Source organism: Pristiophorus japonicus, unplaced genomic scaffold, assembly GCF_044704955.1.
Source record: "Pristiophorus japonicus isolate sPriJap1 unplaced genomic scaffold, sPriJap1.hap1 HAP1_SCAFFOLD_548, whole genome shotgun sequence".
Taxonomy (NCBI): Eukaryota; Metazoa; Chordata; class Chondrichthyes; family Pristiophoridae; genus Pristiophorus; species Pristiophorus japonicus.
Window position 1 is genome coordinate 34,706 of NW_027254455.1, and position 60,948 is coordinate 95,653.

General features: G+C 45.0%; 1 protein-coding gene across 1 annotated transcript; it reads right to left on the minus strand.

The window, feature by feature from the left end:
- Nucleotides 1–32,710: 32,710 nt before the first annotated feature.
- Nucleotides 32,711–60,424, minus strand: LOC139254478 (guanylate-binding protein 1-like). Its single transcript, XM_070873697.1, has 9 exons — nt 60,232–60,424; nt 58,260–58,387; nt 57,650–57,759; nt 55,798–55,991; nt 50,861–51,100; nt 43,495–43,772; nt 41,542–41,754; nt 37,130–37,232; nt 32,711–33,277 (listed from the first exon to the last, which is right to left on the minus strand). The coding sequence occupies exons 1-9, from the start codon at nt 60,422–60,424 to the stop codon at nt 32,883–32,885; spliced, it is 1,854 nt and encodes a 617-aa protein (XP_070729798.1). The 3' UTR covers nt 32,711–32,882.
- Between the last annotated feature and the right edge of the window lie 524 nt (nt 60,425–60,948).

The following is a 60,948-nucleotide window of genomic DNA, read 5'->3' on the forward strand; positions in this document are numbered from 1 at the left end:
TTGATTATCCATTATTGGGATTTTTTAGCGTCTTTTATCGTGAAGACTGATACAAAGTATTTGTTCAACGTCTCTGCCATTTCCCTGTTCTCCATTATTATTTGGTCTCCGTATTTAAGGAAGGATATACTTGCATTGGAGGCTGTTAAGTGAAGGTTCACTAGGTTGATTCCGGAGACGAGGGGGTTGACTTATGAAGATAGATTGAGTAGGTTGGGCCTATATTGATTGGAGTTCAGAAGAATGAGAGGTGATCTTATTGAAACATAGAAAATAGGTGCAGGAGTAGGCCATTCGGCCCTTCGAGCCTGATATATAAGATAAAGAGTGGGCTCGACAAGGTAGATGCGGAGAGGATAGTTCCACTCGTGGGAGAATCTACAACTAGGGGGCATATTTTCAGAAAACTGACGTGAGGAGCAATTTCTTCTCTGAGGGTTGTAAATCTGTGGAATTCTCTGTCCCAGAGAGCTGTGGAGGCTGGGTCATTGAATATATTTAAGGCGGAGATAGACAGATTTTTGAACGATAATGGAATAAAGGGTTATGGGGAGCGGGCGGGGAAGTGGAGCTGAGTCCATGATTGGATCAGCCATGATCTTATTGAATGGTGGAGAAGGCTCGAGGGGCCGAATGGCCGACTCCCGCTCCTATTGCTTATGTTCCTATTTCCACTGGTTTTGGAGTCTAGGACTAAGGGACGTAATCTAAAAATTGCAGCCACACCTTTCAGGAGAGAAATTAGGAAACACTTCTACACACTGGGAGTGGTAGAAGTTTGAAACTCTCATCCACAAACGGCGATTGATGCCAGATCAATTGTTAATTTTAAATCGGAGATTGATAGCTTTCTGTTAACTAAAGGTATTATGGGATATGGGCCAAAGGCAGGTAGATGGAGTTAGTTCGCAGATCAGCCATGATCTCATTGAATGGCAGAATAGGCTCGATGGGCTGAATGGCCGACTCCTGTTCCTATGTTCCTAGTTGCTCTTTACTGAAAAAATTTGACTGCACTTAAGCTCAGTTAAAGTCTCAGGCACACTTAACCGTTGCTCCACAAATATCACCAAACCGTGATGTAATGTTTCTTCAGTGAAGTACCTGTAATATCACATTCCCTGAACTAAAACTCACCTGGTTCCTTAAACGGTCCACTGCCTCTGAGTGTCTGTGCAAAGCCTGGCCAATATTAACGGCCGGGCTTCAGTTACATCCTGCGGCTAAGAGCCAGCCCTAAAGAGCTGTGAGGAGGCACAGTTCCTCTGGCTGGCTACTGGCGAGCGAGGATCGGGTGGGCTGGTCAGGCAGTCAGGAAAGTGGGGTGGGGCGAGTACTGGGGCAGTAGGGGTACATCCTCTCCTGTTGGGGCCCAGAGGAGCACTTCTGCTCCTTCAGGCATCAAAGGCAATTTCAGAACCTACATTCTGCTTTCTTTGCTGATCAGTTTTACTGGGTGGGACATGTACATCATAGTTCACAAATTAGCATGTTAATGAGGCCCTTACCCGAGCCAAGGGCCACCTAAGCCCTACAAAAAGCAAGGGCATTCAATCTGCTTCCGGGCAAGAATGGAAACAAAGAGAATCACCCAATTTTAACTCCCAATACGCTCAATTTCCACTGGGCAGAGGGACAAGTAGCAGAATGGATAGCTAGCTGGCAGCAAGACGGAAAGCAGAGAGTAGGGATAAAGGGTAGTTATTCAGAGTGGCAGTAGGTGGGTTGTGGTGTTCCACAAGGATCAGTGCTGGGAACATTGTTGTTCACAATTATATTAACAATGCAGACTTTGGAATCAAAGACACAATATCTAAATTAGTAGATGACACCAAATTTGGGGCAGGGGGATCATTGTCAATACCGAGGAGGAATGCAACTAATTACAAGACAACATTAATAAACTTGCAAAACGGGCATATAATTGTCAAGTGGATTTCGACAAAGATAATCGTGAGGTACTCTATTTTGGTAAAAAAATTACGGAGGTCACATATTACTTGGAACAAAAGTATCTAAATGGGGTAGAAGAGCAAAGAGATCTTGGAGTATAAATACACAAATCTCTAAAAGTAGCGATGCAGGTTCACAAGGCCATAAAAAAGCAAACCAAGAACTAGGGTTTATTTCTAGAGGGATAGAATTGAAAAGTAGAGAAGTTATACTAAACTTGAGAAGTTATACTAAATTCGAGAAGTTATACTAAATTTGAGACGTTATACGAAACTTGAATCAAACCATGGTTAGACCACACTTGGAGTATTGCGTACAGTTCAGGTCACCATATTATAAAAAGATATAGGGGCACTGGAGAGGGTGCAGAGAAGATTTACAAGGATGATCTCAGAACTGCGAGCATATGCCTTTCAGGAAAGTGGAAACAGGCTTGCCGTGCACATATGTTGCTTAATAAATCCATCTGGACGATATGTGCACAGCAGTGTGTATAGAGAGACACGCTGACAGTCAGGAAGAGGCCGCGAAATTAGTGAAGTCTTTGATTTACTCCGATCGAGTTATCATTTCCCTCAAGTTAGTAAGTTGCCCGGCGTATCACAATGAGAACTATAGGAACTGTGAGTCAATGCACATTGTTCCTGTTCCCATAGTCTGTATCTCATCAATGTATAAAATCCCGGCCCCAGAGTAAAATCCCGCATACGCCAAAAAACGGCTTTTCAGATCTATCAAGTTTTTGCTTGACAGATTATCCGCAACCCCACAGCAAGGACATCCGTGCGGGAGATATTGGGCTATTTGCCCATCTCTTGCCCAGCGAATGTCCTTAAAGCTTTTACGCCTAGTAAAAACCCTGTCCATTAAGGTAAGTTTATTTTAAACCCCATTAAAAAAAATCCAAAAAATATTTTTTTTCTAAAACATTCAATTAATTTTAAAATTGTTAGTTTTTTTTTATTTATTATGTTGTGTTTGAGTGTTTTAGGGGTTATTCTCATTGATAGTAATGAGAACTCGGAGATACAGAGGTCCCTTTACTATCAATGAGAATACTGGACTGTAATTGGTTGTCCAGGTCCATGTGATTCCAGCTTCTCCGTCCGAACCTCGAAGACGGGATGCATTGCGATGCGTGGGGAAAGAAGGCCTCCGACCACAATCGAAGGTAACTCCGGGACCTCCAGGTACTTTCGTAAAGAAATTTCGGGTCAGAGGCGTTCGTCCGAAGGAAGCCTCCGACCGGAATTTCAGGGCCAATGAAGCTGGTGTTTCCATAGATTTATTGATCAATGGATCAATATCAAATTACTGTGACATTAACAGTGACAGTGGAAATACCGTACAACATGAGGCAAACAGTCAACTTGTTGACTACAGTTTGAAACAGCTTGGAGGCATGTTTTCCATTTTGTAAATGCAGGATGCTAACCTCTCTCTTTTATTTAGTTCACCTATCACCCATCCCTGGTTGTCCTGATATTGAGCGGCAATGAGCAACCAGTTAACAACTTGCATTTATATAGCGCCTTTAACATAGTAAAACATCGCTAGGTGCTTTACAGAAGCGATTAACACACAACATTTGACACTGAGTTATATAAGGAGATATTAGGAGAGGTGGTCAAACACTTAGTCAAAGAAGCAGGTTTTAAGGAATGCCACCAGTTGCACTTATATCAGAAGTTTATCTTTCCCATAATTTAATACTCATGTAAAGTCTCAAAGAAACCATTGCATTGTGTAATATTGATTGATGGATTATATTGATGGGTATCGACTAATGTGAGCTGCTATTCAAATATCACATGTCTGGCGTGAGTTTCTCAGGTGTGGCTCTGCATCATGCACAGATCTCAGGTGAGCTTGTTTTAAAGATTTAAATTAAGAGGCCCGGTTACATGAACTTGGCTTGTATTCCCTTGAGTATGGAAGACCAAGGAGTCAACTGATCGAGGTGTTGTAACCATTAAAAGGGTTCGATTGGGTAGATATGGGGTTACTATTTCCTCTGGTGGGGGGAAATCGAGAAGAAGGGGCCATAATCATAATATAATATCAGAGCTCGGCCGTTCAGGAGTGAGATCAGGAAGCACGGTTTAACACAAAGTGTAGTGGAAATCTGGAATTCTCTTCCAGAAAAGGCTGCGGATAGTGGGAGGTAATTGGAGCTTTCAAGACTGAGAGCAATAGATTTCTGTCAAGGCGGAGCTCAGGTGGGTTAAATGGAGCAGTTGTATGGATCAGCCGTGATCTAATTAAATGGAGGAGCAGGTAGGAGGAGCTGTATGGCCCACCACTGTCTCTGTGTTCCTATTGGGTAATCAATAACACGTGCATTGTGTAATGAATAATTCCTTCATTAAGAACATGCAAGACCAACAAATCTGGTTCACAGTTGGTCGTTTTGATGAATTTGAGTTTTCCTTCACTTACAATCTAAATGTTGAAGCATTGATAGAAGGAAAGAAAGAACGAGTTGGAGCAGATGTTGTATCTCTATCGACATACAATTATATCCCTCAATGGTAATCCAGGTACTCGTCTCTGTTATTTGGAGTGAGGTTCTGCAGGAAGTAAATAAAAGTCACAGCATGTTCGATTGGGACCAAATTAACCCTGTGGGAGGCAAGTGCTCAATGAATGAAGATCTCACCAGATATTTGTGATCTCCTCGTTTCTCAATAGATGTCCATTATTCCGAAATACAAGAATGAAACTGAAATTGCATCATAGAAACAGTCTGTTCGAGGAACCTGCCCTTTTCCCACATCCCTTTGCTCACCTTTCCTTCAACCAATGATCTAATATATAGGCCGAGAAATCATGGCCTCCCCAGGTCCGTACGGAGTGTGTGCGGACCTGGGAAAGCATCACATAGGCTGGTTTTCAGTGCACAATGCGCACGCGCTGAAAACCGGCTTTTAAGATCTGTCAAGCTCCAACTTGGCAGATCCTCCATATCTCAGCAGCCAGGACATTCGCATGGGTAAAATTGCGGTATTTGCCCATATCTTGCCCAGCACCTACTTTTATCAGGCACAAGAGTTTTAAAGCATACAGAAACATAATAAAATAAAATTTAAAAAACACATTTTATTGTTAAAAACCCTGCCCACTATGGTAAGTTTATTTTAAACCATAATTAAAAAACCTGTTTTAATATTGGAAAAATATATTTTTGTTCTAAGACATTTATTAACTTCAATTTCAATTAATTTTAATTATGTGAGGTGGGTTTTTTATTTTTTATTATGGTGTTTAGTGTGTCATAGATCCAGAGTTCTCATTGTTATTAATGAGAAAGCTTTGGAATACTGTACCTGAGTTGTTGTGCACCTTCTGCATCCGAACCTCGAGGACAGGAGCGCACTTCGCAACGTGGGAAGAGAAGGCCTCCTCATTCCGGAATCCTAGGCGCCTCTGGGATCACCAGGTAAATTCGTAAACATTCTCTGGTCGGAGGTGTTCATAGAAACATAGAAACATAGAAAATAGGTGCAGGAGTAGGCCATTCAGCCCTTCAATAAGATCATGGCTGACCATGCAACTTCAGTACCCCACTCCTGCCTTCTCTCCATACCCCTTGATCCCTTTCACCGTAAGGGCCACATCTAACTCCCTTTTGAATATATCCAACGATCTGGCCTCAACAACTTTCTGTGGTAGAGAATTCCACAGGTTCACAATTCTCTGGGTGAAAAAGTTTCTCCTCATCTCGGTCCTATACGGCTTACTCCTTATCCTTAGACTGTGACCCCTGGTTCTGGAACTCCCCAACATCGGGAACATTCTTCCTGCATCTAACCTGTCCAATCCCGTCAGAATTTTATATGTTTCTTAGGAGATCCCCTTTCATTCTTCTAAGTTCCAGTGAATATAAGCCTAGTCGATCTAGTTCATTCGAAAGAAGCCTCCAACCGGAATTTCAGGACTATTCTTACCAATGCTGTTGATTTATTTTCTGTCTATCAAATATAAAGCCCAAATGTGGCAATATCTTATATTCACCTCATTTTATGTTACCATGAAAGCACACATTTTAATGTCATTATATAATCACAAGAACAGATTCCCAACAAATGGACAGCCCCCACCCCACCCAACCATGCCCAGTGTGGCCATGCGGAAAGCCCAACAGTTGGTCACTCTACACCGATCCCCTGGAGAGACAATGATCAGACTTTCAGTTCCCTTGTTTGGAGAAATGGATACCGTGGGATAGAAAATCGACTTGCGTGCTTGTGTAAAACACATGGAATTGCATTGGCCGCCCATAATAGGCCCCTTCAGATATTCCATTCCATTCGTTGATAATGGTCGGCGGATTTTCTATACATTGCAACAAACTGTCCTGTGCCCCGTATTTCTCAGTGTAGGAAATACAGCACGGATTGCTCACACAGTTTGAAATTCGAATTTAAGACAGGCACAAAAATACTGCAGTTCTGAAGTGCATTCAATGCAATGATTGTAACGTACCACATGTGTGATATTCTGAAGGTTCTCCCACCAAATAAGCCTTTAAAATTCAAAAATCAATGAGATGGCCTGAATTTGTGGTCGGAAGCTTCCCGCAGGTAAATGCCTCAGAACCATGAGAAAGGTATGCACCTATCTGACGCCTCCCTACCTTCGAACTCTGGCTCTCCTAGGCCTCCAGGCGTACACCTGCATAAAAGGCTCACATATCCCGGGATGCACACAGTTCACAAGTGCCCCTGGAATCGCGTGGGCCAGCCTAAACAATGAGAAAGGTAGATCGCCATTATGCTTAAGGGAAGTCCATTTACGTAAGGAATCCCGATACGCTTAATCAACATCATAGGCGATCCCTCGAAACGAGGATGACTTGCTTCCACGCCAAAAAGGGATGAGTTCACAGGTGTTTCAATGAAGGACCTAATATTCCAGGTCCTGAGCTACATCCTGAAGGGTGGCAGATGCCTGCGTGTGGATTTTTTTAACATGGGGTGGCCGTTGCACACCAGCCACCACACAGGCTTAACAGAGCTAGGTCTTGGTCAGTGGCAAGGGTTACCCAAGACAACTGGAGACCTGCTCTGCTGCACGGACCTAGTGCACGCACATATCGCAGTGTGGGCTGGGCCCGTGCTACCCCTGGGCCCTCGCCTCGTCTAAGCCCCAAACTCACGCCTCTCCTGGGCCCCGGTCACTTCCCCCTACAGACTCTTACCGCTCCTTCGCCCCTCCTGCTGTGCCTGCCCGCACTGCAATGCAATGCAAGTTGTGGTTGTGTCTGCCCGGCTCAGCCGCTCCTGCAAGAGCCAGAAGGTCACAGCCCAAGCCCCACGTTTAATAGAAATCCCCTAAAAAACACAAACTTCACACAATATCAAAATAGATCATTATATCATCAAAATTAATTAAAATACAATGTAATTAAACATTTGAAACAAAAAATAATTTTTTGGAAAAATAAATTTAAACATTTTTAAATTATCCAAAAAAACCTAATCTAATTTTAAAGGTTTTTTAAAAAGTTTAATGATTTTTAAAAAATAATTTCCTGCATTTGCGGTCGGTGGCTTCCCACGGGTATTATAACTGTAATATAACTACGAAAATACCTGGTCCTCCTGGATCTAAAAAGACTTGGATTTATATAGCGCCTTCCAGAACCACCAGACGTCTTAAAGCACTTTACAGCCAATTAAGTACTTTTGGAGTGTAGTCACTGTTGTAATGTAGGAAACGTGACAGCCAATTTTTGCACAGCAAGCTCCCACAAATAGCAATGTGATAATGGTCTGATAATCTGTTTTTGTTATGTTGATTGAGGATAAATATTGGTCAGGATACTGGGGATAACTCCCCTGCTCTTCTTCGAAAAAATTTTAAAATTCGTTCCTGTGATGTGCGTGTCGCTGGCAAGGCCAGCATTTATTGCCCATCCCCAATTGCCCTTGGTGGTGGTGGTGAGCCACCTTCTTGAACCGCGATCTACTTCCAAGTCAGGATGGTGTGAGACTTGGAGGGGAACGTGGAGGTGGTGGTGTTCCCATGCATCTGCTGCCCTTGTCCTTCTAGGTGCTAGAGGTCGCGGGTTTGGGAGGTGCTGCCGAAGAAGCCTTGGTGAGTTGCTGCAGTGCATCTTGTAGATGGTACACCCTGCAGCCACGGTGCGCCGGTGGTGGAGGGAGTGAATGTTGGAGGAGGTGAATGTTGAAGGTGGTGGACGGGGTGCCAATCAAACGGGTTTTTTTTCCTGGATGGTGTCGAGCTTCTTGAGTGTTATTGGAGCTGCACTCATCCTGGCAAGTGGAGAGTATTCCATCACGCTCCTGACTTGTGCCTAGTAGATGGTGAAAAGGCTTTGGGGAGTCAGGTGGTGAGACACTCACCGCAGAATACCCAGCCTCTGACCTGCTCTTGTTGTCACAGTATTCATGTGGCTGGTCCAGTTATGGTTCTGGTCAATGGTGACCCCCAGGATGTTGATGGTGGGGGATTCAGCGATGGTAATGCCATTGAATGGTATGGGGCAGTGGTTAGACTCTCACTTGTTAGAGATAGTCATTGCCTGTGTCGAAATCTCGACCTCAGAAAAGAATCGACTCCGACACTTACAGCTCCGATGGAAGTTTCCCTTTTAATTTACTTGCTCGCAAGGGGTAGGTTTCACTCAGTCAAGGGCCAAATGAACACCTCCGCAATGGTACAGCTTCACAAGATATTTATACAGTAAAACCCAAGTTCTGGCCTCTCCCTGTGTATTGCTCTGTCTCACAGTCAGTGAATACAGATAAAGAGTTAATTACTATATCCTGGTCCTGAAATGGTATCCAGATATTTCCTTTTGTCAGGGTTATCAGAAAGCCAAACGGCCATTACTCCATGAGTCATAGGTAATGGGCTATCACCTGTCTTGTATTGTATCAGGATTATCCAATTTCCTGGTCAGTTTACCTGTTTGCTTCAAATGGATGAGGTAAAGGAAAGAGATAATGGCTAGAAGATAAGGGTGGGGTGACATGGAACTCCTGTAGTGTAGGCAATAGGAGAGCACCATGGGGGGTTACTTGTCTCAGCATGACTTGTCTCCTAGCTGTCTGATAACCATCAGCCATCTAACAGCAGGTTTAGCTGTTCATAATAAGCTGGCTGCTAAAATGCAGAAAGTTCTGGAAGGGCCAGGACTCCATTTTAATCAAATGGCACACAAATACCGTATGGTATCAGCTTAGATAAAAATACATTTCCACATTCCCCCATTTTGTCCTTCACAAGGACAACTCAATCCATTCTGATCTTGTACAGTCTCTCCATTTCCATTTCTTTTAGTTTCATTACTCACTAGGCATATTATACCCTCAGGATTTCCTATTCTGGGAGTAATGCTTAGGAAGGGAGGCTGATGGTTATTATCATAATTGGGCTGGTACCATCCCTGGAAGGCTGTAAGTTTATACCCTGCCGACCTCCATTCTGTTTGCTCCTTTGTTTCTGGCCCCTTAGTTAGTTTTGTCCTGTTTTGCACTGTCAACCATTCTACCATTTCTGATTCGTTAAAGGGGACAGATCTCAGGGGAATACCCCCCCTGGAGTGGACAGGTACATGGGAACATATCCAGCAACTCGACAAGTTTCTTTCTTGAGCATACCTATGACTCAGTGCCATAAATACGTTTACGTGCAATTCCCTTCGGTGGTGGGTCTGTACCCCTGGTGTAATCAATAATGCGAAGTAAAACCCTGTCAAGCCCAGCACCATCAGTCCCCATAGTCCATACAGTTCTTTATTCAGTCTTCCTTTTTCTGTTCCTCTGATTCCTTCGTCCCTTCCTCCTGGTCGGGTGCCCGTTTGCAATGGGATGCGTGGATCCATGTTGGTCTTTCCTTTACCTTGATTGCAGTATTGGTCGCCAGCAAGACCTGGTATGGTCCTTCGAATCTTGGCTGTAGACTGCTTTTCCTTTTAAAAATCTTGATGTAAACGAATTCCCCTGGCTCCAGGTTATGACACTTCCCTTCCGCTGGCTTGACTTGGGCTTCCTTTACCTGTGAATGAAAGCTGGAAATACATTTGGTTAGTGCAATACAATAATTCAACATATTTTCCTCCATTTTGTGGATGTCCATCTGTTTTGCAGTAAATGGTGCTGTAAAAGGTAGTCGTTGGGGACGTCCCATAACTATCTCATGTGGTGACAAGCCTGTTGTTCTGTTGGTTGCAGATCGCATTACCATCAAAGCTAAGGGCAGCAGTTCTGTCCATTTCAGTCCAGTGTCATTGCATAGTTTTGCCAGCTTATTTTTAAGCATTCCATTATATCTTTCAACAAGTCCAGCTGATTGTGGATGATAACTGCAATGAAAACGTTGATTAATCTGTAAAGCTTTACACATTTCTCTTATGACAGTTCCCGTGAAATGTGACCCGTTATCACTGGAAAGCTTAGCAGGGATTCCGAAGCGCGGTACAATTTCTTTTAACAAACATTTAGCAACAGTAGTGGCATCGGCCTTTTTACATGGAAAGGCTTCAATCCATCTAGAGAACACATCTACAATAACTAATACATACTTGAATCCCATACACATAGGTAATTCAATAAAATCCATTTGTAAATGTACAAAAGGCCCGACTGGATTTGGGTGGGAGGCAGATTCTACTTTTTCCGTCTTACCCGGATTCATTGTCTGACAGGTAACACAATTTTCACAGATTTGTTTTGCAATTGCCGAAATACCTGGTGCATACCAAGTTGCCAAAATATAATCTGCCAATCCCCCTTTGCCTGCATGTGTGAATGTATGAACACATCGGGCAATCCATGGAAGTAAGGATCTAGGGGCCACCACGCGGCCGTCATGGTGAACCCATATTCCTTCTGGATTTTTATAACATTGATCCTTCGTCCAGGTCACCACCTCCTCCGTACTGGCCTGTGTCTGAAAGGCCAGCACGTCATTAATAGTGGGTGGCGGGTCTGAGCAATTATTTTTCCTTAGTGGGAACAATGACACCTGCATCCCCCCTTTCGACAGAGCTGCTGACTTAGCTGCATTATCAGCTCTACAGTGTAGATATTAACTGTGTGTCCTTCAGCCAGAATACAGGCTCGAGTTAACGCAAACAATTCGGCTTGTTGGGCTGAAAAGGAGTTTGGAAGAGAGGCTGTTTCGACAACATTAAACTGAGTTACAATTGCATAAGCTGCTCTAGGTTGGCCCCTATCATTTCGTAGGGCTGATCCGTCAACATAGTACATTAGATCAGGGTTACACATTGGTACATCTGTTAGATTGATACGTGGTTTAGTCACTAATTCGGTTACCATTTCACATGAATGGGGTTCGCCGTCGTCTTCCGTGGGGAGTAGAGTGGCTGGATTTAAGGTAGTACATCTTTTGATGACAAGGTTCGGATTTGACAACAGTTCGACCTCGTATTTAGTGGTTCTTGCGGAGGTTAGGTGTTGGGTGGCACATTTAGTAAGTAAAATCTCGACAGAGTGTGGGATATACAAAATGGTCTGATGATTTAGAGTTATTGGCTGAGCCTGTTGCATAGCATAATAAGCTGCTGCCAACAAAGGAAGACATCCTGGTAGTCCGCGTGCCACTGGGTCTAGTTGGGTACTGAAATATGCTACCGGTCGCTGCCTGTTCCCATGTAACTGAGTCAAAACAGATTGTGCAAAACCCGACTTGTGATGCACAAATAAGTTGAATAGCTTAGTGTAATCTGGTAATTCCCAAGGCTGGTGCTGAAGTGAGGGACTGCTTAAGGTTCTGGAAAGCATTCCGGGATACTTCATTCCACATCCTTTAAGCATTGTGAGAATATAGTAGATTCATTCACAGCTCGTAGGTCATGGACAAACCTCCATTTGTGTGGGCTTCTGAACTGGACAAATCTGTGTGTTACACGGACTTCTCATTTATGCTTATAGTGATTCACAGATCACAGAATGTAAAGTACTTGTTTTCTAATCTTATTAAAAGGCCTCCAAACCCAAGATTTTTCCAATACACTCAAAATGTTGATCAAGGAGATCACCTGAAATATCTCAAAATCCCAATTCAATTATTGTACTGCCACTCTTTATCCAAAAAAATTTCCCCCTACTGAGTTAGAAGCTTTTGTACCAAGATTTTACACCAAGGACAATGAGAGTGTACTCCCCCAGCCTGCACCTCGAGAGACCCACAAAGGCTTTTTAAAAAAAAAAGCATTACAACTTTTAACCACCGGGACCATGTCTCAACAAACCCATCCTTTGTGCATTTCCTAGCTCCGTAACCTCTCATCCGAATAAATCCACACCTGCGCTTCTAACTTAAAATGTCTTAAACTTCCCACATACGGACAACACTATGAAGGGTTAAAAAAAAAACTTCACTTTGTTTGAAAAAGTGGGCGGAGCTAAAACAAACAGGCAGCTCCACAACTTTTCCAAACAGGTTTCCAGACACAAGGAAAAAAGACAGAAGCACTCTCATTCAAAGACAAGACATTCACGCACTCTCATTCAAAGACAAGACATTCACAAGTCTCTCTCCATTCACTAAAGCTTTTTCTTTTACTAGCTTCATTTTTTTTTTCATAAGTCACTATCAGGTTCTCTTTTTTTTTTCATTTGATTTACTTCCTCTGTCAATTTTACATGGGCTTGAAGAATCGCAACCCAGGCCTTTTCTATTACTTTCCTTTTTTTTTTCTGGATCTCTGTTTATAAGACACTCCTGGAGACAAGTTGTTCTCTCTAAATTAAATGAACCATCGGGTGGAAATGGCCTGTTTTCACCCTTAGTCCACTTTACTGGTTTTTGTTTCTTTGGTCAATTGAAGACTGACCACAATTCTGGAGCATGACATAGGCTGGTGTGCCTTTTGTGGTGTTTTAACTTGCTCCGGCACCCATTCTGGATGATTAAGATTTTCCCACAGTTTCTGATCTCACAATCCTTTCGGCCAACCGAGTTCTCTACGCCCACTTCTCCTGGCCGTTACGTGGCCTGAAAAGGCTCTTAATTCGGGCTCAGTCTGGGTGTGTGAGATATGTTGGCACGAACCAACCGTAGTTGATCAATCAGTTACTGTTTCTTTTCTTAATCAATCCTTGTGGTTTTTTTTTTTTTCGAATCACAATTTTCCCTAGTGACTCTTCCCGTTTCTCTAATGGCAATGACTCACAAAGGTATTGCAACCAACAGTAATACAAGGACAACAAACAATATTCCCGTGAGTACACAAATCATAACCTCTAAACAAATTCTCAGTCTGCGTTGTACGCCACTACAGACCGAGTCCTTAACTTATCCTAATAACAGCTGATAAAACTTAAGGTTCCGTACCCAAACTCTTTGATCGATTGCGCTCTTTTTTTTTTAATAGTCTTATCACATAAGAACCCCTTCCGAATTAAAAACAATAAAAATCTTATCACATAAGAACCTTCGATCGATTATTAGCGCTTTCTTTTTTCTTTTCTTTTAATAGTCTTATCACATAAGAACCCCTTCCGAATTAAAAACAATAAAAATCTTATCACATAAGAACCTGGAACCCTTTTCGATCGACTAGCGCTTCCTTACCTACTGAAACCTTCCCCGGGCTGTCTCGAGATTTTTTTCCAGAACCTGTTCTCTTCTGCTGGCGAGCTGAGAAAGAAATGGTTATAAAAAAAATACCTTTAACTTTTAAATGCCGAGTCTTGTAGATGCAGTACCTCAGCTGTGGACAACAGATTACATCTGCGATTCAACAGTGAAGAAACCTCTTGTGAGCAAAGGCTCACCTTGTTTGGCCACCAAAGCCTTTCACTGGAGAGGCACTATGCCTGTATCCGTTTTACTCACAGAACAGAGAGTATGCATCTCGGTGGAACCTCCAATAACTGTCGAAATCTCGACCTCAGAAAAGAATCGACTCCGACACTTACAGCTCCGATGGAAGTTTCCCTTTTAATTTACTTGCTCGCAAGGGGTAGGTTTCACTCAGTCAAGGGCCAAATGAACACCTCCGCAATGGTACAGCTTCATAAGATATTTATACAGTAAAACCCAAGTTCTGGCCTCTCCCTGTGTATTGCTCTGTCTCACAGTCAGTGAATACAGATAAAGAGTTAATTACTATATCCTGGTCCTGAAATGGTATCCAGATATTTCCTTTTGTCAGGGTTATCAGAAAGCCAAACGGCCATTACTCCATGAGTCATAGGTAATGGGCTATCACCTGTCTTGTATTGTATCAGGATTATCCAATTTCCTGGTCAGTTTACCTGTTTGCTTCAAATGGATGAGGTAAAGGAAAGAGATAATGGCTAGAAGATAAGGGTGGGGTGACATGGAACTCCTGTAGTGTAGACAATAGGAGAGCACCATGGGGGGTTACTTGTCTCAGCATGACTTGTCTCCTAGCTGTCTGATAACCATCAGCCATCTAACAGCAGGTTTAGCTGTTCATAATAAGCTGGCTGCTAAAATGCAGAAAGTTCTGGAAGGGCCAGGACTCCATTTTAATCAAATGGCACACAAATACCGTATGGTATCAGCTTAGATAAAAATACATTTCCACACCTGGCACTTGTGTGGTGTGAATGTTACTTGCCACTTACCAGCCCAAGCCTGAATGTTGTCCAGGTCTTGCTGTATGCGACACGGACTGCTCCATTATCTGGGAAGTTGTGATTGGAACTGACCATTGTTCAGACATCAGCGAACATCCCCACTTCTGACATTATGATGGAGGGAAGATCATTGATGAAGCAGCTGAAGATGGTTGGGCCTTGGACACTACCCTGAGGAACTCCTGCAGCGATGACCTGGGGCCATAATGCTTGACCTCCAATGGAGAGTTTTCCCCCTGATTTTCACTGACTTCAGTTTTACTCGGGCTCCTTGGTGCCACACTCAGTCAAATGCTGCCTTGATGTCGACGGCAGTCACTCTCACCTCACCTCTGGAATTCAGCTCTTTTGCCCATGTTTGGACCAAGGATGTAATAAGGTCTGAGGCCAAACGGAACCCAAACTGGGCATCGGTGAGCAGGTTATAGTGCCATGGAAACTTTTACATCCACCTGAAAGAGCAGGCGGGTCCTCAGTTTAATGTCTCATCTGAAAGACGGCACCTCCAAAGGTGCAGAACTCCCTCAGCACTGTCAGCCTAATGTGCTCACATTCCTGGAGTGGGACTTGAATCCACAATCTTCTGATGCAGAGGCAAGTATGCTACCCACTGAGCCACAGCTGACACAAATATAAAGACTCGCGCCCCTGGGCCTCTGCACGTAGACCTGTGTAAAGGATCATGTCTCTCAGTGGCACATGTGGTTTGCTGCCCAACCAATCAGAAAGGGGATTACCATTATGCATATGGGGGATTGCATTTATGTATGGAATCGCCATAAGGTTAACAGGAATCCCCTAAAAAATACATGCACACAACACCAAAATAAAAATAATATGTTTAAAATATAATTGAATGAAATATTTGAGACAAAAACATAATTTTTTTTAAAATAAGTTAACATTTTTCAAAGCACTGAAAATAACCTAAACATATTTTATAGGTTTATGTATGTTAAAATGATTTTTAACATTTTTATTTTAATATTTATTAAACCCTTATACTGGTAAAAGCAGGCCTTACATCTGCTTTTATTAGGTGTAAGAGTTTCAAGGACATTCACTGGACAAGTAGCCCAACTTTCCACCAGCGAATGTCCATTTCCGAGAGATGTGGGGGATTTGTTAAGCTAAAACTTGACAGATCGCAAGTTTCATGTTTTCACGCATGTGCAACACATGCGGTAACCTGGAACTTACAGGGCACTTACAGTCGCATATGCTGCAAGTACACGGTCATAGACCCCATAAAATCATAGAGTCATAGAATGGTTACAGCACACAAGGTAGCCATTTGGCCCATCGAGCCCGTGCCGGCTCTCTGCAAGAGCACTTGAGGTATTCCGCTCCCCCCGCCCATAGCTTATACGGGCCCTCGAGCCCACTTCACCATTCAATAAGATCATAACTGATCTTCGATCACAATCCAAGTTCCCGCACGATCCCCATATCCTTCAGTCCCATAGAGTCCAAAATATCAATCACAGCTTTGAATATATTCAATGACTCAGCATTCACAGCCCTTTCGGGTAGAAAATTTCAAAGATTCACAACCCCTTGGAACTCCCCGAGTGAAGAAATTCTTCTGCACCCCAGTCTTAAATGCCGATCCCTGATCCTGAGATTAAGCCTCCTAGTTCTGGACTCTCCGGCCAGAGGTAACAACCTCTCAGCATCTACCCTGTCAATCACCCTCAGCATCTACCCAGTCAATCACCCTCAGAATCCTATATGTTTCAATGAGATCACCTCTCATTCTTATAAGCTCCATAGCGCATAGACCCATTCTACTCAATCTCTCCTCATAGGACAACCCTCTCATCCCAGGAATCAATCTAGTGAACCTTTGTTGCACTGCCTCCAAGGCCACTATATCCTTCCTCAGATAAGGAGACCAAAACTGTGCACAGAACTCCAGGTGTGGTCTCACCAAGGCCTTGTACAATTATAGCAAGACTTCCTTACTCTTGTACTCCAGCTCCTTTGCAATAAAGGCCAAAATGAAATTTGCCTTCCCAATTGCTTACTATACTGGCATGCTAAATCTCAGGCTGAAATTGTTAACTTTGGGTCGAGTTGTGTGCAGGAGGGGCCGCCTAGCGGTTCGGCCTCATGAGCCTCTCTGCTACGCGCTGTCCACTTTGTCTCTAACTGATTTAGATCAATTGAGTTAGGCGTGTGGTTCCTCGACCACTTAAATGGAGCGAGTCTGATGATGTCATCAACCACGTGCCTTGAGCTCAGATATTTAAAGGGGCCTTCCACACATCACACTTGAAGGTTGTTGGAGGAGCGTCACAGGACTTCGGGAGAGGTGCGGTTGGTGAGACATTGAAGATTTTCACTCAGCCTTGAGGAAAGCATTGAGTCCCAAAGGCAAAAGATAATGCCCAGATTCTCCGACTCCTCCCTGGATGTTCTGCTCCAGGGAGTTTGAGCACACAGGGACATCCCGGTCCCTGGTAACGGGCACAAGAGACCATCCACTGAGACCAAGAGGGCATGGCTGGAGATGGTCCAGGAGGTCTGTAGCAGAGGTGTAGTCAGCTGCTCCTGGATACAGTGCCATAAAAGATTTAATGATCTCGAGGTCAGGAAAGGCGAGTGCAAAGCCACATTCAACTACATCCTGATGTGCTTGTCACCCAACCTCATCACTCTGCCTTCACAAGCCTACTCCTGCACATCACTCCTCACATCAACCTACCTTGCAAGGTGCACCCAAATCTCATTCTCCATGCACCTCGTCACAACCCCATCTGACTAACCACCACTGATACTCCCACTCATCCTAATGCAATCGTAGGAAGTAACGCCACAGAAGGACGACATTTGGCAATGTCATGCCATTCCCTCAGTCACCCTCTACAGGTGAAACCCTTGCATCCCTTACACTCATTCCATCATGCTCACTCAAAGGAGAGGCAAAGAACCGATAATGGCCCTCCAATTCACAGCAATGATTGCCGCTGCTGGTGCCATGCCCACTTCAGGTTCCTCCTCCTCCTCCTCCTCCATATTCCACATGTTCCTCTTCCTCCTCCAAAGAGGTTGTGCGCTCTGCACCTTGCTCCTCCTGCATCTTCAATCATGCTGCTGCACTCTGTTATGCAGCGTGCAGCAAACGATGATGATTCTGGAGACCCTCGCTAGTGCATACTGAAGGGTTCCTCCAGATCTGTGAAAGCATCTGAAGCGCATCTTCAGTGTGCCGATTGCTTCTTTCATGACACATCTGATGGATATGTAGCTTTCATTATAGCGCTCCATTGACTCATTTCAGGGCCTCCTCAAGTGTGTCATCAGCCACATCGTCAGTGGATAGCCCTTGTCTCCAAGCACCCAGCCAGGTGTGTTTCGAGGAGCGAAGAGCTGAGCAAGGGTGGACCAGCATAGAATTAAAGAGTCATAACAGCTCCCGGGGAATCTGTCACACATATGCAGGATGATCTTTTTATGGTTGCGGACGAGATGCACACTGGGGGAGTGGGAGCCCTTCCATTTCACGGAAATCCTCAGTGATCTGGGGGTACCTTGATCACCATGTGTGCAGACAATGGCACCCTGCAGACATGTGGGAAGCCAGCCAGGACCTACTCAATCTCCTCATCTCCGGAATCAACCCAGTGAACCTTGTCTGAACAGCCTCCAATGCAAGTATATCCGTCCTTAAATACGGAGACCAAAAGTGTACGCAGTACTCCAGGTGTGGCCTCACCAATGCCCTGTATAGTTGTAGCAGGACCTCTCTGCTTTTATACTCCATCCCTCTTGCAATAAAGCTAACATTCCATTTGCCTTCCTGATCACTTGCTGTACCTGCATACTAACCTTTTGTGTTTCATGAATAATGACCCCCAGGTCTCTCTGTATTGCAACACTTTTTCTCCATTTAAATAATGTTGCTTTTCTATTTTTTTTGTCAACATGGATAACCTCACATTCTCCCACATTATACTCCATCTGCCAAATATTTTCCCACTCACTTAGCCTGTCTATATCCCTTTGCAGATTTTTTGTGTCCTCCTCACAATTTGCTTTTCCACCCATCTTTGTATCATCAGCTACATTACACTCGGTCCCTTCATCCATTAATACAGATTGTAAATAGTTGAGGCCCCAAGCATCAATCCCTGTGCCTCCCCATTAGTTACTGTTTGCCAACCGGAAAGTAACCCGTTGATCCCGACTCTCTGTTAGCAAATCCTCTATGCTAATATATTACCCCCAGTCCTGTGAACTTTTATCTTGTGCAGTAACCTTTTATGTGGCACTTTATCGAATGCCTTCTGGAAATCCAAATACACCACATCCACTGGCTCCCCCTTATCCACGCTGTTCGTTACATCCTCAAAGAACGGCAGCAAATTTGTCAAACATGATTTCCCTTTGATAAAACCATGCTGACTCTGCTTGATTGAATTATGCTTTTCCAAATGACCTGCTACTGTTTCCTTAATAATGGACTCCAGCATTTTCCCAACGACAGATGTTAGTCTAACTGGTCTATGGTTTCCTGCTTTTTGTCTGCCTCCTTTTTTTAAATACGGGCGTTACATTTGCAGTTTTCCAATCCACTGGGACCTCCCCAGAATCCAGGAAATTTTGGTAGATTACAACCAATGCATCCACTATCTCTGCAGCCACTTCTTTTAAGACCCTAAGATGCAAGCCATCAGGTCCAGGGGACTTGTCTGCCTTTAGTCCCATTATTTTACCTGGTACTACTTTAGTGATAGTGATTGTTTTTAATTCCTCCTTCCCGATAAGCCCCTTGATTATCCACTATTGGGATATTTTTAATGTCTTCTACCATGAAGACCGATGCAAAATAGTTGTTCAAAGTCTCTGCCATTTCCCTGTTCCCCAGTCTCATCCTCTAAGGACCAACATTTACTTTAGCTATTCTTTTCCTTTTTATGTACCTGTATAAACTCTCATTATCTGTTTTTATATTTTGTGCTAGCTTACTTTCATAATCTATCTTCCCCCTCTTTATTATGTTTTTAGTCGTTCTTTGCTGGCTTTTAAAAGTTTCCTAATCCTCTGGCCTCCCACTAGTCTTGGCCATTGGTATGTTATCCTTGTTTTCAATCAGATACCATCCTTTATTTCCTTAGATAGCCACGGATGGTTACCCCTTCTCTTACAGTCTTCTCATTGGAGTATATTTTTGTTGTGAGTTATGAAATATCTCCTTAAATGTCTGCCACTGCTCATCAACTGTCCCACTCTTTAATCTATTTTCCCAGTCCACTTTAGCCAACTCTGCCTTCGTACCTTTGTAGTCTCCTTTATTTAAGCTTAGGACATTGGTTTGAGATCCAACTTTCTCATCCTCCAACTGCATTTGAAATTCAACCATGCTATCGTCACTCATTCCTAGAGGATCCTTTACTATGAGATAGATTATTAATCCTGTCTCGTTACACAGTACCAGATCTAAGATAGCTTGCTCCCTGGTTGGTTCCACAACGTACTGTTCAAGGAAACTATCCCAGATACACTCTATGAACTCTATGACCAATCAACATGAAGGTTAAAATCGCCCATGATTATTGCCGTTCATTTTTGACAAGCCTCCATTATTTCTTGATTTATACTCCATCCAACACTGTAGCTACTATTAGGGGCCTACATACTACGTCCACCAGTGACTTTTTCCCCTTATCTCCTCATCTCCACCCAAACTGATTCAACATCTTGATCTTCTGAGCCAATATCGTTTCTCACTAACACACTGATCTTGTCCTTTTTTAGCAGAGCTACCCCACCTCCTTTTCCTTTCTGTCTGTCCTTCCAAATTGTCACATACCCCTGAATATTTAGTTCCCAGCCTTGGTCACCTTGCAACCACGTCTCTGTAATGGCTATCAGATCATACCCATTTGTATATATTTGTGCCGTCAACTCATCTATCTTGTTACAAATGCTGCGTGCATTCAGATAGAGAGTTTTTTAATTTGTTTTTTTACTATTTTTTCCTGCTTTCACCCCACTTACTGATTCACCTTTATGTTTATACATTCTGTCCCTTCCTGGCCGCTCTGGTTTTCATTTCCCCCAGTGCTACCCTGATCAATTGCCTTCTCCTTATTCTTTGACTTTTTAAATTTCCGCTCACTTGTACCCTCCCCACCACTAATTAGTTTAAAGCCCTCTCTACAGCCCGAGTTATTCGATTCGCCAGGACCCTGGTCCCAGCACGGTCTTAGAGAGAGCATGGAAGAAAATTGGCAAGTAAAATTGAGGAAAACCCAAAGATGTTTTATAAATACATTAAGAGCAAGAGGATAACTAAAGATAGAGCAGGGTCTATTAGAGACTATAATGGTAATCTGTGTGTGGAAGCAGAAGACGAGGGTATGGTTCTTAATGAATACATTGCGACTATTTTCACAAAAGTGTAGCGATGCAGACATTGCAATCAGGCAGGAGGAGTGTGAAATATTAGATGAAATAAACATAGTGAGGGCGGGGAAGTATTGAGGGGTTTAGCAGCTTTGAAAGTGGATAAATCCCCATGCCCAAATGAAATGTAAAACCAGACTGTTAAGAGAAGCAAAAGAGGAAATAGCAGAGACTCTGACCATCATTTTCCAACCCTCCCTGGTTACAGGCGTGGTGACGGAGGACTGGAGGTCCACTAACGTTGTTTAAAAATGGAGAAACAGATAGACCGAGTAATTACAGGCCAGTCAGCCTAACCTCGGTGAGAAAATTATTGGAAAATATTCTGAGGGACAGGATAAATATTCATTTAGAAAGATACTGATTAATCAAGGAGAGTCAGCATGGATTTGTTAAGGAAAGGTCGTGTCTGGCTAACTTGATTGAATATTTTGAGGAGGTAACAAAGAGAGTCGTTGAGGGTAGTGCGTTTGATGTAGTATATATGGATTTTAGCAAGGCTTTTGATAAGGTCCCAAATGGCAGACTGGTCACAAAAGTAAATCCCCATGGGATCTAAGGCAAAGTGGCAAGTTGGATCCAAAATTGGCTCAGTGTAGGAAGCAAAGAGTAATGGTTGATGGGTGTTTTTATGACTGGAAGGCTGTTGCGAGTGTGGCCCCACAGGGCTCAGTAATAGATCCCTTGCTTTTTGTGGTATATAGCAATGATCTAGACCTGATTAAGAAGTTTGCAGATGATACAAACATTGGCTGTATGGTTGATAATGAAGAAGAAAGCTGTAGATTGCAGGAAGATATCAATGAACTGGTCAGGTGGCAAATGGAATTCAATCCGAAGAAGTGTGAGGTATTACTAACTGAGGGCTAACAAGGCAAGGGAATACACATTAAATAGAAGGACACTGAGAAGTGTAGAGGAACAAAGGGATCTTGGACTGCAGGTCCACAGATCCCTGAAGGTAGCACGACACGTAGATAAGGTGGTTAAGAAGGCATATGAAATACTTGCATGAAACACAAAAAGTTAGTATGCAGGTACAGCAAGTGATCAGGAAGGCCAATGGGATCTTGGCCTTTATTGCAAAGGGGATGGAGTATAAAAGCAGGGAAGTCTTGCTACAGTTATATAGGGTATTGGTGAGGCCACACCTGTGCAGTTTTGGTTTCCATATTTACAAAAGGATACACTTGCTTTGGAGGCAGTTCAGAGAAGGTTCACTAGGTTGATTCCGGGGATGAGGGGGTTGACTTATGAGGAAAGGTTGTGGAGGTTGGGCCTCTACTCATTGGAATTCAGAAGAATGAGAGGTGATCTTATCGAAACGTATAAGATTATGAGGGGGGCTTGACAAGGTGGATGCAGAGAGGATGTTTCCACTGATGGGGGAGACTAGAACTAGAGGGCATAATCTTAGAATAAGGGGCTGCCCATTTAAAACTGAGATGAGGAGAAATTTCTTCTCTCAGAGAGTTGTGGATTTGTGGAATTCACTGCCTCAGAGAGCTGTGGAAGCTGGGACACTGAATAAATTTAAGACAGAAATAGACAGTTTCTTAAAAGATAAGGGAATAAGGGGTTATGGGGAGTGGGCAGGGAAGTGGAGCTGAGACCATGATCGGATCAGCCATGATCGTATTGAATGGTGGAGCAGGTTTGAGGGGGCGTATGGCCTACACCTATTTCTTATGCTCTTATATTCTTATTAGCCGAGGCATAGAATACAAGAGCAGGGAGGTTATGCTTGAACTGTATAAAAGACTAGTTAGACCACAGCTAGAGTACTGCGTGCAGCTCTGGTCACCACATTGCAGGAAATATATGATTGCACTAGAGAGGGTACAGAGGAGGTTTACGAGGATGTTGACTGGACTGGACAAATTTAGCAATGACAAAAGATTGGATAGGCTGTGTTTGTTTTCTTTGGAACAGAGGAGGCTGAGGGGAGACCTGATTGAGGTGTATAAAAATTATGAGGGGCCGAGATAGATTTGATAGAAAAGACATATTTCCCTTAGCAGAGGGGTCAACAACTAGGGAGCATAGGTTTAAAGTAATTAGTAGGAGGTTTAGAGGGTATTTGAGGAACACTGTTTTCACCCAGAGGGTGATGGGGGTCTGGAACTCATTGCCTGAAAGGGTGGTGGAGGCAGAAACCCTCACCACATTTAAAAATGCTCAGATGTGCACTTGAAGTGTCGTAACCTACAGGGCTATAGACCAAGAGCTGGAAAGTGGGATTAGGCTGGATGGGCCGAAATAGCCTCCTTCTATGCTGTACATTTCTATGATTCTCTATGATTCTATGATTGACAGACAGAGACAGAGATGACACACAGACGGACAGACAGACGCACAAACACACAGACAGAATTATGGATGGATAGACAGAGTTATGGATGGATAGACAGAGTTATGGATAGATAGTGTGATAGATAGATCATGTGATAGATAGATAGCAAGATAGATAAATCATGTGACAGATAGAGAGATAGATAGATAGATAGTGTGATAAATGTTTAAGAAAATTCCCCTGGAAGGGGTCAATAAGAAAATAAGTGCGCCCAGTGCAGCAATGAGCCATCCAGACCTCGAGCGCTCGATGCTCTATTTATGGTGTACATTGAGTTATATCATCTCAGGCAGGCCATGGTGGGGTGCTACAATTGGCACTCATGTCCCAGGATGGTGAAGGTTTATCTAAGGTTTCTGCTTCTGCTTCTGATTAGCTCTGGGCACCTCTGGCAGGGAAGTACAGATGTGTGCAGATCCGCTGCAGATAGCGTCAGGCCCGGCTGTGATTCTGCACCCTGCTCTCCAGGTTCAATTCCAATAAACAGATATGTGGATGAGATATTGACAAACTGCCAAGGTTCCAGTCAGTCATCCTCCGGCATCACAAAGTGATTTCAACATAAGAGGCATAGAAAGAAAGACTTGCATTTATATAGTGCCTTTCACGACCACCGAACGTCCCAAAGCACTGTACAGCCAATTGAGTATATTTTGTAATGTAGGAAACGTGGCACCAATTTGCGCACAGCAAGCTCCCACAAATAGTAATGTGACAATGACCAGGTGATCTGTTTTAGTAATGCAGATTGAGGGATAATTTTTGGCCAGGACACCAGGGATAACTCCTCTGTTCTTCTTCGAAAAATTGCCCTGCAATCTTTTACATCCACCTGAAAGTGCAGATGGGACCTCAGTTTAAAATCTCACCTGAAAAATGGCACCTCCGACAATGCAGCACTCCCTCAGTACTGCACTGGAGTGTCAGCCTAATTTTTTGTTCTCAAGTCTCTAGAGTTGGATTTGAACCCACAACCTTCTGACTTAGAGGCGAGGGCGCTATCGACTGAGGCACTTAGTAACATTGGGCTGGAATTTCAATTGATTTGCGCCCCATTTAACACCTCGGCTGGGCGCAAAAATGATTTTTTAGGGGCGTGAAATGAGTCACACAAGATTTGGTGCCCAGGCAGAACTTTCGGCAATGATTTTGCAGCATCACTAAAACTTTCCGCTCCATTGCTATTTTAACCATTGGGATGCCATAAATCGCCTCAGGAGCATTTCACCCAATTTAGCGTCTGCCCGAGAACCCGCCCAGAAAAACCAGATGGACCCAGGGTGCACCAGGCACTAACGGTGCCATGTTGAAAGCGAAGGAGAAAGCTTCAGTTGTGAGTGATTAAAAGGATTAGGAAAAAAATGCTGCGTTACTGCATACTTTTGAATTGTGAAGTTTGTGAGTTTCTAGTTTGTTTTATAAAGGATTTTTGAGGACATTTTAAAAGATGGGGGCCATGCTAGGTTGAGAGCCAGTAATCCTGGCTGCTATTGCCATATGGCTTCAAGCTGGAAGGCGGCTTATTAATTAGCAATGTAATCGAAGAGGTCACATACGTATGGAGAGGAGGCCTTAGCCCTCACGAATTACAGGGAACATACCTCCAGCTCTCTGAGGCACAGTGCGTTAGAAGGCTGCGCTTCCAAAAAGAGGTGGTCAGAGATACAGGCAGACCTACAGCACACCAGCAGCAACAGGACTGCACCGCCCGTCGAGTTGAAGGTGACTGTGGCACTTGCCTTCTATGCCTCCGGCTCCTTTCAGGTATCAGTGGGGGACATATGCTCCATCTTACAGCATGCTACACATTGCTGCATTCACCAGATGACTAATGCACTGTATGCACGCAGAATGGACTTCATAAGCTTCTCAATGACCAGGGAGACCCAAAATTGAGAGTGCTATAGGTTTTGGACGATTTGCTGGCTTCCCCAAGGTTCAGGGTGCCCTTGACTGTAAGCACAATCGCCCTGCGAGCACCTTTACAGAATGCAGAGGTTTTCCGAAACCAAAAGGGATTCCACTCCATGAACGTACAGATCGTCCGTGACCATACTCAGCGCATCAAGGCAGTCAATGCTCAATATCCAGGGAGCATCCATGATGCTTTCATCTTGCGTGAGAGCAGTGTCTCATGCATTTTCCAGCGTCAACCACAAGGCTGGATGCTCGGGGACAAAGGTTATGGCCTTGCCACCTGGCTCATGTCACCACCCTCCCCGTACCCCCCCCTTAGGAACCCTCAGACAGAAGCTGAGCATCGCTACAACGAGAGCCGTATAGACACACGCAACATCGTCAGACAATTGGAGTGCTCAAGCAGTTCAGCAGGTCTCTGAGTTCATCATGGTGTGTTGCATGCTACACAACTTAGCCATCATGAGGGGACAGGAATTGCCAATGGGGACCACCTCAGGAGAAAGGGGGGGGGGGAGGAGGAGGAAGAGGAGCCTGGCGAGAAACCCATGGCACCAGCATCACCACCACCATAACCACAGAGGAGGCATCGTGGAGATTTTGCCACTGCAAAAGCCTTATGTCAGCAGCTCATAATTGAACGCTTTGCTTCAAGAGTGAACGGCAGGCATAATTGAGCGTTGCCTGGCCACGCTATCCCACAATGTTAACTATTCCCCTCTTATTCTGCAAATGAGATAATACACAGAAATGGTTACGGTAAAGAAAAAATGTATTGAACATTGTAACATTGTAAACTTGGTAACCTTCATTGTGAGACTTAAATAAAATGAGCGGCATCCAGCAGTGTGATAATGAGCAAGCTTTTCCCAGTGCTTTCATCTCTGACTGTTCAGTAACCAAATTCAGAAAACAGTGCTTTGTTATGATTCAAATTGATTTAAAACGAGACCACCCATTTTTAATGCCAACTGTAACTTCAAGGCTGAAGCTTATATTTTGCAAAACAAACGGGCCGAAATTCAGGTGCACCAGAAGGCTGCCACACCTATGATTTTTTAAACTGGTACTCACCGCTGGAACTCTTGGTGCAGTGAGTAGATCCATTTTCATCACCACGACTCTCCCCTCCGTTAAAGGGGGGAGATGCGATCATTTTTTGAATTTGGCCACTGGGCCTCCAGGGAGGGGGTGCCAGGCTGCTCATTGCCGATCAGCAAGTCGGCCAGCAAAAAAAATTTCTGCCACGGCAGTGGGCCCTCTCCTTTAAGGGCCCTCCCCTTTAAGGGCCACACAGTCTTTATAGGTTGCACTGGCAGAAAGACCTGCCGGGGGCACCGCGCAATGGAGCTTGGATCGAGCTGAAAATGGAAAGGTAAGTATTTGATTTTAATTGGGCGGGGCATCTACTTGGGTGGGATGGGGTCCAGGCCAAAAAATCCCCGACCTGAATTTTGATTGGGGTAGCCTGTTGACGCCAACGCGGCAGCCATTCGATTTTTAGGAATGGTCGCCGCAAACAGACATTAACGGGTCTCTTTGAGACCCTGAATTTAGGCCCTACTATCTTTTGTGTATTTCATAGTTGCATGAATCATAGTAAACATTCTTAAACAATTTCATTCACACAATGCCGCAGGAATCTGAAGCCCTCCCTCCAGGACCATTTCTCCAGCCATGCATTAACCTGTTTTACCCTACTATTCCCATACTCACTAGTGCATGGCACTGGGAGTAATCCAGAGTTTTCTACCTTTTGAGGTCCTGCTTTTTAATTTCCTCCCTGTTCCTGAAACTCTGACCGCAGGACCCTCAACCCTTTTCCTTCCTATATCATTGGTTTCCACATAGACCACGACTTCTGCCTGTCCTCTCTTCCACCCTGCCCCCCCGTAAAAATGTTCTGCACCCTCTCAGTGATGTCCTTTATCCTGGCACCAGGGAGGCAACACACATTGGTGGTTCCAGAAACACCTTTCTATCCCCCTATCGAGTGCCCTATGACCACTGCATTTCTACACTTTGCTGTATCTCCCGTGCAGTCATTTTCCCCACAGTGCCATGGATGTCCCCCAAGGTGTCATCACCCTCACCGGCTCACTTTTCAGTGCTGAAAACCGGTTTGAGAGTATCACACTCCTGAAGGATTCCTGCACTGCCTGCTTCTTCCAACCCTACCAGGTAGCCACCTACTTACTATTCGTGGGCCACCACAACCTGCGAGAGAACATCTCCGCAGGTCGGGGCTATAAAAAGAGCTGGAGCGTGCCACTGCAGCTTCCAGTGCGAGTTGACACAAATGTGTGACGGTTTCGAGGTGGGTGACTGGGTGACATCAGGACCCAGGTCGCCGTTTGGAGCGTGGGCAGGAGCATCGGCAGGGCACTGGTACAGCAGAGGAGCGGGAAGGTCATGGCAGACTTGCGACGAGTGATCGGGGCGGAGGAGTGATGAGGAATCGTGGCTGAGATTTGGTGGGTGATCGTGACGGAGGTTCGGCGAATGTTTGGTGCAGAGGTGTGGTGGGAGATCGTGGCGGAGGTGCAGCGAATGAGGGTACGGGGCCCAGAAGAGCCGAGGGCCCAGGGGCAACATGGTCCAGCCCACACTGCGATATGTGTGCGCACTAGATCCGTGTAGCAGAGCAGGTCTCCAGTCATCCTTGCCATTGGATAAAGGCCTAGCTCTGTCAAACCCGTGTGGTGGTTGGTGTGCAACGGTCACCACACGTTAAAAAAATCCACGCACAGGCATTTCCACCCCCGTCAATTGGAGTTCAGGACTGGAACATCGGGTCCTTCATTGAAACATCTGTGAACTCTTGTGGAAGCAAGTCACCCTCGTTCGAGGGACGGCCTGTGATGATGATGGGAAATTCCCTCGCTATATTCACGGTGTCGCAAACACAAAGCATCCAGGTGACATCGTTCCACACATACCAGACCCAATTTGGTCAGTTTTATGATCTTCAAATCGTAAAATGCTACTAATTTAATTAGGATCATAGAATGGTTGCAGCACAGAAGGAGGCCATTCAACCCGTGCCGACTGTCTGCAAAAGCACTTCAGCTAGTCCCAATCCCCCGCCTTTACCCAGTAGCCCTATAAAAAAAAAGTCCTTCAGGTACTTATGCAAGTCCCTTTTGAAGGCACAATTCCAGGGAATTTCAGGCAGTGCATTCCAGATCCTAACCACTCGCTGCGTAAAAACGTTTTTCCTCATGTCGCCTTTGGTTCTTTTGCCAAACATCTTAAAACGTGTCCTCTGGTTCTCGACCCTTCCGCCAATGGGAACAGTTTCTCTCTCTATCTGCTCTGTCTAGAGACCTCATGATTTTGAGCACCTCAATCAAATCTCCTCTCAATCTTGTCTAGTTCTCTCCTCTCTAGTTCTGACGATGGGTCTTCAACCTGAAAGTTAACTCTGCTTCTCTTTACACAGATGCTGCCTGACCCGCTGAGATTTCCAAAATTTTCTTTTTATTTCAGATTCCAGCATCCGCAATATTTTGCTTGTGCTCCTCTCAATTTTCTCTGCTTCAAGGAGAACAATCCCAGCTTCTCCAGTCTATTCATCCAACTGAAATCCATCACCTGGAACCATTCTTATAAATCTTTTCTCAAAGGCCTTCACATCCTCCCTAAAGTGCGATGACCAGAATTATACACAATACTCCAGTTGAGGCCAAACCAGTGTTTCAGAAAGGTTCATCATAACTTCCTTATCTTCCACATTTCTTCAGGATTTCCACCGATTTTCCATTTTACTCGCAAAATTCTGTCAATAGTGATTAGCTACGTCAGTTCTTTTCAAATTTTAAAGGTTTATTCAGCGGGAGAACCATCAGGACACCACACATACATGGTACGTTTGCAATCATTGCATTGAATGGAGTAGAGGACAGCAATGTTATCGTGCTTGTTTTAAGTTTGAATTTCGAGCTCTGTGAGCAATCAGTGCCGTTTTCCTACACTGAGAAAGATGGGATATAGGGAAATTTATTGCCATGTGTAGAAAATACATCACCCATTATAAGCAAATGGATTGGAATATTAGACGACCAATGCAATTCTGCTCGTTTTACAACATCGCCCAAGTTTACTTTCTATCCCATTGTGTCCGTTTCTCTAGACAAGGGAACGGAAAATCCGAACGGCAACGCTTGTGCTGAGGATTCTGCTGGTAGTGTAGATGGAAGCATAAAATTACAAAGCTATGGTCGACAGAGGAAGTGAATGGGTCAAACTGTGGCAGATGGATTTCAATGTATGCAAATGTGAGGTTATCCACTTTGGACCTAAAGGATAGAACAGGGAACTTTCTAAATGGTGAAAAGCTAAAAACAGTGGATGGCCAAAGAGGCTTGACGATCCTGGTCCATGGAGCATTAAAATGTCATGTACAGGCACAGAAAATAATTAAAAAGGCTAATGGGATGCTGGTGTTTATATCTAAAGGACTAGAGTACAAGCGGGCAGAAGTTATACTGCAGCTATACAGGACCCTGGTTAGACCACAACTGGAATGCTGTAAGCAGTTCTGGGCACCACACCTTAGGGAGGATATATTGGCCTTGGAGGGAGTGCAGAATGATACCCAGAATTCAAGGGTTAAGTTAGAGGAGAGATTACACAAATTAGGGTTGTATTCCCTAGAATTTAAAGGTTAAGGGGTGATCTGATCGAAGTTTCCAAGGTATTAAGGGGAACAGATAGTTTCTCTCTATCTACCCTATCGCTGCTGGTTGGGGATTCTAGGATTAGGGGGCACAGTCTAAAAATTTAAACAGACCTTTCATGAGCGAAATTAGGAAACACTTCTAAAAGTGTAGAAGTTTGGAAAACTCTTCCGCAAACAGCAATTGATGCGATGATTTTAAATTGGAGATTGATAACTGTTAACCAAAGGCAGGTATATGGAGTTAGATCGCAGATCAGCCATGATGTCATCGAATGGAGGAACAGGCTGAATGGTCTCCTCCTGTTCCCATGATCGGCATAGAGTAACCACATGGCCGTATCGTGCATGGTGGGAGGAGGGGGATGGTTGACCATTTGTTGGGAACCCATGCTCCTGATTATACAATGAGATGTCAATGAGTACTTGCCTGATAACATGAGATGAATATAAGATAGTATCACTTCTGAGCTTTTTAATTGATAGGCAGAAAATAAATCAACTGCATGGTTAAGTATATATTAGGTCATTAGTTGACGGAAAGGTTAAGAAAGGGATGTGGGAACAGAGCAGGTACCTCCAACGGTCTGCTTCCATGGTGTCACTTCTATGTAATTCCAAAATTCCAGGCAGAGGCTTCCCGCGGGAGTTCACCGACCAGCGAATGTGATTCAGGTCCTGTGCCTTTGAAGGATTGTGTTTTCAACCGGCAGGTTCCTGGGCAGTGGATGACGTCAGGCCCCTCAAGAACGCTGCATGCGCGAAGCCTCTGGCTTCGTTCGTCAAATAGTCCCGCCCACAGACCTGTCGAAAAGCTCATTTGAATAAGCTATGCCCCCATTATTCTTTAAATACCAGTCTTCAGCATTGAAAGTCGCTAGGAAGCCTTCAAAGCAAGATCTTTAAATACTTTATTAATCCTTATGAAAATTTAAAAGACTGTCAAATTTGATTTGAAACATTTAAATGGTTCTAAAGACTTTCAAAGAGAATCAAAACATTTTAAAAACCTTGAAATAATTTACAATAATTATAATTAAACAGACAAGTGAAATGCAAGTATCAAAGTGTCCTCATGAAAAGAGCTGAGAATTTCAGTGGCTATGATCTGAGCACATGCCTCAATGAGCTTGGGGCAAAATGCCCAAGGTTAATTGGGATCGCGAAGTCAAAAGCACAATGAAAAGGACAAATGGCAGCATGGAATGAAGTTACAATGGTTGTTAGCACCAACTCCACCATTCCCCGGACAGTGGAATAATGCCGCAAAAAATTTAATGATTTGATGAGAATGGCCAGGGTTTATATAGTTAAGAAGTCTCAAAGGTTGTAACCTAGTTAAAAGTCCATTGTGAACTGATATCATCATCATAGACAGTCCCTCGAAATCAAGGAAGACTTGCTTCCACTCTAAAAGTAAGTTCTCAGGTGACTGAACAGTCCAATATAGAAATTACAGTCTCGGTCACAGGTGGGACAGACAGTTACATAAGAACATAAGAAATAGCAGGACTAGGCCGTACAGCCCCTCGAGCCTGCTCCACCATTTAATAAGATCATGGCTGAGCTGATCAAGATGAAGGGGTTGTCTTAAAGGTTGAGCCTATACTCATTGGAATTAATAATGAGCTGATCTTATTGAAACATCAGATTGAGGGGACTTGACAGGGTAGATGCAGAGGAGGTTGCCCCTCTCGTGGGGGAATCGATAACTAGGGGGCATAGTTTCAAAATAAGGGGCCACCCATTTAAAATGGAAATGAGGAATTTCTTCAGAGGGTTGTGAATCTTTGGAATTCTCTACCTCCAGAGAGCTGTGGAGACTGGGTTGTTGAATATATTTAAGAAGATTATTGCACCAACAAATTAGCCCCGTGGTTGGTCATTTCGATGGTTGAGTTTTCCTTCACTTAAAAATCGAGATGTTGAAGCATTGGTGGAATGAACAGAGAGGTTCAAGGTGCTGTAACAGTTGGAGCAGAATCCAGTCTTACCACTAAGAATCACTGTTTGACTCTCGTGTCAAATCAGAGTACAAATCTCCATTATTTGGACTGAGCTTTGCAGGAAAAACCAAACATTACAGCATGTTTAATTGGGAGCAAATGAACCCTCGATGAAAAAAAATTCCCCTCAAATCCCCTCTAAACTAAGTACCAATTACTTCAAATCAATGCCCTCTGGTTGTTAATCCCTCTGCTATTTGTCTCAAATGACTGATGTGCTAATAAAAGCAGGTCTTACACCTGCCTAAGACTTTTAAAAGGACAGTAAAATATAATTCTCAATAACTTAGAACATTTAAAATTAGGCAAGTTTATTTTTAGACCCTTTAAAATAAAAATTTATTTTTCAAAAATTTTAATTTGTTTTGAATAATTAAATTCCATTTTAATTATTTAAATATGATGTTTAAAGTGTGTGTGTTTTTGGGGTATTCCCAATGATACTTGGTGAGTTCTGTGTGCGGAATCAGCATAAGTACGAATGGGAATACCCCTACTTTGATAGGTTGGGCTGGTCCACATGATCCCAGGGATGCGTGTGAAGCGCTTACACCCCTGGGATACATGGGCCTCTACACAGGCCTTCAGATATAGAGGCCCATGGCTGCAAGTCTCCAAACCTCAGACCACCAGGTAGATTTGGTAGAAATTTCTCAGATTGGAGGCATTTGCACACGGGAAGTCTGGACCATGATGTTTTTTCATTCATTAAACACCCAACATCACCCCAATCATGCTACAACTAGGACATCACTGGGATGATCCTCGATAGATTGTGTTGACAAGTTGCTTAGCAAGAATAAATTTTATTTTTACACAATTTTATAAAGGCTGTTTAGCTTTACATCACAAGTGCTGTTAAATGCAAGTACAACCACGCGAGATGTGCCACACATTGAAAGTGAAATCTTTCGGATTTGGAGCTCCATCAATTTGAACAGGAATCCAACGACTTCAATGGACTACTCCCCATCCGCACCAACAAAGCCAGTGGCGAGCGCCCTTGCCACGTTAAATATAGAACGCAGGATCCCCATGAAATCTATGGAGCTCACCAGGCCGCCAGCCCGCGTCTGCTGCTCCTGCTCCCTGAGCTGTTGAATTTGCTCTTCCATCAGCTCAGCCTTTTCCTGGAAGCCCCTTTCCAAAATGGCTTGCTGCTCAGTCATCAGGCTTTCCAGGGCCCGCTCCTGTTCCTTCAGCATTTCCTCCCTCTCCTCCAGCATTTTCACTTTCATCTGGCGAAGGTTCTCCTCATTGGTTCTTTGCTCATCTTGCCTCAGTTGCTTCAACTTCAACAGCTCCTCTTCCCGAGCCTTATTCAACTGTTCCATCAGGACAGCCTTCTCTATTTCACCTGGGGTGGGAGGAGGAGGAGGAGGAGGAGGGGGGGGGGGGGGGGGGGAGGGAGAGAGAGAAAGAACAGGCTAATTAACTAGTACTAAGTAACACCCATCCATCATCCTTGTGACAATGCCTCGATTTCAAAATGCTCATCCTGCCTTCAAACAACTTGTATTTATATAGCGCCTTTAATGTAGTGAAACATCCAAAGGCACTTCACAGGAGTGGAGATAAAAATTTGACAGCTGCACAAGTACAAATTAGCACAGGTGACCAAAAGCTTGGTCAAAGAGGTAGGTTTTAAGAAACATCTTCAAGGAGAGTGGTAGAGTGGCAGAGAGGCTTAGGCAGAGAGTTCCAGAGCTTGGGGCCTAGGTAGCTGAAGGCACAGTCACCAATGGTTGAGCGATTATAATCCCTCCATGGCCTCACCCCTCCCCATCTCCACAATGTCCTCCAGCTTACAACCCCCCCCCCCTCCCCCAGGTCTCTGCACTCCTCCAACTCTGGCCTCTTGCAGATCTGCAGATCCCCAATTTATCACTCGACCATTGCCAGCCCTGCCTATAGCTGACCTAGGCCAAACTCAAATTCCCTCAAAGCTCTGCAGCCACCAGGAGGCCAGTCAGATTATTTTACCCATTTTGGCTCTGTTTAAGCTACCAAATTAGTCCCACACACCTGGTCTTTTCCCATAGCCCTATATGGCAAATATGCCATTCCCTTTTTAAGTGTCGATTTCATCAGCTTTCACCACCCTTTCAGATCATGCAATCAAGATCACAACAACTCATTTGTTATAAAATAGTCACATGTCACCTCTGGTTATATCAGAAGTTTACAGTACGGAAGGAGGCCTTTTTGGCCCATCGTGTCCCTGCCAGCCAACAAAGCTATCCAACCTAATCCAGCTCTTGGTCCAGAACCTTGTAGGTTATGGCATTTCAAGTGCACATCCAAGTGCTTTTTAAATGTGGCAAGGGTTTCTGCCTCTACCACCCTTTCAGGCAGAGTTCCAGACCCCCACCACACAAAGAAATTTGCCCTCAAATTCTCCTATCAATTACTTCAAATCTATGCCCCCTGGTTGTTGCCCCTTCTAAGGGAAATAGGTCCTTCCTATCCACTATCTAGGCCCCTCAATTTTATACACTTAAATCTCCTCTGTTCCAAAGAAAACAACCACAGCCTATCCAATCTTTCTTCATCACTAAAATTCTTCATTCCAGGCAACATTCTCAAATCTCCTCTATCCTCTCTAGTGCAATCACATCTTTCCTGTAATGTGGTGACCAGAACTGTATGCAGTACTCTAGCTGTGGCCTAGTGTTTTATACAGTTCAAGCATAACCTCTCAGCTCATGTATTTTGCCAATCATCTTAAATCCATATCCTCTGGTTATGGATCCTTCTGCCACTGGATACAAGTTATCCTTATTTGCTCTATCAAAACAACTCATTTCCTCTTAATATCTTCTCTGCTCTGAGAAACACCCCAGCTTCTCCACATAACTGAAGTCTCATCCTTGGACACATTCTAATAAATTTCTTCTGTACCTCCAAGGCCTTGACATTCTTCCTAAAGTGATGCTCAGAACTGAATACCCTAGCAGAGGTATTGCTAGTGTCTTTTTAAAGCTGGAGCATAACTTCCTTGCTTTTGTACTCTGAAGCAAAGGAGGATCCTAGTGTTTTTGTTACCACCTTCCACATTGAAAGTCTCTTCCTGCACCCCCTTTAAAATTGTAACTTATTGCCTCATTATTCCTACCAAAATATACAACTTCACACTTCATTAAATTTAATCTGCTATCTGTCTACCCATTTCACCAGTATGTTTATGCCCTCCTGGAGGTCTGTTACTATCCTCATTGTTTTTCTACATTTGAGCAGCAAGTCATCTGAAAATTTTGAAATTATGCCCCATATACCCCAAGATCCCTCCAATTTAAACACCATCCTGATTTGGAAATATATTGCCATTCTTTCATAGTCACTGGGTCAAAATCCTGGAACTCCCTCCCCAACAGTACTGTGGGAGTACCTTCACCACAGACTGCAGCAGTTCAAGGCGGCAGCTCACCAATAAATGCCAGCGACACTCGCCCAGAATGAATGTTTTAAAATATACATACATCAGAAAGAGCAGTGTCCTAATACTGACCCCTGGGGGGGAAAGACACACCACTGTATACTTTCAAGTGTGGGGAAAAGCATTTACCATTCTTGTCCCTTAGCCAATTTCATATCCATACTGTCAGTATCCTTTTACCCCCATAGGGATTTGGTTGAAATTGAATGCCCATAAACACAACTGCTCTAACCTTAACCTTCTCTGTTGCACAAGGACTCCAGGTTTGTCAAACACTATTTGCCTTAAAATCCATGCTGAATTTCATGCAAACTTTTCCAAATGCCACTGAAGCACTTGGGACGATTTAATATGTTAAAAATATATATTAGTCAACTGTCTGTTGCAATTTCCAGTGAACATAACATAATTAGGAGCAGGACTAGGCCATAGGGCCCCTTGAGCCTGCTCCATTTAATATGATCATGGCTGATCCGATCATGGACCCAGGTCCACTTCCCTGCCCGCTCCCCATAACCCCTCATCGGTTAAGAAACTGTTTATCTTGGTCTTAAATATATTCAATGACCCAGCTTCCACAGTTCTAGGGCAGCAAATCAGAGATTTACAACCTAAGAAATTTCTCATCAGTTTTAAATGGTCAGCCCCTTATTTTAAGATTATGCCCTCTAGTTCTAGTCTCCCCCATAAGTGGAAACATCCTCTCTGCATCCACCTTGTCAAGCCCCCTCAATCTTATACGTTGCAGTGGTCAAGTGGTGGATGTTTGGAACAGATTTCTTGATATTCAATATGATGCAAAGTTCTTGACTGGCACTCGAATGAGCACTTCACACTCTAGGAATCTATTGTGGGGAATTCCGCTGTTCAAGCTAAAAATACATAAAGCCAATCTCACATTTCCACAATTCTCAAACACTTCACATACAAGACACTAATCTGGAGTACAGCCGTTCCAAACACAGCAAGATTTCAGACAGTGATCAGGTGACTAACTTACCCACATTAATGGACCAGACTTGAGGCGGAAACAATGCAAGGAATTCTAAAAATAAAATCACATTTCTTCGTGTTTTTCCAAATGTTGCATAACACCCACTTATGAAATTACAGCAACCGAAATGCCAACCTTACTAAACAACCGCCATATAAAGATTCAACTAGGTTAACGGAAGGCTTCAAAAACAGTAATTTTAAAAATTATTTATTCATTCCTGGGATGTGGGCGTCACTGGTATGGCTGACATTTATTGCCCATCCCTAATCGCCCTAGAGAAGGTGGTGAGCCTCCTTCAACCGCTGCAGTCCATGTGGTGAAGGTATTCCCACAGTTCTGACTTTGTCACAACAGTTCGGTACAACTGAGTGGCTTGCTAGGCCATTTCAGATGTCAGTTAAGAGTCAACCACATTGCTGTTGGTCAGGAGTCAGGCCAGACCAAGTAAGGATGGCAGATTTCCTTTGCTAAAGGAAATTAGAGAACCAGTTGAGTTTTTCTTGACAATTTGATAGTTTAATGGTCACCATTATGGATACTAACTTTTTAATTCCAGATTTATTTAATGAACTGAATTTAAATTCCCTAGCTGCCATGGAGACTCACGTCTCCAAATCATTAGTCCAGGCCTCTGGATTACTAGCCCAGTAACAACCATTATGCTACCATACCCTTAATGTTAATCTCAAACTCACTACATGAAGGATTCCTGTAGGTGAAACTTTACCACATTCAGATAGTTAGATAAAAAGCAGAAAGCAGTATCATGTCCTTACTTGCCAACTTCTTCTCTGATTCAGACAGTTTCTTCTCGGCCTGCAATATGGTGTCCGCCTCCACCTGCTTCTGCTTAAGAAAATCTGCAAGGACCACTTCAGCCTGTTTTGAAGCAAATGAGGCATTTCAGTCAGTCAGTGACAGCACTCTTGCCTCAGAGTCACTCCAGTGCAGTGCTGAGGGAGTGCTGCACTGTCAGAGGTGTCGTCTTTCAGATGAAAGATTAAAACAAGGCCCCTTCTGCTCTCAGGTGGACATAAAAGATCCCACGGTATTATTTCGAAGAGCAGGGAAGGTTATCCCTAGTGTCCTGGCCAATATTTAATCCCTCAATCAACATAAAAAAAAATTGATTATCTGGTTTGCGCACAGAGAAGGCTCACCACCTTCTCTGTGCGCAAATTGGCTGCTGCGATTCCTACATTACAACAGTGACTACACTCCAAAAGTACTAATTGGCTGTAAAGTGCTGGAGACGTCCAATGGTAATGAAAGGCGCTATATAAGTGCAAGTATTTATTTCTTTTAGGCACTAGGGAAGCTGGGATTGCTCTCCTTACTGCTGAGAAGGTTAAGGGGAAATTTAAAAAGACCAACATTTCTATATTTTTTTTGAAAGGGTGGAAGCAGATTCAATAGTAACTTTCAAACAGAAATTGGATAAATACTGGAGAAATTTGTAGGGCTGAGGAGAAAAAAGTGGGACCAAGTGCTGGTTCTCACAGATGGGTGGAATTTCAAAGATGGTCAAATGACACCTTTCTGCATTATTCAATGAAAAGTTTGGAATTAAATATATTTCCCTCAAACAAAGGGTTGTTACTAGGTGAGGTGCTGCATTGCATTTTTCAGAGGAATCTCATTACACAACAAAAAACTTGGGGAAAAGGAGAAAGTAATATGGGCTGAAGAATAAAGACTCAAAGCTCAAGATGTAGGGTGACAAGTTGCAAAAACACAAGACCCTAGGTTTTATAAATGTGTCCCAAAGTACACAAGTGCAGGGATAAAGCCAACATATAAAAGACACACTTAGAATGGGGCCAAATTTTAGGATGGATGTCAAGGGTGGAGGTGACTGAAAGCAGATACCAGATGGCATTTAATGTTCAAGGAGATACTGGAGAAGTTAGATCTCTCAGCAAGAAGCAGAGTCTTCAAACCTGATGATCAAGGTTAAATGGGAAACGTTATTTTAATCAGAGAGAAAATCCTTAAGGGACAACCAAAGGGCATAAACTTTGAATGAGGAAAAGGGAAGAGCAAGGTAGGAAGAGACTGTCTGTTTATCCAGCCTGTCCCTTCAGACATGGTGACACATGAACAATCCAGACCCCTCCCCCCCCATTCCAGTCACCAGGAAGGGTGGAACTGGAGTGCAAGGGGGAAAAGCCACAACAATCCCACCTGACACTTGCGTACCTTCACCAACCCTCCCAGCTCCCTTCTGAAGGCTGTACATGCCAAACTTTAAATGTTATTGATTGGTTCAAAAGGGGCATGATACTCAACATTGGAATTTAACCCTGCTCTTCCATCCCCTAACCATCAACATCAGCCAATCTATTACTTTTGAAAACAGATTCCAATCTCGAAGTCTTTGTTTCCCCAAATGAAAAAAAATCTCCCAATTCCTGGAACCTCTCTACAATCAATCCTAGAAATTCAGGTGCTCAATATACCCCACTTGTCACAGTTCAGGATCATTTAACAGGTGCCTCAGCCCCAACTAGAGAGATTGGGGAGTTTTTCAATCTCTAGTGTATTCTTGCAACAAAATTAATTAGGTCAGAGTCGATAATTAAAGGTGCTAATTAACTGCTGTTGACACCAATTCGTCAGACTGCAAACAAAATAACCCGTCTTGGTAATCAACATACAGGTCTACAGGATTGTAGCAAAACCTGCCCTCCTGTATGGCTCAGACGTGGGCCATATACAGTAGACACCTCAAGTCGCTGGAGAAATACTAGCAAAGCCTCCACAAGATCCTGCAAATCCCCTGGGAAAATAGACACGCCGTTAGTGTCCTCGATCAGGCCAACATCCCCAGCATCGAAGCACTGACCACACTCTACCAGCTCTGCTGGGCAGGCCACATTTTTCACATGCCTAACATGAGAGTCCCAAAGCAACCACTACTCTGAACTCCTACACAGGAAGCGAGCCCAAGGTGGGCAGAGAAAACGTTTCAAGGACACCTTCAAAGCCTCCTTGATAAAGTGCAACAGCCCCACCGACACCTGGGAAATCCCTGGCCCCAGACTGTCCAAAGTGGAGGAAGAGTATCTGGGAGGGCGCTGAGCACCTCGAGTCTCATTGCCAAGAGCATGCAGAAAACAAGCGCAGACAGCGGAAGGAGCGTGCGGCAAACCAGTCCCACCCACCCTTTCCTTCAACCCCTGTCTACCCCACCTGTGACGGAGGCTAATTTCCATATTGGACTGTACAGTCACCTGAGAACTGAGTAGAAGCAAGTCTTCCTCGATTTTGAGGGATGGCCTATGATGACACATCACACCCACTGTTGAAAAGTTGTCTTTAATGTGAATCAGGTTTAAATACACAGCTAAAAGCCGTGCACAAATCATCGAAGCTAGCAGGGCAGGCTGAAAGCTTATGGGATTTTGGACTTGATAAAGGCAGAGTACAATAGCAAGGAAGTTAAGAACAGTAAAACAGTCAGCCTCAACTGGAGTAGTGTGTCCAATTCTGCACACATTTTAGGAAGGACTTGGAACAGGGTGTAGAAAAGATTTACAAGAATGGTTCCAGAGATGAGGGACTTGTGTGGATAGACTGGAGAAGCTGCGGTTGTTCGCCTTAGAGCAGAGAAGGTTGAGGGGAGATTGGATAGAGTTGTTCAAAATGATGAGGAATCTGCACAGAGTAGATGGAGAGAAATTTCATTGGCAGAAAGGTGGAGAACCAGACGTCACATATTTAAGGTGATTGGCAAAAGGTCCAAAAGCAACTGGAGGGAAACTTTTTTTTTTTAAATATAAATGCAGCAAGTGATTAGGATCTGGAATATACAGCCTGAAAGTGTGGTGGAGGCAGACTTAATCATGGTTTTCAAAAGGGAATTCGATACGTACCTGAAAGGGAAAAAAAAATTGTACAGGGAAAGGGTTGGCAAGTGAGACTAGCCAAGGTGAAGAGGCCCCAGAAAAGGCAGACTTAAAAACAGACGTATACTAAATAAAGAGGACCCATCTCCAGTGGGATAAAAGGAGCCTCGAGCAGCGGCCCAGGAGAAGAGTGGAGGCCCTGACCTGCGTGAGAACACCAGCGGCAGGTCGAAGCCATAAAAGGAACGCCAAGCAGCGGCCCGGGAGAAGAGTGGAGGTGTACCACTTCAGGGAGCAACGGCAGCGAAGAGTGAGGTCATCAAGGTCCAGGTCCGTGATTGGAGCATGAGCAGATACAGCAGAGACGAGATTGAGGCAAAGGAGCGACAAGAGATCGCAAAGAGACATGATCGGGGCCCGGAGAGGCGAGAGTCCAGGGCCAGGGGCCCAGGGGCCCAGGGGCAGCCCACACTGCGATATGTATCCGTGCAGCAGAGCAGGTCTCCAGTTGTCTTGGATAACCCTTGCCACTGGACCAAGGCCTAGCTCTGACAAGCCCGTGTGGTGGCTGGTGTGCAATGGTCACCACATGTTAAAATCCACATACAGGCATCTTCCACCCTTCAGGATCTGGAATATTAGGTCCATCATTGAAACACCTGTGAACGCATCCTCCTTTGGTGTGGAAGCTGGTCCCCTAGTTTCATTAGGCAGAAGAAAGGCACATGAAGCCTCACTCATTCAACATATGCCTTGGCATTGAATAAAGAGGTTTCCCAGCAAAGTACACAGATACCCTATTCAAGCCAGAAGGGGCACACCACTGATGGGTCAGAATATGCCACAAGTAGTTAGTTATCAGACAGACAATGAGTAGATTCCCAGAAACAGCAATTTCAGGCAGTTTATGGAAATGACAGACTTCAATCAACACCCACCATGGGAACCAAAGTTGCGACGTGACTTACATATCATACTAAAGCATTGCAGTAACTATAGTATTCAGAGCTTTATTCTGCAGTATCCCAGCAATATACCCCGCCACCTTATAGGCTTTCCCAGAGGCCTCACTGCACAAACCCGTCAACCTTAAATACTTCATCTGACAAAAATTTCAATATAGCAACCATTCTAACTGTTGAACTAATTTTCTGGGACCTCATTATAACTTCCTGTTAACCAGAATTAGACTCCAAATGTTGAACGATCACAGCTTAGGAAGATAATTCACCCCAGATAATATGAACATTTGCAACTGCCACTAATTACTAGCCTATGATTTCCCCTACAGCTTATATTTTAACAAAAGTCCTATCGACCATACTAGTTTTTTTTTTTACCTTTATCCCCTTCCCAGGGGCAGAGTGGTAGTTTGACACCATCGTGTTCCGGTCCTCGGCATACAGCCGATACCCGCCGGGCCGTGTGTAAACCCCCTCCTGTAGTTTTTGGTCCATTTCTGTAGAAAGGCTCTGAAGGAGTTGCTGGCATTTCTCCAGGGACACCTGCTCATTCTTCACGCAGATGTCTAGATACTGATGCGCAAGGTCGCACTGGGGCAAAATGAGACCAGCATTACAAGTGGGATCAGATCAATATACCACAAGGGTGATTACACTTTAATTTGGCCCAAGAGGATTATCAGGACAATGATATCAGGCTGGGGAGAATAAAAGACTGCATAATGCACTTCTACAGAAATTAGAAAGAATAGTTACTTTAGTGACAATAGGGTAGGGTAGCATAGTGGTTATGTTACTGGACTAGTAATCCAGAGGGCTGGACTGATGATCCAGAGACAAGTTCAAATCCCACCACGGCAGCTGGGGAATTAAATTCAGTTAATTAAATAAATCTGAATTTTTTTAAAAAGCTACAACCATTAATGGTGACCAGGATGCCAGATTGTCAGCAAAACCCATTTGTTTCCCAATGTCTTTTGGAACATAACATTAGAAATACGGCCCCTCGAGCTTGCTCCGCCATTTAATACGATCATGGACTCAGGTCCACTTCCCTGCCACTCTCCATAACCCATCATTTAAGAACTGTCTATTTATCTTAAATGTATTCAATGTCCCCGTTTCCACAGCAAATTCCACAGATTTACAACCAGAAGAAACGTCTCATCTCAGTTTTAAATGGGCGGCCCCTTATTCAAAGATCATGCCCCCTAGTTCTAGTCTCCCCCATCAGTGGAAACATCCTCTGCATCCACCTTGTCAAGCCCCCTAAATCTTATAAATTTTGATAAGATCACCTCTCATTCTTCTGAATGCCAATAAGTAGAGGCTCAACCTTTCCTCATAAGTCAACCCCCTCATTTACAGAATTAACCGAGTGAACCTTCTCTGAACTGCCTCCAAAGCAAGTATATCCTTTTGTAAATATGAAAATCAAAATTGCATGCAGTATTCCAGGTGTGGCCTCACCAATACCCTGTATAACTGTAGCAAGGCTTCCTTGCTTTTATACTCCATCCCCTTTTGCAATAAAGGAGAAGATTCCATTAGCCTTCCTGATCACTTGCTGTACCTGCACAAGGAACCCCAGGTCCAGCTGTACTGCGGCACTTAGCAAACTTTCACCATTTAAATAACTTGCTCTTTGATTTTTTTTTCTGCCAAAGTGTATGACCACACTTGCCAACATGCTCCATCTGCCAAATTTTTGCCCACTTAGCCTGTCTATGTCCTTTTGCAGATTTGTGTGTGTCCCTCACATATTGCTTTTCCTCTCGTCTTTGTATAGTCAACAAACTTGGCTACGTTACACTTGGTTCCTTCCTCCAAGTTGTTAATATAGATTGTAAATAGTTGGGGTCCCAGCACTGATCCCTGCAGCACCCCCTGGTTACAGATAGGACAACCGCCAACCTGAAAATGAACCAAACTGATCTGTTCATTAGCCAATCCTATATTACCCCCAACCCTGTGATCTTTTATCTTAAGGAAATCTACTGTCCTTGCCCGGTCTGGCCTATGATTCCAGACCCACAGCAATGTGGTTGACTCTTAACTGCCCTCTGAAATGGCCTAGCTAGCTACTCAGTTGTACCAAACAGAGAGAGAAGACAGACTGCAACAGTTCAGGAAGGTGGCTCACCACCAATTTCTCAAAGGCAATTTGGGATGGGCAATAAATGCTGGCCTTGCCAGCAACACCCACATCCCAGGAACACAAAAAATATTTTGTAAATATCCAGCACAGGGTAAAAATGGCACTCTTCCAAGGAACATCAACAGCCAAAAAGGTGAAGATAAGCCGCAGAAAAGGAGTGCAGGAACCCTTACCACCACTTGTTTTTGGTACTCTTGGTTGTGGTCTTTGAAGGAACGCTGCATAAAGACTTGAAGGGCGCCTTTTTCGCACTTCCCATGGATGTCCGAAAGGTCCTTGGTTTCCATTGGCATCTCTGTCAGTTGCTCCATCTGTTGCCTGTAGTAAGCAGAGGCCTGTAGAACAGCAGCCGAGTTTTCTAGTCTGGCCATGGAGGTAACAGCATCGTCCATGCAAGGGACTGCCCCGCTGGCAATACTGGAGACATAGTTGGTCGCTAGCACACCCAACACTGCAAGCAAAATAAAATTCAAAAGGCATTTTGCTGCAATTTTGAACAAACACAAGCTACAAAACTAATCAATCAGATCCCATTTCCAGAATTTAATATACTATTCAGAAACATACCGAAAAATATTTACCCAGTGTAACAGCTTTCAATGATCTATTGAGTCACTGGACCACTAGTTATAGATGAGAAACTAGGAGTGTTCTCTTTAGAGAAGGTCAAGGAGGTTTTTGATAGGTTCAAAATTCTGAGGGGTTTGTCAGTAAATAGGGAGAAACCATTTCTAGTGGCAGGAAGGTCTCTAACCAAAGAACACATAATATAATTGGCAAAAGAACCAGGGAGAGGCGCCTAGAGATGTGCATTACACAGCAAGTTTATGATCTGGAAAGCACTGCCTGAAGGTAATGGTAGAAGCTGATTCAATAGACAGGAGTTTCCACTTTGGGAGAATCCAAAATAAGTGGACATAAATACAAGACAGCCAGTACCAAATCCAATAGGAATTGGCACTCCCTCCACCACCAGCAGAGTGTGTACCATCTACAAGATGCACTGCAGTAATTCACCAAGGCTTCAGCAGCACGTCCCAAACCCACAAACTCTAGTGCCGAGAAGGACAAGGGCAGCAGACACATGGGACCACCACCACCACCACCTCCAGGTCACACACCATCCGGACTTGGAAATACATCACCATCCCTGGGTCAAAATCCCAGAACTCTAGCTCCAACAGCACTGTGGGAGCACCTTCACCACACAGACTGCAGCAGTTCAAGGCGGTGACTCATCATCTTCTCAAGGGCAATTAGGGATGGGTAATAAATGCCAACCTTGCCAGTGACACCCACATCCCATGAATAAAAATAATTTAATGAGGAACTTCTTTACTGCAGGAGCAGTTACAATGTGGAACCTGCTAACTCAAGAACAGTTCAGGCAAATAGCAGATGCATTTAAGGGGAAGCTAGATTAGTAAATTGAGAGAGAAAGCAATACAATACACAAGTGAGAAACTATTAGAATGTCCTGATTTGAAGTAAGGAGAGGAGGCTACTATGGAGCATAAGCACCAGCATAGACCAATTGGACTGAATAGCCTGATTCTGTGTTGTAAATTCTGTAGTAACACTAAAGGGAAATGGATAAATATTTGAAGAGGAAACATTTGCTGGGCTTGGGAAGAGTAGGGGAGTGAGATTAATTGGATAGATCTTTGAAAAAAACTGGCAGTGGCATGATGGGCCAAATGATCTCCTGCACTAGAGCGGCAGTCAGCGAGAGGCGGGAGCAGCATGGTGAGGCCTATAAAAGGCCCAGCAGGTGTTCCACAGGCAGCAGCAGTCGGTGAGAGGCAGGAGCAGCATGGTGAGGCCTATAAAAGGCCCAGCAGGTGTTCCACAGGCAGCAGCAGTCAGCGAGAGGCGGGAGCAGCATGGTGAGGCCTATAAAAGGCCCAGCAGGTGTTCCACAGGCAGCGGCAGTCAGCGAGAGGCGGGAGCAGCATGGTGAGGCCTATAAAAGGCCCAGCAGGTGTTCCACAGGCAGCAGCAGGTGAGAGGCAGGAGCAGCATGGTGAGGCCTATAAAAGGCCCAGCAGGTGTTCCACAGGCAGCAGCAGTCAGCGAGAGGCGGGAGCAGCATGGTGAGGCCTATAAAAGGCCCAGCAGGTGTTCCACAGGCAGCGGCAGTCAGCGAGAGGCGGGAGCAGCATGGTGAGGCCTATAAAAGGCCCAGCGGGTGCTCCACAGGCAGCAGCAGTCGGCGAGAGGCGGGAGCAGCATGGTGAGGCCTATAAAAGGCCCAGCGGGTGCTCCACAGGCAGCGGCAGTCGGTGAGAGGCGGGAGCAGCATGGTGAGGCCTATAAAAGGCCCAGCGGGTGGTCCATAGGCAGCGGCAGTCGCGGGAGCAGCATGGTGAGGCCTATAAAAGGCCCAGCGGGTGCTCCACAGGCAGCAGCAGTCGGCGAGAGGCGGGAGCAGCTCCAGCCAGGAGAAAAAGCAGAAGAGAAGTAGAAAGGAATCAAAAAAGGTGACATCACAGCCAAAGGGGTAAGTGATTGGCAAGTAGTTTTTTCTTTTTTATATCAGTAAGTAACCTGTTAAGTGTTGTCACCAATTTAAGTGTATCTAAGGGTTAAGTCAAGGCAGGAGAGCTCAGTCACGTGTTATGCTCCTCCTGTGCCATGTGGGAACTCGGGGACGCCTCTGGTGTCCCTGACGACTACGTGTGCGGAAAGTGTATCCGCCTCCAGCTCCTGACGGACTGCGTTGCAGAATTGGAGCTGAGGTGGATTCACTCTGGAGCATCTACGATGCTGAGAATGACGTGAGTAGCACATGTAGCGAGTTGGTCTTACCGCAGGAGAGGGGTCCACAGCCAGCTAGGGAATGGAAGACCAGCAGGAAGAGCAGTGCAAGGAAGGTAGTGCAGGGGTCCCCTGCGGTCATCCCCCTGCAAAACAGATACACTGCTTTGGGTACTGTTGAGGGGGATGACTCACCAGGGGAGGGCAGCAGCAGCCAAGTTCATGGCATCATGGCTGGCTCTGTTGCACAGGAGGGCAGGAAAAAGAGTGGGAGAGCGATAATGATAGGGGATTCAATGGTGAGGGGAATAGATAGGCGTTTCTGCAGCCACAACCGAGACTCCAGGATGGTATGTTGCCTCCCTGGTGCAAGGGTCAAGGATGTCTCGGAGCGGGTGCAGGACATTCTGAAAAGGGAGGGAAAACAGCCAGTTGTCGTGGTGCACATTGGTACCAACGACATAGGTAAAAAAAAAGGGATGAGGTCCTACGAGACAAATTTAAGGAGCTAAATTAAAAAGTAGGACCTCAAAAGTAGTAATCTCAGGATTGCTCAGTGCCACGTGCTAGTCAGAGTAGGAATCGCAGGATTGCTCAGATGAATATGTGGCTTGAGCAGTGGTGCAGCAGGGAGGGATTAAAATTCCTGGGGCATTAGAACAGGTTCTGGGGGAGGTGGGACCAGTACAAACCGGACGGTCTGCACCTGGGCAGGACCAGAACCAATGTCCTAGGGGCAGTGTTTGCTCATGCTGTTGGGGAGGAGTTAAACTAATATGGCAGGGGGATGGGAACCAATGCAGGGAGACAGAGGGAAACAAAATGGAGACAGAAGCAAAGGACAGAAAGGAGATGAGTGAAAGTGAAGGGCAGAGAAACCCAAGGCAAAAAACAAAAAGGGCCAATGTACAGCAAAATTCTAAAGGGTCAAAGTGTAATAAAAAGGCAAGCCTGAAAGCTCAGTGCCTCAATGTGAGGAGTATTTGGAACCCAGGAGAGGGCTCTGAGCTAGTTAGAGTCGGAGAGAGCGCAGATGAACAGGACCCCAAGAAAGAATGCAAAAGGCAAGAGGCAACAGAGCAGAGTAGCACTGGGGTAAGTGTAAACTACAAGGTGATAGGAAGGGACAATATGTATGAAGATAAAGGGCTGCAGGAGGGGTCAAAACTAAAAATCATGGTTTAAAAGCTAGTATTAAAACACTACCTAAACGCACGCAGCATTTGAAATAAAGTAAATGAGTTGACGGCACAAATCATTACAAATGGGGATGATTTGGTGGCCATTACAGAAACGTGGTTGCAGGGTGGCCAAGACTGGGAATTAAACATACAGGGGTATCTGACAATTCGGAAAGATAGACAAGAAGGGAAAGGAGGTGGGGTAGCTCTGTTAATAAAGGATGATATCAGGGCAGTTGTGAGAGACGATATTGGCTCCAATGAACAAAATGTTGAATCATTGTGGGTGGAGATTAGAGATAGTAAGGGGAAAAAGTCACTGGTGGGCATAGTTTATAGGCCCGCAAATAATAACTTCACGGTGGGGCACACAATAATCAAGGGAATAATGGAGGCATGTGAAAAAGGAATGGCAGTAATCATGGGGGATTTTAACCTACATATCGATTGGTCAAATCAAATCGCACGGGGTAGCCTGGAGGAGGAATTCATAGAATGCATACGGGATTGTTTCTTAGAACAGTATGTTACAGAACCTATAAGAGAGCAAGCTATCTTAGATCTGGTCCTGTGTAATGAGACAGGAATAATAAACAATCTCCTAGTAAAAGATCCTCTCGGAATGAGTGATCACAGTATGGTTGAATTTGTAATACAGATGGAGGGTGAGGAAGTAGTGTCTCAAACGAGCATACTATGCTTAAACAAAAGGGGACGACAGTGGGATGAGGACAGAGTTGGCTAAAGTAGACTGGGAACACAGACTAATCAGTGGCACAATTGAGGATCAGTGGAGGACTTTTAAGGAGCTCTTTCATAGTGCGCAACAAAAATATATTCCAGTGAAAAAGAAGGGCGGTAAGAGAAGGGATAACCAGCCGTGGATAACCAAGGAAATGAGTGTATCAAATTAAAAACCAATGCGTATAAGGTGGCCAAGGTTAGTGGGAAACTAGAAGATTGGGAAAATTTTAAACGACAGCAAAGTGTGACTAAAAGCAATAAAGGAAGGAAAGATAGATTACGAAAGTAAACTTGCACAAAACAGATAGTAAAAGCTTTTACCGATATATAAAAAGGAAAAGTGTGACTAAAGCAAATGTTGGTCCTTTAGAAGATGAGAAGGGGGATTTAGTAATGGGAAATGTGGAAATGGCTGAGACCTTAAACAATTATTTTGCTTCAGTCTTCACAGTGGAAGACACAAAAACCATGCCAACAATTGCTGGTCACAGGAATGTGGGAAGGAAGACCTTGAGACAATCACTATCACTAGGGAGCTGGTGCTGGACAGGCTAATGGGACTCAAGGTAGACAAGTCCCCTGGTCCTGATGAAATGCATCCCAGGGTATTAAAAGAGATGGCAGAAGTTATGGCAGATGCATTGGTTATAATCTACCAAAATTCTCTGGACTCTGGAGAGCTACCAGTGGATTGGAAAGCAGCTAATGTAATGCCTCTGTTTAAAAAAGGGGGCAGACAAAAGGCAGGTAACTATAGGCCGGTTAGTTTAACATCTGTAGTGGGGAAAATGCTTGAAGCTATCATTAAGGAAGAAATAGCAGGACATCTAGATAGGAATAGTGCAATCAAGCAGATGCAACATGGATTCATGAAGGGGAAAATCATGTTTAACTAATTTACTGGAATTTTTTGATATAACGAGCATGGTGGATAGAGGTGTACCGATGGATGTGGTGTATTTAGATTTTCAAAAGGCATTCGATAAGGTGCCACACAAAAGGTTACTGCAGAAGATAAAGGTACGCGGAGTCAGCGGAAATGTATTAGCATGGATAGAGAATTGGCTGGCTAACACAAAGCAGAGAGTTGGGATAAATGGGTCCTTTTCAGGTTGGAAATCGGTGGTTAGTGGTGTGCCACAGGGATCAGTGCTGGGACCACAACTGTTTACAATACACAGATGACCTGGAGGAGGGGACAGAGTGTCGTGTAACAAAATTTGCAGATGACAAAGATTAGTGGGGAAGCAGGTTGTGTAGCGGGTACAGAGAGGCTGCAAAGAGATTTAGATGGGTTAAGCGAATGGGCTAAGGTTTGGCAGATGGAATACAATGTCGGAAAATGTGAGGTCATCCACCTTGGGGAAAAAAAAAAAACAGTAAAAAGGAATATTATTTGAATGGGGAGAAATTACAACATGTTGCGGTGCAGAGGGACCTGGGGGTCCTTGTGAATGAATCCCAAAAAGTTAGTTTGCAGGTAATCAGGAAGGCGAATGGAATGTTGGCCTTCATTGCGAGAGGGATGGAGTACAAAAGCAGGGAGGTCCTGCTGCAACTGTACAGGGTATTGGTGAGGCCACACCTGGGGTACTGCGTGCAGTTTTGGTCACCTTACTTGAAGGTGATACTAGCTTTGGAGGGGGTACAGAGACGATTCACAAGGTGGATTCCAGAGATGAGGGGGTTACCTTATGATAGATTGAGTAGACTGGGTCTTTACTCGGAGTTCAGAAGGATGAGGGGTGATCTTATAGAAATATTTAAAAATAATGAAAGGGATAGACAAGATAGAGGAAGAGAGGTTGTTTCCACTAGTCGGGGAGACCAGAACTAGGGGGCACAGCCTCAAAATACAGGGGAGCCAATTTAAAACCAAGTTGAGAAGGAATTTCTTCTCCCAGAGGGTTGTGAATCTGTGGAATTCTCTGCCCAAGGAAGCAGTTGAGGCTAGCTCATTGAATGTATTAAAATCAGAGATAGATTTTTAACCAATAAGGGAATGAAGCGTTATGGGGAGCGGGCAGGTAAGTGGAGCAGAGTCCCCGGCCAGATCAGCCATGATCTTTTTGAATGGCGGAGCAGGCTCGAGGGGCTAGATGGCCTACTCCTGTTCCTAATTCTTATGTTATGTTCATTAAATGGTTCTATATATTCATGAATTAGAGCTTATGTACATAGCTGGGAATTCTTTGGAAGAACATAACACAAACTAGGAACAGAGTAGGCCATACGGCCCCCTCGAGCCTTCTCTGCCATTTAATATCATGGCTGATCTGATCTTGGCCTCAACTCCACTTCCCTGCCTGTTCCCATAAATCCTCAACTCTCCTACAGTTCAAGAATCTGTATCTCAGCCTTGAATATATTCAATGATTCAGCCTCCACAGCTCCCTGGGGTACAGAATTCCAAAGAATCACAACCTTCAAGAAATTCCTCATCAGCGTTAAATAGATGACCCCTTATTCTGAAACTATGCCCTCTGGTTCTAGATTCCCCTACAAGGAGAAACATCCTCGACATCTACCTGGTCAAGCCCCATCAGTATCTTGAATGTTTCAATAAAATCACCTCATTCTTCTAAACTCCAATGAATACAGGCCCCACCAGCTCAACCTTTCCAAAAAAGACAACCCTTTCATCCCAGGAATCAACCTAGTGATCCTTCTCTGAACTGCCTTCAATGCAAGTATATCCCTCCTTAAGGTGAAGAGACCAAAACTGTATACAGTACTCCAGGTGTGGCCTCGCCAATGCCCTGTACAGTTGCAGCAAGATTTCCCCACTTTTATACTATATCCCACTTGGCTGCTGAGCAGGTGTTGTTACCATTGGTTTCAAGGCACTCGTACTTACTTCTCCCGTTAATGATGTGGCCTCCTTTCAATGATTTGGGTTGTGATGTTTCGTAGATGTACCTGCAGAACTGCTGGCACTCCTGGGTGAAGCTCTCGTCTATCTGGCATTCTGGAATGGTTTCCATTGCATGCAGATTGCTGCCAACAGGCCGGACAAAGACAAAACACTTCCGCTTGGGGAAAAAATTCCGGATGCACTGCCGGGGCAAGTTATATTCCATCACCTTTTTAGAATTACCTGCATTAAAAAAAACAAATTGTAACATGAGGGAAGGGACTGTGATTGAACCTAATTCGATAGCAACAGGACACTGAACAATTGAACAATGGCTGAATTTAGAAAGGAATTTAAGAGTCACAGTAATCACTTGTGACAAAAAGGGAAGCTTTAATTTTCCTTTTAGTGCCAGAAATCCATGTTTAGAAAACACTGCTCTGACCTCACCTGGAGTATTGTGTCCAAATTTGGAGAGAGAAGGGCACGAGAGAGAGAGAGAGAGAGAGAGAGAGAAGGGCGCGAGAGAGAGAGAGAGAGAGAGAAGGGCGCGAGAGAGAGAGAGAGAGAGAGAGGGAAGGAGAGAGAGAGAGAGAGAGAGAGAGGGGCGCGAGAGAGAGAGAGAGAGAGGGGCGCGCGAGAGAGAGAGAGAGGGGCGCGCGAGAGAGAGAGAGAGAGAGAGAAGGGGCGCGAGAGAGAGAGAGAGAGAGAAGGGCGCGAGAGAGAGAGAGAGAGAGAGGGGCGCGAGAGAGAGAGAGAGAGAGAGGGGCGCGAGAGAGAGAGAGAGAGAGAGAAGGGCGCGGAGAGAGAGAGAGAGAGAGAGAGGGCGCGAGAGAGAGAGAGAGAGAGAGAGAGGGCGCGAGAGAGAGAGAGAGAGAGAGAGGGGCGCGAGAGAGAGAGAGAGAGAGAGGGGCGCGAGAGAGAGAGAGAGAGAGAGGGCGCGAGAGAGAGAGAGAGAGAGGGCGCGAGAGAGAGAGAGAGAGAGAGAAGGGCGCGAGAGAGAGAGAGAGAGAGAAGGGCGGCGAGAGAGAGAGAGAGAGAGGGCGCGAGAGAGAGAGAGAGAGAGAGGGGCGAGAGAGAGAGAGAGAGAGAGGGGCGCGAGAGAGAGAGAGAGAGAGAGGGCGCGCGAGAGAGAGAGAGAGAGAGAGAAGGGCGCGCGAGAGAGAGAGAGAGAGAGAGAAGGGGCGCGAGAGAGAGAGAGAGAGAGAGAAGGGCGCGAGAGAGAGAGAGAGAGAGAGAGAAGGGCGCGCGAGAGAGAGAGAGAGAGAGAAGGGCGCGAGAGAGAGAGAGAGAGAGAGAAGGCGCGAGAGAGAGAGAGAGAGAGAGAGAAGGGGCGCGAGAGAGAGAGAGAGAGAGAGAAGGGCGCGAGAGAGAGAGAGAGAGAGAGAAGGGCGCGAGAGAGAGAGAGGAGGGGCGCGAGAGAGAGAAGGGCGCGAGAGAGAGAGAGAGAGAGAGAAGGGCGCGAGAGAGAGAGAGAGAGGGGCGCGAGAGAGAGAGAGAGAGAGGGGCGCGGAGAGAGAGAGAGAAGGGCGCGCGAGAGAGAGAGAGAGAGAGAAGGGCGCGAGAGAGAGAGAGAGGGGCGCGCGAGAGAGAGAGAGAGAGGGCGCGAGAGAGAGAGAGAGAAGGGCGCGCGAGAGAGAGAGAGAGAGAGAGAAGGGCGCGCGAGAGAGAGAGAGAGAGAGAGGGGCGCGAGAGAGAGAGAGAGAGAGAGAGGCGCGAGAGAGAGAGAGAGAGAGAAGGGCGCGAGAGAGAGAGAGAGAGAGAGAAGGGCGCGAGAGAGAGAGAAGGGCGCGCGCGAGAGAGAGAGAGAGAGAGAGGGGCGCGCGAGAGAGAGAGAGAGAGAGAGAAGGGCGCGAGAGAGAGAGAGAGAGAGAAGGGCGCGCGAGAGAGAGAGAGAGAGAGGGGCGCGCGAGAGAGAGAGAGAGAGAGGGGCGCGCGAGAGAGAGAGAGAGAGAGAAGGGCGCGAGAGAGAGAGAGAGAAGGGCGCGAGAGAGAGAGAGAGAGAGAAGGGCGCGAGAGAGCGAGAGAGAGGGGCGCGAGAGAGAGAGAGAGAGAGGGGCGCGAGAGAGAGAGAGAGAGAGAAGGGCGCGAGAGAGAGAGAGAGAGAGAAGGGCGCGAGAGAGAGAGAGAAGGGCGCGCGAGAGAGAGAGAGAGAAGGGCGCTAGAGAGAAAGAGAGAGAGAAGGGCGCGAGAGAGAGAGAGAGAGAGAGGGGCGCGAGAGAGAGAGAGAGAAGGGCGCGAGAGAGAGAGAGAAGGGCGCGAGAGAGAGAGAGAGAGAGAAGGGCGCGCGAGAGAGAGAGAGAGAGAAGGGCGCTAGAGAGAGAGAGAGAGAAGGGCGCTAGAGAGAGAGAGAGAGAGAGAAGGGCGCGAGAGAGAGAGAGAGAGAGAGAAGGGCGCTAGAGAGAGAGAGAGAGAGAAGGGCGCGAGAGAGAGAGAGAGAGAGAGAGAAGGGCGCGAGAGAGAGAGAAGGGCGAGAGAGAGAGAGAGAGGGGCGAGAGAGAGAGAGAGAGGGGCGAGAGAGAGAGAGAGAGAGAGGCGAGAGAGAGAGAGAGAGAGAGAGAGAGAGATCCCATTGATAGAAGGGTGGAGAACCAGAGGACACAGATTTAAGGTGATTGGCAGAAGATTCAAAGGCGACATGAGGAAAACTTTTTTTGTACAAGCGCAGCGAGTGGTCAGGGTCGGATTTAATCATGGCTTTCACTGGATAAGTACCTGAAGGAAAAAGATATGCAGGTGTACAGGGAAAGGGCAGGGGAGTGGGACTGGCTGAGATGCTCTTGGAGTCAGCACGGGCTCAACAGGCCGAATGGCCTCCTCCTGTGCTGTAACCGTTCTGTGATTCTATGCACGCGTCGTAGGGTTTGGGGAAGGCAGTTCCCCTGCAGTGATCCACAAAACAATTGGATTGACCTGCCACTAATGCGTGATAGAAAAAAGATTTGACGGGAAAATAAACTCGATTAGTCAACCTTTAGAAGATTTGGAGATTGGAAATGCCTAATTTTCTCCAAAAATACGATCACAAGGATCAGGCACTGAATCCAATAGCTTCCTTCTGTGCTGTAAATTTCAATGATTAGCAATCTTTCCTCCTCGCTGATTCAAGCATGCTTGGAACAGAGACTTGTATTTATATAGCACCTTTCATGACCTCAACATGCTTTACAACAAATACCTTTGCAGTGCAGTCACTGTTGTAATGCTGGGAATTTACACAGCACTGAGTGACCAGATCAACTGCTTTTGGTGTTTGTTAAAGGGCTCATGGGGTGGTGGGTGCCTGCTGCCCTTGTCCCTCTTTTACATCCACCCAGGAGCACAGTTGGGGCCTCGGCTTAAAGTTTCATTTGACAGACAGCAGCTCAGACAGTGCAGCACTCCCTCAGTATGGCACTGGAAGAGTCAGCCTAGATTACACGCTCAAATCTCTGGACTGGAACTTGAACCCACAACCTTCTGACTCACCAGAGTGGGACCTACTGAGCTACGGCAGAATTAATTCCTGCACCAGCAACATGTTGATTATCCACAACAGGGCTGACAGTTTAAGTAACTGTTGGAAATGGGCTGTGTTGTAACCGCAAGTAAATTGAGGGGAACTCGTCACATTAGATTGGCTGCCAAGGAAAGACTTGGAGCCCATAGTATGGGTTACACTGGAACCCAATAACAGATTGACAGGGGAACGGTCCCAGTAACAGTTGTGTCATATTGAAATCAAGGTGATAAGCTCTGGTTACTGGGATGCTTCATTTTACACAATAAGCTGGAGTCGGCCACTTGGCGCTTCAAACTTTTTTTTTGTTCCAGGATGTGGGCATCACTGACAAGACCAGCATTTATTGCCCATCCCCAATTTCCCTTAAGATGGTGGTGAGCCACCTTCTTGGACCGCTGCAGTCCATGTGGTGAAGGTGCTCCCAGTGCTGTTAGGGAGAGAGTTCCAGGATTGTGACCCAGCGACAATGAAGGAACGGCCGATATATTTCCAAGTCAGCATGGTGTGTGACTTGGAGGGGATTGTGGAGGTGGTGGTGTTTCCATGTGCCTGCTGCCCTTGTCCCTCTAGGTGGTAGAGGTCATGGGTTTGGGAAGTTCTGCCAAAGACTTGGCGAGTTGCTGCAGTGCATCTTGTACATGGTACACACTGCAGCCACGGTACACCGGTGGGAGAGTGAATGTTTAAGGTGGTGGATGGGGTGCCAAATTGGCTGCTTTGTCCTGGATGGTGTCAAGCTTTGTGTGTTGTTGGAGCTGCACTCATCCAGGCAAGTGGTCAGCGTTCCCTCAATCCTGACTTGTGCCTTGTCAATGGTGGGAAGGCTTTGGGGAGTCAGGTGGCGAGACACACTGCAGAATACCCAGCCTCTGACCTGCTCTTGTTGCCACAGTATTTATGTGGCTGGTCCAGTTAAGTTTCTGGTCAATGGTGATCCCAGGATGGTGATGGGGGATTCGGCAATGGTAATGCCATTGAATATGAAGGGGACGTGGTTAGACTCACTTGTTGGAGATGGTCATTGCCTGGCATTTGTGTGCTGTGACTGTTACTGGTCACTTGCCTGCTCCACCATTCAATAAGTTTATGGCTGATCTTCTACCTCAACTCCACATTCCTGCACTATCCCCATAGAAAGCAAAGTAAGACCAGTATTTATTTAGTGCCTTTCACGACCACCAGACATCTCAAAGCACTATACAGCCAAAGTAGTGCTATATATACACACACACACACTACATATCCCTCAATTCCCAAAATTTACCACCATCTTGAATATAGTCCACAAATAAGCATCCACAGCCCTGAGGTAGAGGATTCCAAACCTTTTGTTTTATATGAGGCAGTTCAATAATTCAAGGGGGGGGCAGGGGGAGATGAGGGATGGACAATTGACTGAAACAAGATAGTTCCCCCACATCAGAAAAAAATGCATTACCTTTTTTCAGTAGCAGAGCATGTTCCAAATATTCGTCCTGACTCACCACTTTGCCCTCGATTTTCAGTTCGAGACTGAAGTCCCTGACAGACCAGACAAAAGTCGGGAAGAACTTCAAATATTCTATCTCATCATCTTCATGGAAATCGTCACTGGCATTAACTTTAATCAGTTCAGTCAGCTCTGTGACAAAACTGGACTGGTTAAAGAATCAACTTTAAAACAGGGGAACAAGAACTACTCAAACCGAGACACCAATCACACAAAGTAACAACTTGCATTACATCACACCTTTAACTTGGTAAAATGGCCCAAGATGCTTCACAGGAGTATTAGACAAAAAAAAAGACACCGAGCCACACAAGGAGAAATTAGGGCAGGTGACCAAAAGCTTGGTCAAAGAGGTAGGTTTGAAGGAGCATCTTAAAAGGAGGTAGGGGTAGAGAGGCAGAGAACTTTAGGCAAGGAATACCAGAGCTTGAGACCTAGAAGTCACAGCCACCAATGGTTGAGCAATTATAATCAGGGATGCTCAAGAGGGTGGAATTAGAGAGCACATGTATCTCAGGGGTTGGGGGGGTTGAGGCTGGAGATGAGAGATAGGGAGGGGCAAGGGCCATGGAAGGATTGGTAAACAAGGATGAGAATTTTGAAATCAAGGCATTGCTTAACCAGGAGTCAATGTAGGTCAGTGAGCACAGAGGATAATGTTTGAGCAGGACTTGGTGCAGGTTAGGAACAGGCTGCTGAGTTTGGGATGACCTCAAGTTTAAAGAGGGTAGAATGTGGGAAGCCAGCCAGGAGGAAACATGGTGACTACAGGTTGCTTAATTTAGTCTTCAAGGCATGCATTCACAAGCCATGAACTCAAACAAACTATAGGCTCATTTCCATACAAGTCAAAATAAGGATGCCAAACATATTGCTCATGAGTCAAACACTAGAATGTGTTATGTTCACCACATTCAATTCCAGTAATTCTATTACTTGAACCTCTAACCTCAGATATTTGCATTCCTAATTCTGCCCTCGAGCATCTGATTATAATCACTCAACCATTGGTGGCCACGCCTTCAGCTGCCAAGGCCCCAAGTTCTGGAATTCCCTGTTTAAACCTCTGCACTTCTCCATTCTTCCTCCTTTAAACCTACCTCTGACCAAACATGGTCATCTGCCCTAATTTCTCCTTGTGTGGATCAACATCAAATTGTGTGTCTTATAATACAGTTGAAGAGCCTTGGACATTTTACTACATGTGTCAGCTGTGGCTCAATGGATAGTATACGCTCCCCAGACAGAAGGTTGTGGGTTCCAGGCCCACTCCAGAGACATGAGCTCATAAATCCAGGGCAGTGTTCAGGGAGCACTGCACTGTCAGAGGTGCCATCTTTCAGATGAGACATTAAACCAAGGCTCTGTCTACCCTCAGGTGGATGCAATAGACCCCATGGCACTATTTTGAAGGCAGCCAAGGGAGTTATCCCAGTGTCCTGGCCAATATGTATCCCTCAAACCAACATTAAAAACATCTGGGTCATTATCACATTGCTGTTTGTGGGAGCTTGCTGTGCACAAATTGCTTGCCGCATTTCCCACATTACATTACAACAGTGACTACACTCCAAAAGTACTTAATTGGCTGCAAAGCACTTTGGGATGTCCAGTGGTCGTGAAAGGTGCTATATAGATGCAAGTCTTTCTTTAAAGGTGCTCTTTAAATAAAAGTTGTTGTTTTGGGTTGTGACTGAAATGTCTCAATCATCAGCCCAGTGGGATGTTGAACACCATTAACTATTGAGCGATGTTACCTTTGGTGATTTTTGGGGAGAATTCAATCCCTTCAAAAGGATACTGCAGTTTCTCCAGGGCATATTGATCGATCGTGCCCATGCTGTTGTATACAAGGGTACTGCTCAGAAGAACAGCGAGGGCAAAGATCCAGCTGTCATTTTTCTGATCGCCCTGAAAGCAAACATATTTTGTCTAGTTTTAGCAGCATCACAATTACCAAGGAACATTACATTGGATATACAGCACAGAAACAGGCCATTCGGCACAAACAGTCCACGCCAGCTTTTGTACTCCACTCAAGCCCCTCCTTCAGTCTTTCCGGTGGGGCGGGGGAAGGGGAGGAGCAGCTGGGGAGGGAAAAGCCGGGGGTGGGGAGGGAGAATTGTTTCAGCAAGACAAACAGGTAGGGGATTTTGCAGCACACACCCATCACTAGCTCTTCGGCACTAGCGGCATCTCAAACCTAAACCGCAGTGGCAAGATTCTTTTCCAGCCACCCCCACCCATTTCTGCCCTAGGCCACAGGACACCCAAGTTAAGACTCATTTCAGACTTGCAAGCTGCTCAGTTTTAAGGGCCGAGTAACGAGTTGCCTTCAAGTCGCCAGAGTAAGAAAGTGCAAACCTCCAATCGCATGTTGCGAGCGCGATGTGAAACCATGTGCAAATTACCTTGGTTACATCCCCCAGTCCTTCTGTATCCAGCAGCACCAAGGAATGGTTCAGCTTGAGGGGGTGAGGCACGCACCACATCCAGATCCCCTTAGTGTGAGACTCAACCGTCGACCCAAGGGAGAAACCTGGCTCCGACGTCAATGTGAAAATATACGGTGTAAATATGCTGGGCAAGTTTAGATACATTTTACACAGGTTGGACAAAACCCGCATTATAGAATTCTCCAAATGGCAACAACAATGTGATTTTATGTAGCAGCTTTAACAGTTAAACATCTGAGCATTATAAAAAGACAAACAAATTTCCACCAAGCCTCAAAGGAGAAATTAGCACAGGTGACCAAAAAATTGGACAAAGATGTGGGTTTTAAGGAGCATCTTCAAGGAGGAAAGAGGCAGAGGTTTAGGCAGAGAATTCCAGAGCTTAGGGCCTAAGGAACAGAAGACACGGCCACCAATGGGGGAGTAATCATAATCAGGGATGCTCAGGAAGGCAGAATTAGAAGAGCACAAATATCCTGGGGTGGGATTGTGGGACTGCAGGAGATTAGAGATAGGGAGGGGTGAGGTCATGGAGGGATTTGTAAACCAGTATGAGAATTTTGAAATTGAGGCGTTGCTTAACCGGGAACCAATGTAAGTCAGCGAGTACAGGGTGATGGGTGAGTGGTACTCAGTGCGAGTTAGGACACGGGGCAGTGAGCGGGACTCTGTGCGAGTTAGGACATGGGGCAGTGAGCACAGGGGGTGATGGGTGAGCGGGATTCGGTGCGAGTTAGGACAACGGGCAGTGAGCACAGGGGGTGATGGGTGAGCGGGACTCTGTGCGAGTTAGGACATGGGGCAGCCACGTTTTGGATCTGCTCAAGTTTACGTAGTGTTGAATGTGGAAGGCCAGCCAGGAGTACATTGGAAGAGTCAAGTCTAGAGGTAAGACAGACAAGTCTAATTCAAACATTCATTATTTGTCAGAAATAGAAATCTAGGCCTAGAGTACAAACTAAAAGCACTAAGGGGGAAATGCATGCTGAGAATTTCCTGCAACCCTCATTCCTTAATGCACACAGGGAAAGCCAGTTAGCATTTTAATTTTAAGATTCAATGCATTACTGGATACAATTCATCAAATCTGTCCAATTTTATTGACAGGAGGACATTAAAAAAACTTGCAGAATGGGTATGTAATTGATAATTGAAATTCAACACAGATAAATGTGAGGCATTACATTTTGGTAGGAAGTCACTTATTGGAGGATGCGAGTCTAGGTGGGATAGAGGAGCAAAGGGATCTCAGAGTACAAATACACCAATCACAAAGTTGTTACACAGATTAACAAGGCCATAACAAAGCATGCAAGCACCAGGGTTTATTTCTAGAGGGTTGGAATTGAAAAGTAGGGAGGTTATGCCATACCTGCATAGAACCTTGGTTGGACCACACTTACAGTACTGAGTACAGTTCTGGTCGCCATATTATAAAAAGGCTAAAGGCACTAGCGAGGGTGCAGAGAAGATTTACATGGAAGATACCAGAAATGCAAGGAAAGGGTGAACAGGCTGGGTCTCGTCAGTTGAAAAAAGGTGGAGGGTGTCCTAATTGAAGTCTTTAAAATTATGAAAAGGTTTGATAGAGTGGATACAGAGAGAATGTTTCTACTTGTGGGGAAGAGCACAACTAGAGGCCATTAATACAAGATAGTCACCAGAAAATCAGAATTCAGAAGAATCTTAACCCCGAGTGTGGTGAGAATGTGTAATTTACCACTCAACCAAGCAATTTATTACTATTCTGCTTTTAAACCATAATTTCAAGACTATGGCAAGCCTTATAATACAAGGCTCCATGAGTTATAAAAATATTTATTCCTAGTGTTTTTTTTTTAAATTATAAACATCCTCAGCTAGAGATTTCCCCCTCCAGCACTGATCCTGACCAAATGCTCAAAAGCCCCAGAAACAAACCCCGTACCATGTGCTTTCCCTGCTAACCGGTTCATCAAGTAAGACTTCCCAGTTCTGTAAAGTCCGACGATCGCCACCACCACCACAGGCTCGTTGTTACTCGCAAGGATGTCCATCGCGACTGGATTTACCCGCAGCGAGCCGTCAGAGCTGTTCTCAATGAAGCACACGGGAGTTTGCATGTACACCGCAGAGGCCATTTCAGGCAAGCTAGCAAAAAGGTAAAAAAGACTTGCATTTATATAGTGCCTTTCACGACCACCAGATGTCCCAAAGTGCTTCACAGCCAATGAAGTACTTTTGGAGTGTAGTCACTGTTGTAATGCAGGAAACACAGTCAACCTGCACACAGCAAGCTCACAACAGAAATGTGATTGTGCCTAGATTTCCCCCCCCCCCCCCCCCCGCCAATATTGAAGGATTGGCCAGGATACCAGAGAGAACTCCCTGTTCTTCAAAATAGTGCAGTGCAGTCTTTTACATCCACCCGAGGGTCAGGTGGCACCTCGGTTTAACGTCTCATCCAAAAGGAGACACCTCCAACAGTGCAGCACACCACTCAAATTGTGTGCTCTCATTTTGCTGGTAATTGCCAATTCAAAGTTAAGCTTGTGCTCCCCTTTCAAAGGGGCATTACCAATAAAGACTGTACAGGAAACTAAAATTAAAATTCTATTCCCAGGGTGATGTCACACTCCTGTCCCTCTGGTGCCCACCAGTGCCA

Bases quoted from the DNA above. Each gene is read 5' to 3' on its own strand.
- LOC139254478 (XM_070873697.1), bottom strand. From the start codon at position 60,424: ATGGCCTCTGCGGTGTACATGCAAACTCCCGTGTGCTTCATTGAGAAC. The intron at 37,233-41,541 runs GTAAAAAAAAAA...GCTTCAAAACAG, and splicing joins CCCCTGGGAAGGGGATAAAG to GCTGAAGTGGTCCTTGCAGA. The intron at 33,278-37,129 runs GTAAGGACATGA...CTCCCACCCCAG, and splicing joins ATCAGAGAAGAAGTTGGCAA to GTGAAATAGAGAAGGCTGTC.